Below are 72,089 nucleotides of genomic sequence, written 5' to 3'. Positions count from 1 at the left end.
CAGAGGAAGAAGAAGGCAAGGGCAACCATGAGTAGCATGGACTGCAGCACAGCGGAGAGGGTGAGTACTCCAGCAGCCATCCAGCTGGGAGAGATGCTACCAACATTACAGTTACACCATTGGTATTGTAGTATAAGTATTACTACAGTATTGAGCACTCCCCGCTCATCTTCCCAGGGCTTCTTAGCAGAGTATAAATATAGCTGGTTCCTACACCGCCCTGAACATTGTAGGCTTAGGTTAGGCCCAGGGGAGGCAGTTCTGTTAGGCCCCTTTCACACGGGCGAGTTTTCCGCGCGGGTGCAATGCGTGAGGTGAACGCATTGCACCCGCACTGAATCCGGACCCATTCATTTCTATGGGGCTGTGCACATGAGCGGTGATTTTCACGCATCACTTGTGCGTTGCGTGAAAATCGCAGCATGCTCCTCTTTTTGCGTTTTTCACGTAACGCAGGCCCCATAGAAATGAATGGGGTTGCGTGAAAATCGCAAGCATCCGCAAGCAAGTGCGGATGTGGTGCGATTTTCACGCACGGTTGCTATGTGACGATTGGGATGGAGACCCGATCATTATTGTTTTCCCTTATAACATGGTTATAAGGGAAAATAATAGCATTCTGAATACAGAATGCTAAGTAAAATAGGGCTGTTAGCGCAGCTGGCATCTCTTCTGTCTTCATCTGTGATCAATAGGACCTTTTTATGACGTCACTGTGTTCATCACATGGTCCGTCACATGATCCATCACCATAGTGATGGATCATGTGACGGACCATGTGATGAGCGTAGTGACGTCATCAAAGGTCCTATTCCTCACAGAACAAGACAGAAGAGATGCCGGCTGCACGAACAAGTGGATTAAGGTGAGTTAAATTATTATATATTTTTTTTTAACCCCTCCAGCCCTATTGTACTATGCATTCTGTATTCAGAATGCTATTATTTTCCCTTATAACCATGTTATAAGGGGAAATAATACAATCTACACTACAACTAACCCAAACCTGAACTTCTGTGAAGAAGTTCGGGTCTGGGTACCACAGTCAGTTTTTTATCATGAGCGTGCAAAACACATTGCACCCGCGCGATAAAAACTGAACATCGGAACGCAATCGCAGTCAAAACTGACTGCAATTGCGTTCCAACTCGCCCGGGTTTGACGCAACGCTTCCGGACCTTATCCGGACACGCTCATGTGAAAGAGGCCTTAGGCCTCTTTCACACGGGCGTTGCGGGAAAATGTGCGGGTGCGTTACGGGAACACCCGCGATTTTTCCGCGCGAGTGCAAAACATTGTAATGCGTTTTGCACTCGCGTGAGAAAAATTGCGCATGTTTGGTACCCAAACCCGAACTTCTTCACAGAAGTTCGGGCTTGGGTTAGGTGTTCTGTAGATTGTATTATTTCCCCTTATAACATAGTTATAAGGGAAAATAATAGCATTCTGAATACAGAATGCATAGTAAAATAGCACTGGAGGGGTTAAAAAAATAATAATTTAACTCACCTTAGTCCACTTGATCGCGATGCCGGGCGTCTCCTTCTGTCTCCTTTACTGAACAGGACCTGTGGTGAGCATTCATTACAGGTCAAGGACCTGTGGTGACGTCACTCCGGTCATCACATGATCCATCACCATGGTAAAAGATCATGTGATGGATCATGTGATGACCGGAGGGACGTCACCACAGGTCCTTGACCTGTAATGAATCCTCACCACAGGTCCTGTTCCGTAAAGGAGACAGAAGGAGATGCCCGGCATCGCGATCAAGTGGACTAAGGTGAGTTAAATTTTTTATTTTTTTTAACCCCTCCAGCGCTATTGTACTATGCATTCTGTATTCAGAATGCTATTATTTTCCCTTATAACCATGTTATAAGGGAAAATAATAATGATCGGGTCTTCATCCCGATCGTCTCCTAGCAACCGTGCATGAAAATCGCACCGCATCCGCACTTCTATGGGGCCTGCGTTGCGTGAAAAACGCAGAATATAGAGCATGCTGCGATTTTCACGCAACGCACAAGTGATGCGTGAAAATCACCGCTCATGTGAATAGCCCCATAGAAATGAATAGGTCGGTATTCAGTGCGGGTGCAATGCGTTCAACTCACGCATCGCATCCGCGCGGAATACTCGCCCGTGTGAAAGGGGCCTTAGTGTTACATACCCACCCGTTTTTGTTTGCTGTCTGCATGTTAGCTTTATGCATGTGCTAGTCTAAATTTCCTTGTACTACAGTCGTGGCCAAAAGTTTTGAGAATTACATAAATATTGGAAATTGGAAAAGATGCTGCTTAAGTTTTTATAATAGCAATTTGCATATACTCCAGAATGTTATGAAGAGTGATCAGATGAATTGCATAGTCCTTCTTTGCCATGGAAATTAATTTAATCCCCAAAAAAACTTTCCACTGCATTTCATTGCTGTCATTAAAGGACCTGCTGAGATCATTTCAGTAATCGTCTTGTTAACTCAGGTGAGAATGTTGACGAGCACAAGGCTGGAGATCATTAGGTCAGGCTGATTGGGTTAAAATGGCAGACTTGACATGTTAAAAGGAGGGTGATGCTTGAAATCATTGTTCTTCCATTGTTAACCATGGTGACCTGCAAAGAAACGCGTGCAGCCATCATTGCGTTTCATAAAAATGGCTTCACAGGCAAGGATATTGTGGCTACTAAGATTGCACCTCAATCAACAATTTATAGGATCATCAAGAACTTCAAGGAAAGAGGTTCAATTCTTGTTAAGAAGGCTTCAGGGCGTCCAAGAAAGTCCAGCAAGCGCCAGGATCGTCTCCTAAAGAGGATTCAGCTGCGGGATCGGAGTGCCACCAGTGCAGAGCTTGCTCAGGAATGGCAGCAGGCAGGTGTGAGCGCATCTGCACGCACAGTGAGGCGAAGACTTTTGGAAGATGGCCTGGTGTCAAGAAGGGCAGCAAAGAAGCCACTTCTTTCAAAAAAAAAACATCAGGGACAGATTGATCTTCTGCAGAAAGTTTGGTGAATGGACTGCTGAGGACTGGGGCAAAGTCATATTCTCCGATGAAGCCTCTTTCCGATTGTTTAGGGCATCTGGAAAAAGGCTTGTCCAGAGAAGAAAAGGTGAGCGCTACCATCCATCCTGTGTCATGCCAACAGTAAAGCATCCTGAGACCATTCATGTGTGGGGTTGCTTCTCATCCAAGGGAGTGGGCTCACCCAAAAACACAGCCATGAATAAAGAATGGCACCAAAACACCCTCCAACAGCAACTTCTTCCAACAATCCAACAACAGTTTGGTGAAGAACAATGCATTTTCCAGCACGATGGAGCACCGTGCCATAAGGCAAAAGTGATAACTAAGTGGCTCGGGGACCAAAACGTTGACATTTTGGGTCCATGGCCTGGAAACTCCCCAGATCTTAATCCCATTGAGAACTTGTCAAACGGATCCATCCCCATTGACTTGCATTGTAAGCTGTGTTTTGGTGTCCGCCTCCAGAGCGGAATGGAGGCGGAACGGAGCCAAACTGATGCATTCTGAACGGATCCTTATGCATTCAGAATGCATTGGGGATGAACGGATCAGTTCGGGGCCGCTTGTGAGAGCCCTCAAACGGATCTCACAAGCGGAACCCCAAACGCAAGTGTGAAAGTAGCCTAAGATGATGAATTAAGAAAAAAAATCTGTTCTAATATAATGCTAAAAAAATATCTTAAACATTTACATGAATTATTGTGTGTATGTTACATTAGGCAGCAGCCTACAGGTTGTTGTCACCGTCAGACACAGACATTTCCTTTGACTGACACTCACGCCCACTACACCTTCCATAGAAAGTGGTTTTGGAAACAGGAATCAGCTCTAAGTTATTTTGAGAGCGAACATTAGCACCTCTCTGTGTAAGTAGACAGTGGATGATTTCCTGTCCTCATTACTCAAAAGGCTATTAAAACACTTACAATAGGTTTTCATCTTGCAGTTAAGCACAGTGGAGGATATCCTTAATTAGGGTGAGATAAAGGAGAGATAATTGTGGTTTTTCCCATAAATTGCTATTTTAATGTCATTGGAACTTGTACAGGGAATAAAAAAAATAATCCGGAGAGACTTGTAGCTGAAAAAGAACTTCTGCTATGAATACAATGGGGTGTCACATCCATTCCTGTTGTAGATTGCACCCCGTTTTTATATTAGCATTATTTCTATCATATCATATACCTATAAAGTCCAATTTCATGTTGCAATAAAATACTATATTCGCCCAAGTATAAAATAGTTAACCCCCTCCACCTGCTTGTCAACCACAGTCATAGTGCCCCCATAGGTGCCAGCCACAGTGTCCCCTAAGGCTGGAGCTACACAGCAATCTTGGCTGGGACACCCATCTTTGGACTATTGCCTCATTGTACAACCTTCACAGTAGTTTTGTCGAGATATGTGCCCTCTCACGGTAGTTATGCAATATTGTGCCCATTCACGGTAGTTATGCCATATTGTGCCCATTCAAGGTAGTTATGCCTTAACTGTACAACTTTCACAGTAGCTATGCCCACATTGTGCCCCTTTAAAGTACTAATCCCTTCATTGTGCCTCCCTCACAGTAGTTATGCCCTCTCTGTGCCCATTTCAAAGTAGTAAGGCCCTATCTGTGCCCCTTCACAGTTGTAATATCCTCTCTGTGCCCCTTCAGAGTAGTTATGCCCTCACTGTGCCTCCATAACAGTAATAATGCCCTCTGTGCCCCTTCATAGTAATAATGCCCACTCAGTGCCCCATAACAGTTATGCCCACCCACTTTACAAGAGTAATGCTCTCTGTGCCCCCTCACAGTAGTAATGCCATCTATGCCCACTTCATAGTTATAATGCCCATTGTATCCCATTTATAGTAGTAATGCCCATTGTGCCCCCTCCATAGTAGTAATGCCCATTGTGCCCCCTAATACTAGTAATGCCCTTTGTAGTAGTATTGCCCTCTGTGCCCCCTTTGTAGTAGTATTGCCCTCTGTGCTCCCTTTGTAGTAGTAATGTCCTCTGTGCCCCCTTTGTAGTAGTAATGTTCTCTGTGCCCCCTTTGTAGTAATTTTATCCTCTGCGCCCCCTCCATGGAAGAAACCCTTTGTGCCCCCACCATGGTAGAAATGCCCTCTGTGCCCCCTCTGTTAAATAAAAAAAAAACACAGTACCTACTAACCTTGTCCCGTTCCTGAAGCTCACATACCTCTCTTCCCTGCAGGCACAGATCGCTCTGCAGCACTGTGTGGGCGGAGCTTATGCAGATTACCGGGCTGCAGGCTCCACTCACACAGACCGGCAGCGCAATCTGTGTCTGCAGGCTGAATGGTGGAGCAGGGAGAAATCTTCCTGCTTCACCATTCTGGGCGCCGCCGGTCTGAGGGAGGGGAGGAGCGCAGGGAGCGGAGCGGTAAGTGACAGGACCGCAGCTCCCTGCGTTCCAGCAATGAGCGCTTCCATCTGTATTGCTGGAAGCGCTCATTGCTTCTAGGCTCTGGCACCCCTTGAGAGCCGGCACCCGGGGCGGACCGCCCCCCACGCCCTCTCCTTGGCACGCTACTGTCTCTGTGTAGCAGTGCAGTCATTGAACTACATTGGGTCCCAATGCAACTATTTTTAACAAAATTTTACGCACTTATATAGCACTTACAAAGGGCCGATTCTAGCTATTCTGCTGCCTGTGGTAAAAATTTAAATGGTGCCCCCCCTCCCATTAAAAAATAGTATGTCAAGTAGCCACCGAACTCCGAGACTGTCCTGCCAGATCTGGGGTGGTACAAGTACAGATAATGTTATTGATACCACCTGCTGTCCTATGTAACACCTATGTAACACCACAGGTAACACAGTGATAAATCTCTAGTACAGATACTATAGTATATGTTACCTGCAGTCCTATGTAACAGCACAGATAACACAATGATGGCTATCTGAGTACAGAAAATGCTGTAGTGTTACCTGCAGTCCTATGTAAAATCACAGATAACACTAGTGCTGATAATGTGTTAGTGTTACCTGCAGTCCTATGTAAAACCACAGATAACAGTAGTGTAGATCATTTGGTAGTGTTACCTACGTCCTTAGTGTACCTCCCTGTGCTTCTCCCATGGACTCCATGCTGGCAGCGCTGCCTCCTCTTCCATCTTCTTCTTGCCCCGCACAGAACGTCCTGATGCAGCTGCGTCAAGACATAGCAACACTGTGGGCATGGTGATGGTGACACACACACAGGGACAGACACATCTGTGCCCCTTTAACAGTGGTATTACCCTCTTTGTGCCCCCTCACAGCAGTTATGCCCTTTCTGTTCCCCCTTCAGAGTAGCAATGCACTCTGTGGCCCCTTCACAGTAGTAATGCCCATTGTGCCGCCTTCACGGTAGTAATACCCATCGTGCCACCCTTCACAGTAGCAATGCCCGCTTTGTGCCCCAATGATAGTTATGCCCCTCACAGAAGTTATGCCCTCTTTGTGCCCCCTTCACATTAGTAATGTACTCTGGGCCCTATTCACAGTAGTAATGCCCATTGTGCCCCCTTCATAGTAGTTATGACCACTGTTCCCTCTTCATTGTAATAATGCCCTCTGTGTCCCCTTTATAGTAATAATGCCAACTGTGCCCCCTTTATAGTAGTAATGTCCATTGTGCCCCTTACAGTAGTAATGCTCATTGTGCCCTCTTCATAGTAATAATGCCGTCTGTGTCCTCTTTATAGTAATAATGCTCTCTGTGTCCCCTTTATAGTAGTAATGCCCTCTATGCCCCCTTTTATAGTAGCAATGCCCTCTTAGCCCCTTTATAGTAGCAATGCCCTCTGTGGCTCCTTTATAATAGTAATGCCCTCTGTTCCCTTTTATAGTAGTAATGCCCTCATTGCCCCTTTATAGCAGCAATGCCCTCTGTGGCCACTTTATAATAGTAATGCCCTCTGGTCCCCTTTATAGTAGTAATGCCCTCTGTGCCCCTTTATGGTAGTAATGCCCTCTGTGCCCCTTTTGTAAAAGTAATCCTCTTTGTACCCACTTTGTAGTAGTAATGCCCTCTGTGCCCCCACCCTCATGGTAGTAATGCCCACTGTGCCCCTATTATGGTAGTAATGCCCACTGTGCCCCCTTTGTAGTATTAATGCCCTCTCCTCTGTGCCCCCCTTTGTAGTAGAAATGCCATCTGTGTCCTCTCTGTGTTAAAAAACAACAACACAGTACCTACTCACCTTGTCCCGTTCCTGAAGCCCACACAGGCAGGCAGTGCGATCAGTGACTACAGGCTGAATGGTGGAGCAAGGAGAAGTCTCCCTGCTTCACCCAGGGCTGTCTTTAATGCGGGGCAAAAGGGGCAGCTGCCCCCGGCCCTGTTGCTCCTAGGGGACCCAAGGCAACTGCCTCTTGAGCCCCGCTGGCCATTGCCCACAAGTTTAATGACATCGAACGGTATGCCTGGGGGGGTCTGCCCCGGGTGTCAGGCTGTCAGCTACACAGGGGGTCTGCCATGCCTCCCTGCGTGCGGGCACTCCAGGCAGCGAACTGTGAGAGAGTGAGAGCTGTGATTCTCTTAGGACTACAGTGTTTATTTTAGAACATGGTCAGATATCATAGTCAAGTATCAGAATAATGCCAGTGTGACACCTGACCCCGACAACTGACTCTGACAACTACCTCTGACTCTGACACCTGACTCTGACACCTGAGTCTGTCACCTGACTCTGACACTTGACACCTGACCCTGACACCTGACTCTGACATCTTCATAGCTCAGGGTCAAAGGGAGAATGAGTTATAGATATACTGTGTATTTGTATGCTAAATCAAATTTCTATGCTGAAATCCTTCAAGAACCTATAGCTCAGTGGTTTAGACGATTGACTCACATACAGTGTTTTTGGGTTCAAAACTCCTCAGTCTTTAAAAATGTAACTTTTTATTGAGCCCTAGAAAAAAGACAAATGCAAGTGATGTGTGACTCTTCTCACTAGTCAAGCGTCAGCATCGCAAGGACTTTTAGCTTTATTGTACTTTTAATTTGCTCAATCACATGGATGAATAAAGTCCTTTAGACTGCTGTCTGAACTGATAGTTCAGTGGTTTAGATGCTTGCTTCATATGTGATGTTCTTGGGTTCAAAACCCTTATAAGTCTTTAATTTTTTTTTACATTTTATTGATCTCTAGAAAAGAGATAAATTCAAGTGATGTGCGACCCTGATGTGTGACTCTTCTCACTAGTCAGCGTTGCAAGGACTTTTAGCTTCATTGTAATTTTAATATGCTCAATCACATAGATTAAGAAAATCTTTCAGGCTGCTGTCTGAACCTATAGCTCGGTGGTTTAGATGCTTGCCTCACATGCAGTGTTCTTGGGCTCAAAACCCCTATCAGTCTTTTAAAATAAATTAATATTTTATTGAGCCCTAGAAAAGAGACTTTTAGGTTTACTGCGTATTTATCTTCTGAATCACATAGCAAGAGAAAATCACTACCTGACAATAGGTAGACATATAGACTACTCGTGGGTTGTCTGACCCTCATGCAGGGTCCTAGGGTTTAAAACCCACTGATGGACAAAAGAAAAAAAGGGCTTGACAAAGAGTACTGTAAGTAGTCCTTATAATTTTATTAAAGAGTACATGGGCAGCACTATAGTAAGGGGGGCACTAATTTACTGTATCTTCATCTATTTCCAGGTGACCGAAGGCTATTTTGTTTTCTGTTGTCTCGAAAGAGTCACTGTACAATACAATTATGTATTCATATTTCTTAGCAAGGGGTCTAATTATCAGATCTGTAAATCACTTCATTGAAATTATTTGTCGGCATCCACCCAAACATAAGCTGCAAAGATATAACCACTAGGGGTCTCACTAGTCCACTGTGCTTAGGCATTGTCCAGCTCTCCCAGCAAATACAAGCAGGAGGAAGTGTGGGAGTGTTCTGGAGTAGCTGATGCTGTAGGAGACTTGCCAGATTCACTGCCTCTTCACAGATCTGCAAACCAACTTATCTTACTGTAATGCATTGCGCCCGCACAGAATCCAGACCCATTCATTTCAATGGGTCTGTGTACACGAACATTGGTTTTCACACATCACTTGTGCATTGCGTGAAATCACAGAATATTCTATATTGTGCAAGTTTCACACAACGCTGGCCCCATAGACGTGAATGGAGCTGCGTGAAAATCGCATCACATCCGCAAGCAAGTGCGGATACGATGCGTTTTTCACGAATGGTTGCTAAGAGACATTCAGTTTTTTATCACGCGCATAATAATAAATGCATTAAATCGCATTGCACCCACACAATAAAAACTGAACACGATCGCATACAAAACTGAATGAAGTTGCTTGCGAAATCACGCATTTTTCACTGAAGGCATCCACAACGCATCCGGACCTATTCCGCACACGCTCGTCTGCAAGGGGCCTAAGTCTGCTCTCCCTCCGCTATCTTACATGGCTTATTCATTGATTCACCTCTCTCAAGTGTGTATGCAGTTCGATATTAGCAAGGTCTAGTCATGCTGTTTTTACTGTATAGCTTACTCTGATTTGTTGTGCAGTTGAAATAATAGGCATTTTAGGCATCATATAAGCCACTTTTTTACCAGTTAGGAGATACAGCATGCCTACCTACTGTCCCTCTTTTCGACCAAAGTCCCTCTATCACTTTTTGCAACGTAAAAAAGTTGTCCGAGTTGAGCTCTGAGCCCCTGTATTCACTCATTGTCACGGATGGTGTTGCAGAAAGCTGGAAGTTATAAATAAACATCCGACTGGCTTGATCCCAAACTAAGGAGCATATGGGTGAGCCCTATAAAACCCTAAGAGCTCTCCCTGACTGCTATGCCCATGCAAAGATCTTTATGGTAGACGATTGCATGCCCACGTACCTAATACTGAGTGACACCTGAAAACCCTATAATAGTGAGGGGACATGACCACCGGCTCCCTGCACTTAATACGGACGGAGTCAGGGTCACCTAGATTCAAGACAGCAAGGAAACACAAATAAAGGAAAAAGACTTATCTTGAGGAATCAGCAGTAGCAGCCTCCAGCAGTGAGCACAATCCAGGAAGTAGTATAAACCGCAAAGTGAGGCAGTATGGGAGAGAATATAAAGGGAGGCAATTAGTGTAAATAGGTGACAGCTGGGAGAAGGAAAGTGAAACCAAAACAAAGAACATCATGCAAGAGGTAGAGAAGAACGTCTGCCAGACTTTCTCAGAGAACTGGGGGTGACACTCATATAGCCTGTATAAGTGGAGCATCAGAGCTCCCTCTTGCCCTGCACTGTATAGCGCAGGACAAGGGCTTTTTCTTTACTACCGGTGACCAGTGGCGTGCTCAGGGTGTTTGGCACCCAGGGCGGGTCATTTCTCTGGCACCCCCCCCCCTCCCAATACTTGACCACATACCTCTTACATCCAGGGACATCTCCTGTCATGTAGACCTTCTTATACCTCTTCTCCTCCGTTAGACCGCCATGACACATTCTATCAGCCACATTTCGTCTCTACAGAGTTTGTAACACAGACACGTTAGATTTCTCAATTTTTTCATCAACCTCCCCATCCTGGTGTCCCCACAGTGTCATCCTGCTGCCACCCCCAATACTGTGCCCACTGTGCTCCCCAATGTCCCAGGTACTATACTGCTGAAAAAATAGTGACCCTAATAGACATAATTGGGGTCATTTATCAAACTGGTGTAAAGTAGAACTGGATTTCCAAAAGAGCTGTCAAATCTGATTGGCTGCTATGGGCAACTGAGACAGTTCTACTTTACACCAGTTAGATAAATTACCCCAAATGTCCCTATAGTGTCCACAGAAGCTATAATGTCCCCTAGAGTGCCCCCAAGTAATAATAACATCCTATATTGTGCTCCAGGCAATAATCACTGTATAGTGTCCCCAGAAATAATAGAATGGCTCCTACAGTGCCTTTCCAATAGCAACCTTCCCCACGCTGCCCCATACAGTAATTTCCCCCACGCTGCCCCATACAGTAATTTCCTTCACACAGTAGTGTCCCCCACACTTCCCCCACACAGTAGTGTCCCCCACATTTCCAATATAGTAATTTTCCCCCCACATAGAAATCCCTCCCATAATAATTTGCCCCCACTCAGTATCCCACCATATTGCCCCCCACACATCCTCCTGTGTGCACCCCCCCTCATGTCCCCCAAAGTTGGCCCATAAAATAAAATAAAAAGAATTGCCCCCACACAGTATCCCACCATATTTTCCTCACACACGTCCTCCTGTGGGCACCCCGGCCCCCTCATGTCCCCCAAAGTTGGCACATAAAAGAAAAGAAAAAAAAACTAAAAGCTGAATACTCACCTGCGCTTGCTCGCAGAGTCCCGTCACTGTGCTGCTGAGTCCCGGCACAGGCACGCGCAATGATGTCATCACACGCGCCTGCGCCGGGATTTCACTACTGCATAGGCTTCAGGCCTACTAGGCCGGAAGCCTATGGCGGTGATCGGCGGTGGGGCAGGGAACTATGCGCTCCGCTCCCTGCTCCGCCGCAGTATGTATTGATAGAAGCACTCATTGCTTCTGGACCTGCTGGCACCCGGTGCTATACCGGCGCTGCGCATAGCGAGATTATGGCTATCTATCGGTGATGAAAGGAGGAGATTCGGAGGACATAGGCGGTGCTGGGCTCCTTCACAGGCGGGCGTGGCTGGGCTCCAGGAAGGTTCATACAGCCCCTTGGGCACCTTACAAGATTAATTTACGTATCTCTAAAATCCTTTTTTAAAGAAAATAAAAGCACACAGCCCTCTAGGACCGGTATATTGCAGACATGCTAGCGGCGATCTAGCCGTGCATGTCCGTATCTCTATAGGCCAAAACCTGGCGACAGAATCCCGTTAAGACCTGTGTGTAAAATGGCAGTAAATATCTCTTATGTTTTTTTGATTTTTGTTGTACAGTCGTGGCCAAAAGTTTTGAGAATTACATAAATATTGGAAATTGGAAAAGTTGCTGCTTAAGTTTTTATAATAGCAATTTGCATATACTCCAGAATGTTATGAAGAGTGATCAGATGAATTGCATAGTCCTTCTTTGCCATGAAAATTTACTTAATCCCAAAAAAACCTTTCCACTGCATTTCATTGCTGTCAATAAAGGACCTGCTGAAATCATTTCAGTAATCGTCTTGTTAACTCAGGTGAGAATGTTGACGAGCACAAGGCTGGAGATCATTATGTCAGGCTGATTGGGTTAAAATGGCAGACTTGACATGTTAAAAGGAGGGTGATGCTTGAAATCATTGTTCTTCCATTGTTAACCATGGTTACCTGCAAAGAAACGCGTGCAGCCATCATTGCGTTGCATAAAAATGGCTTCACAGGCAAGGATATTGTGGCTACTAAGATTGCACCTCAATCAACAATTTATAGGATCATCAAGAACTTCAAGGAAAGAGGTTCAATTCTTGTTAAGAAGGCTTCAGGGCATCCAAGAAAGTCCAGCAAGCGCCAGGATCGTCTCCTAAAGAGGATTCAGCTGCGGGATCGGAGTGCCACCAGTGCAGAGCTTGCTCAGGAATGGCAGCAGGCAGGTGTGAGCGCATCTGCACGCACAGTGAGGCGAAGACTTTTGGAGGATGGCCTGGTGTCAAGAAGGGCAGCAAAGAAGCCACTTCTCTCCAAAAAAAACATCAGGGACAGATTGATCTTCTGCAGAAAGTATGGTGAATGGACTGCTGAGGACTGGGGCAAAGTCATATTCTCCGATGAAGCCTCTTTCCGATTGTTTGGGGCATCTGGAAAAAGGCTTGTCCGGAGAAGAACAGGTGAGCGCTACCATCAGCCCTGTGTCATGCCAACAGTAAAGCATCCTGAGACCATTCATGTGTGGGGTTGCTTCTCATCCAAGGGAGTGGGCTCACTCACAATTTTGCCCAAAAACACAGCCATGAATAAAGAATGGTACCAAAACACCCTCCAACAGCAACTTCTTTCAACAATCCAACAACAGTTTGGTGAAGAACAATGCATTTTCCAGCACGATGGAGCACCGTGCCATAAGGCAAAAGTGATAACTAAGTGGCTCGGGGACCAAAACGTTGACATTTTGGGTCCATGGCCTGGAAACTCCCCAGATCTTAATCCCATTGAGAACTTGTGGTCAATCCTCAAGAGGCGGGTGGACAAACAAAAACCCACTAATTCTGACAAACTGCAAGAAGTGATTATGAAAGAATGGGTTGCTATCAGTCAGGAATTGGCCCAGAAGTTGATTGAGAGCATGCCCAGTCGAATTGCAGAGGTCCTAAAAAAGAAGGGCCAACACTGCAAATACTGACTCTTTGCATAAATGTCATGTAATTGTCGATAAAAGCCTTTGAAACGTATGAAGTGCGTGTAATTATATTTCACTACATCACAGAAACAACTGAAACAAAGATCTAAAAGCAGTTTAGCAGCAAACTTTGTGAAAACTAATATTTGTGTCATTCTCAAAACTTTTGGCCACGACTGTGGTTGTGAAGCAGCATTGATGTGATGCATAGATTTCCGTGCAGAGAGACTAGCATAGTGATGTAGAGCTCAGTGCACCACCAGCTCAAACACACTCAGGCTAGCGCAGTGCATTGCAGCATGACAAAGGGGAGCATCGAAGCAAGGAAATGCTCCAACCGCGGCCTTCTCACTGTTTACCGCAGGCCCATAACTAGTATCACTGGCCTGGGCGCAGCTACGCCACGTTCACTGGAATAGAGCTTAGCCGTGCCCAGGCCAGCGATACTAGTTGTGACGTTAATGGGCCTGAGGGAAACAGAGAGGAGGCCGTGGCACTCCTGGTGCACCGCTGCCTTCTCAAACAGATGATCTATCCAGAGAATAGATCATCAGTAAGAAAAGAACTCCAAAAGCTCTTTAAATACTATGTGTAAACCCAGCTTAAGGGTAAATGCACACATTCAGGATTTATGTGCGGACAATCCGCACTGAAATCCGCAGATGTTCGCAGGGAAATCTATGCGGTCAATCCGCATCAATTGGTGCGGATTTACGTGCGGATTTGATGTGGATTTTGATCTCCCCATTGAAGTGAATGGAGAAAATCCGGTCAGGAAAAATAAAATAAATTGACATGTTGCGGATTTTAAAAGCCGCACCGCAGGTCAAAATCCGCACGGAAAAAAATCCTCATTGTGTGCATGACCTACAGTGCAGATTTTCCACAAGAAAATCGGCACAGAAAATCCTCACGCATACCTGATAGTGTGCATTTACCCTTAGGCCTCTTTCACACGGGCGACACGTTTTGGCTCAGGATGCGTTCCGGGTGCATTGCGGCAAACCCGCGCGAGTAGGTACGCAATTTCAGTCAGTTTTGACTGCGATTGCGTTCTATTGTTCAGTTTTTATCACGCGGGTGCAATGTGTTTTGCACGCGCGTGATAAAAAACTGAATGTGGTACCCAGACCCGAAACTTCTTCACTGAAGTTCAGGTTTGGGTTCAAGGTTGTGTAGATGTAATTATTTTCCCTTATAACATGGTTATAAGGGAAAATAATAGCATTCTTTAATACAGAATGCATAGTAAAATAGCGCTGAAGGGTTAAAAAAAATGTAAAAAAAAATTAACTCACCTTAATCCACTTGCTCGCGCAGCCGGCATCTCTTCTTTCTTCAGGACCTGGGTAAAGGGCCTGTGGTGACGTCACTGCACTCATCACATGGTCCGTCACATGATCCATCACCGTGGTGATAGATCTTGTGATGGACCATGTGATGAGTGCAGTGATGTCACCACAGGTCCTGTTCCTCACAGATCAGCAAAGAAGAAGACATAAGAGAAGCCGGGCTGCGCGAACAAGTGGATTAAGGTGAGTTAATTTATTATTATTTTTTTTAACCCCTCCAGCCCTATTTTACTAAGCATTCTGCATTAAGAATGCTATTAATTTCCCTTATAACAATGTTATAAGGGAAAATAATAATGATCGGGTCCCCATCCCGATCGTCTCCTAGCAACCGTGCGTGAAAATCGCATCCGCACTTGCTTGCGATTTTCACGCAGCCCTATTCACTTCTATGGGGCCTGCGTTGCGTGGAAAACGCACAAAATAGAGCTTGCTGCGATTTTCACGCAACGCACAAGTGATGCGTGAAAATCACGGCTCATGTGCACAGCCCCCATAGAAATGAGTGGGCCCGGATTCAGTGCGGGTGCAATGCGTTCACCTCATGCATTGCGCCCGTACAGAAATCTCGCCCGTATGAAAGGAGCCTTAGAGTCCTACACATCACATCAATGCTGCTTCACAACTACAACAAAAATCAAAAAAACATAAGGGATATTTACTGCCATTTTACACACAGGTCTGAAAGGGCTTCACATCAGTATGCTAAGTAGAGACTTCCGCCTAGCAGTGAGCCCGGTGACGTCACTGGCACAAATGGGTGGTCTACAGTACTGACCTAGGCTCTAAAACAGCCTGGAGCAGCGCTGTAGATCGCCCTTTTGTGACAGTGACATCACTGGGCTCACTGCGAATACGTCACCGGTAGTAAAGAAAAAGCCCTTGTCCTGCGCTATGCAGTGCAGGGCAAGGGGGGGCTCTGATGCTCCACTTATACAGGCTATATGAGTGAATACAGGGGCTCAGAGCTGAACTCGGACAACTTTTTTACGTTGCAAAAAGTGATAGAGGGACTGTGGTCGAAAAGAGGGACAGTAGGTAGGCATGCTGTGTCTCCTAACTGGTAATAAAGTGGCTTATATGATGCCTAAAATGCCTATTATTGCAACTGCACAACAAATCAGAGGAAGCTATACAGTAAAAACAGCATGACTAGACCGTTTTCAAAACTTGTGATTCTTGCTAATATGGAACTGCATACACACTTGAGAGAGGTGAATCAATGAATAAGCCATGTAAGATAGCGGAGGGAGAGCCGACTTAGGCGCCTTGCAGACGAGCGTGTGCGGAATAGGTTCTGATGTGTTGTGGATGCCTTCATTGAAAAATGAGCGATTTCGCAAGCAAGTTCATTCAGTTTTGTCTGCGATTGCGTTCAGTTGTTCAGTTTTCATCATGCGGGTGCAATGCGATTTAATGCGTTTTTCACGCGAGTGATAAAAAACTGAATGTTTACAAACAACATCTCTTAGCAACCATCAGTGAAAAACGCATCACATCCGCACTTGCTTGTGGATGCGATTTTCACGCTGCCCCATTCACTTCTATGGGGCCAGCATTGCGTGAAACTCCATGAATGGTTCTTTTCACTGTAGAACCACAGGATGCAGCAACCACTTTGGCTGCTAATGCTGAAAAACCACAGGATATTGCATTCTGAATGACGCCAGACACTGAAGAACCACGGAGTAGAGTATATTGCATTCTCCTGACATTTGATGACCATTGAGTTCTCCAACCAGCCTGGAGGACCAAAAGGTGCAGCATTGGGAATTTAGCGCCAACATAATGCACAGTCTAGCATGGCTCTCAACTAACATAACAACTCTCAGCACCGAGGGACCAAAGGGGGCTCGTTGGAAGAAATTGACTTTGGGGTATCCCATCAAACGATAGCAAGGGATTCATCGTCTTCTTGCAGGGAGACAGCAATATGGTTTGCCTACTGCAGCCCTTTAAAGTAATGCCACTTATTGTAACTGTTATACATGTAGATATTCAGTCACAGTCCTTTTTTTACATGATCAGAAAGCATTTTCATTATAAATTGGAAATTAAATCCATCTGATCAGTCTAAGCCCTTGTGTCCATGGCCACCTCGGGCCTCTGGCTGTTTCTCATTTTGTGTACCCTCTTTAGCAGTTGTGTTTGCTTGTATGGGTTTATCTTTACTTACTGCCCATCATGGATAATTGGAATTTTATTTCCCAAATGGCCGTTGTAATTATCTTCAGTTTAGAGACTGCATGAAAAAGAGGAAAACTCACAAATATATAATTAAAAGGCTTAAAAACAACCCCTGGTGATGGCGGCGTGGCATAGTCCTATATAGACACTAAGGCTACATTCATACTACAGTGGAAAAACAGCTATGAAAAGCAGACACACTGTAATTCTTTCTTGGACATTTTTCGACCATATTTGCAGCCATTTTTTGGCGTTCGTTATTAATGGTTGTTTTGCATCAGTTTTTAACGGCCATTAAAAACTGATGAATTCAGTTGCTTTTTTTTAATTTTTTATCCCAATCCCTATAGTGCCCTCTGTATACAGTCGTGGCCAAAAGTTTTGAGAATGACACAAATATTAGTTTTCACAAAGTTTGCTGCTAAACTGCTTTTAGATCTTTGTTTCAGTTGTTTCTGTGATGTAGTGAAATATAATTACACGCACTCCATACGTTTCAAAGGATTTTATCGACAATTACATGACATTTATGCAAAGAGTCAGTATTTGCAGTGTTGGCCCTTCTTTTTCAGGACCTCTGCAATTCGACTGGGCATGCTCTCAATCAACTTCTGGGCCAATTCCTGACTGACAGCAACCCATTCTTTCATAATCACTTCTTGGAGTTTGTCAGAATTAGTGGGTTTTTGTTTGTCCACCCGCCTCTTGAGGATTGACCACAAGTTCTCAATGGGATTAAGATCTGGGGAGTTTCCAGGCCATGGACCCAAAATGTCAACGTTTTGGTCCCCGAGCCACTTAGTTATCACTTTTGCCATATGGCACGGTGCTCCATCGTGCTGGAAAATGCATTGTTCTTCACCAAACTGTTGTTGGATTGTTGGAAGAAGTTGCTGTTGGAGGGTGTTTTGGTACCATTCTTTATTCATGGCTGTGTTTTTGGGCAAAATTGTGAGTGAGCCCACACATGAATGGTCTCAGAATGCTTTACTGTTGGCATGACACAGGACTGATGGTAGCGCTCACCTTTTCTTCTCCGGACAAGCCTTTTTCCTGATGCCCCAAACAATCGGAAAGAGGCTTCATTGGAGAATATGACTTTGCCCCAGTCCTCAGCAGTCCATTCACCAAACTTTCTGCAGAAGATCAATCTGTCCCTGATGTTTTTTTTGGAGAGAAGTGGCTTCTTTGCTGCCCTTCTTGACACCAGGCCATCTTCCAAAAGTCTTCGCCTCACTGTGTGTGCAGATGCGCTCACACCTGCCTGCTGCCATTCCTGAGCAAGCTCTGCACTGGTGGCACTCCGATCCCGCAGCTGAATCCTCTTTAGGAGACGATCCTGGCGCTTGCTGGACTTTCTTGGACGCCCTAAAGCCTTCTTAACAAGAATTGAACCTCTTTCCTTGAAGTTCTTGATGATCCTATAAATTGTTGATTGAGGTGCAATCTTAGTAGCCACAATATCCTTGCCTGTGAAGCCATTTTTATGCAACGCAATGATGGCTGCACGCGTTTCTTTGCAGGTCACCATGGTTAACAATGGAAGAACAATGATTTCAAGCATCACCCTCCTTTTAACATGTCAAGTCTGCCATTTTAACCCAATCAGCCTGACATAATGATCTCCAGCCTTGTGCTCGTCAACATTCTCACCTGAGTTAACAAGACGATTACTGAAATGATCTCAGCAGGTCCTTTAATGACAGCAATGAAATGCAGTGGAAAGGTTTTTTTGGGATTAAGTTAATTTTCATGGCAAAGAAGGACTATGCAATTCATCTGATCACTCTTCATAACATTCTGGAGTATATGCAAATTGCTATTATAAAAACTTAAGCAGCAACTTTTCCAATTTCCAATATTTATGTAATTCTCAAAACTTTTGGCCACGACTGTACATAATGTCCCCATAGTCCCCCTAGACATCAAATCAACCCCCCATAGTGCCACCAGTATGATTAATACCCCATCAGTTTCCCCCAGTATTATGAATGCCACACTTAGTGGCATCTAGTATTATGAATGCCCCCAATAGTGGCCCCCAGTATTACAAATGCCTAAATTAGTGGCTTCCAGTAGTCCTCCCTTTGGCCCCCATGCTGCTTGTCTCAAAAATGATAATAACAATATTAATCATAATACCTCATCCATTTGCTTGCGCAGTGACATTAGCTCTTCACTAGATGCAGCAGGAAAAGATGCGTTTGGAAGTAGAAGAGGTATTATTAGTTTTTTTTATTTATTTAACCATTGCAAGACCAAGGGTACCCGTTTTTAACAGCTATTAGACATGTGCATTCCCGTCTAAACAGCTGTTAAAAAAGATCCCATTGGTTTCAAAGGGGTCCGTCTGGGGTCCGTGTATTTTTTTTGACAGCCACTGTCCACTGGCCATTAAAAAAATGGCCATGTGAATAGCCCCACAGACTTAGGCTGGTTGTAAAAATGTTTTTCATAGTTTTTCTCCGTTGTGTGAATGTAGCCTTAAAGGGGTTATCCAATGTCATAAACAGCCCCCCTGTGTGCCGGGTCCCTCACAGGAAATATACTTACCTGGGTCCCTGCTCCTTACACCGCTCCTGGTCCCCGCACCGCCGCTGCTGCTGCTTCTCCCCATGCGCCGATGAAAACATCCGGTGTCAGGGGGGAGCAGCCAATGGCAGGCGGCGACAAGGACAAGACTCCCTAGCAGTTTTTGACATTGGATAACCCCTTTAATAATTTGAACACTAATTTGAGAGATAAATTATAAAAATAAACAGGAGATAATCTTGCCCCCACTATCACTCTTCAGGACTTTCTCCATGTTCCTGCAAGACACGGCCTTGTACAATGTAAACTAAAAGGGGTAATTTCCTCATCTCTTTTTGCCTGACAGAGAGCTGAGGGGCAGGAATTAGTCGAGGGGTGTTGTTTAGCAGTGGAGGAGGGAGCCTTCTGCTGCCAGTTGCCTTACAGCCAGAGCAAGGTCTATGATATGGGGAAGGAAACATTCCTGATCTCCTGATACATAGTTAGAATTCTTTATATTTTATTCCTGTTTTACCTGGAATATGGAAATTGCAACTGGAAAATCTAGTCGGGCTGGCTTATCAGAATATCCAGTGAACGCATAGCACCCGCACTGAATCCTGACCCATTCATTTCAATGGATCTGTGTACATGAGCGTTGTTTTTCACGCATCAGTTCTGCGTTGCGTGAAAATCGCAGCATGTTCTATATTCTGCGTTTTTCACGCAGCCCTGGCCCCATAGAAGTGAATGGGACTTCAGTGAAAAACGCATTGCATCCGCAAGCAAGTGCGGGTGCGATGCGTTTTTCAGTGATGGTTGCTAAGAGATGTTGTTTGTAAACCTTCAGTTTTTTATCACGCGCGTGAAAAACGCATCAAAACGCATTGCACTCGCGCAGAAAAAACTGAACAACTGAACGCAATCGCAGACAAAACTGACTGAACTTGCTTGCAAAATAGTGCGAGTTTCACTGAACGCATCCTGAACGCATCCGGACCTAATCCGTCACGCTTGTGTGAAAGGGGCCTAAGGGCCCTTTCACACGGGCGTTGCGAAAAAATTTGCGGGTGCGTTTTGCACTCGTCTGAGAAAAATCTCGCGTGTTTGGTACCCAAACCCGAACTTCTTCACAGAAGTTCGGGCTTGGGATCGGTGTTCTGTAGATTGCATTATTTCCCCTTATAACATGGTTATAAGGGAAAAAAATAGCATTCTGAATACAGAATGCATAGTAAAACATCGCTGGAGGGGTTAAAAAATTTTAAAAAAAAATGTAACTCACCTTAGTCCACTTGATCGCGATGCCCGGCATCTCCTTCTGTCTTCATCTGATCTCTGTGCAGCAACAGGACCTTTGGTGACGTCATTCCGGTCATCACATGATCCATCACCATGGTAAAAGATCATGTGATGGATCATGTGATGACCGGAGTGACGTCACCAAAGGTCCATTGCCTGTAATTAATGCTCACCACAGGTCCTGTTCAGCAAAGGAGACAGAAGGAGATGCCGGGCTACGCGATCAAGTGGACTAAGGTGAGTTAAATTATTTATTTATTTATTTTAACCCCTCCAGCGCTAGTTTACTATGTATTCTGTATTCAGAATGCTATTATTTTCCCTTATAACCATGTTATAAGGGGAAATAATACAATCTACAGAACACCGATCCCAAGCCCGAACTTCTGTTAAGAAGTTCGGGTTTGGGTACCAAACATGCGCGATTTTTCTCACGCGAGTGCAAAACGCATTACAATGTTTTGCACTTGCGAGGAAAAATCGCGGGTGTTCCCGCAGCGCACCAGCACATTTTCCCGCAACGCCCGTGTGAACCCAGCCTAAGGCCCCTTTCACACGGGCGTTGCGGGAAAATGTGTGGGTGCGTTGCGGGAACACTCGCGATTTTTCTGCGCGAGTGCAAAACATTGTAATGCGTTTTGCACTCGCGTGAGAAAAATCGCACATGTTTGGTACCCAAACCCGAACTTCTTCACAGATCATGTGACGTACCATGTAATGACCGCAGTGACGTCATCACAGGTCCTTGACCTATAATTAATGCTCACCACAGGTCCTATTCAGTAAAGGGGACAGAAGGAGATGCCGGGCTACGCGAGCAAGTGGACTAAGGTGAGTTAAATTTTTTATTTATTTTTTAACCCCTCCAGCGATGTTTTTCTGTGCATTCTGTATTCAGAATGCTATTATTTTCCCTTATAACCATGTTATAAGGTAAAATAATAATGATCAGGTCTCCATCCCGATCGTCTCCTAGCAACCATGCGTGAAAATCGCACCGCATCCGCACTTGCTTGCGGATGCTTGCGATTTTCACGCAACCCCATTCATTTCTATGGGGCTTGCGTTACGTGAAAAACGCACAAAGAGGAGCATGCTGCGATTTTCACGCAACGCACAAGTGATGCGTGAAAATCACCGCTCATGTGAACAGCCCCATAGAAATGAATGGGTCAGGATTCCGTGCGGATGCTGTGCGTTCACCTCCCGCATCGCATCCGCACGGAAAACTCGCTCGTGTAAAAGGGGCCTAAGAGATGTTGTTTGTAAACCTTCAGTTTTTTATCACGCGCGTGAAAAACGCATCAAAACGCATTGCACCCGCGCGGAAAAAACTGAACAACTGAACGCAATCGCAGACAAAACTGACTAAACTTGCTTGCAAAATAGAGTTTCACTGAACGCACCCTGAAAGCATCCGGACCTAATCCGTCACGCTCATGTGAAAGGGGCCTTAGGGTTAATCAAGCTTCTTGTAGCTGTCTCCCATCCCTAGAGGTGCTTCTACGATTCTCACTGTGAAAATTACAGTGGGAAGACGCGGAACATAGTTTTGAATGCGTGCGCATGCGCATTCGCAGCTGAGAGGAAGATCGGGGAGAAGAGTTTCCAGTGCTGGCGCTGGAGAAAGGTAAGTGGCTGAAGGGGTTTTAACCCCTTCAGCCCAGTGGGAGGGGGACACGAGGGTGCCCCACTCCTAACAACTATATAGTGCCAGGAAAATGAGTTTGTTTTCCTGGCACTATAGTGCTCATTTAGACTCCATTCACACATCCACAATTCCATTCCGTATTTTGCGGAAAGGAATTGCGGACCCATTCATTTCTATGGGGCCGCATTTCCGTTCCCGAATAAAATAGAACATGCCCTATTCTTGTCCACAATTGTGGACAAGAATAGGCATATTCTATTAGTGCCGGCGATGTGCGGTGCGCAAATAGCGGAACGCACATTGCCGGTGTCCGTGTTTTGCAGATCCGCGGATTCGTGGATCCGTAAAACACACACGGATGTGTGAATGGACCCTTAACACCAGTACTGCACAGTGTCTGTTCTCTGCAGGAACAGGCTATAGACACCAGTACCACTACATTAAACTGTACTGGTTCTGGGACTATAGTGTCCTTTTAATGTGAGGTAAATTCGTTTCCAATGTAGTATTAATAACTAAACAATTACATAATAAACATATTGGATTGTCTACTTACCACCAGGACAATAAGATGATCTGGTCTCTGGCTGCAGTCTGGCTCTGGGGACTCCCTTGTCACTCTCTGCTCCCCCCTCCTCCCTTGTCACTCTCTGCTCCCCCCTCCTCCCTTGTCACTCTCTTCTCCCCCTCCCTTGTCACTCTCATTCTCCCCTCCCTTGTCACTCTCTGCTCCCCCCTCCTCCCTTGTCACTCTCTCCCCCCCTCCCTTGTCACTCTCATTCTCCCCTCCCTTGTCACTCTCATTCCCCCCTCCCTTGTCACTCTCATTCCCCCCCTCCCGTGTCACTCTCATCCCCCCTCCCTTGTCACTCTCTCTCCCCCTCCCTTGTCACTCTCTTCTCCCCCCTCCCTCCCTTGTCACTCTCTCCCCGCCTCCCTTGTCACTCTTATCCCCCCTCCCTTGTCACTCTCTTTCTCACCCCCCCACTCCCTTGTCACTCTCATTCCCCCCCACTCCCTTGTCACTCTCATTTCCTCCCCCCCTTCCCCTTGTCACTCTCATTTCCTCCCCCCCTCCCCTCCCCCTTGTCACTATCATTTCCTCCCTCCCTCCCCCTTGTCACTCTCATTTCCTCCCCCCTCCCCTCCCCCTTGTCACTCTCATTTCCTTCCTTCCTCCCTCCCCCTCCCCCTTGTCACTTTCATTTTCTCCCCCCCCCCCCTCCCTTGTCACTCTCATTCCCCCCCCCCACCTCTAATGTAGCGTGGCCGAGCTCTGTTCGGTCCGCGGTACAGGACTGAAAGGAAGTGCACACTAAGTGAGCACTTCCTGTCAGTCCGGCCGGGTACAGGAAAAGAAAGCTCCTGTACCGCGGACCGAACAGAGCTCGGCCACGCTACATTAGAGGAGCTTCCCTCCTGTCAGTCCCTCTCTTCAGGCTGCGCCCGGGCAGTGCACATACATAGACGCAGCAGCCGCCCGGTGCGGGGGGGGGGCCCGCCGCCGGACTTAAAAAAAACAACTTGCGGCAGGACCACATAACCAACGCTTTTTTTTTAAACCGCACGGGGCCGGCGCCCCCTGCTCAATTGCGCCCTAGGCGGCTGCCTAGGTCACCTTACAGGTAGCGCCAGCTCTGGTTATTCTCCTGGAAGAAGTCCCTTGTCCTGCGGGCATTGTGTACTGTAGCGTTGTCTTGTTGAAAAACCCAGTCGTTACCACACAGACGAGGGCCCTCAGTCATGAGGAATGCTCTCTGCATCATCTGGACATAGCCAGCGGCCGTTTGACGCCCCTGCACTTCCTGAAGCTCCATTGTTCCACTGAAGGAAAAAGCACCCCAGACCATTATGGCGCCCCCTCCACTGTGGCGCGTAGAAAACCTCTCAGGTGGGATCTGCTTGTCATGCCAGTAACGTTGGAAACCATCAGGACCATCAAGGTTACATTTTTTCTCATCAGAGAATAAAACTTTCTTCCACCTTTGAATGTCCCATGTTTGGTGCTCTCTTGCAAAGTCCAAACGGGCAGTTCTGTGGCGTTCAAGGAGACGAGGTCTTTGAAGAAGTTTTTTGTTTTTGAAGCCCTTCAGTCTCAGATGCCGTCTGATGGTTATGGGGCTGCAGTCAGCACCAGTAAGGGCCTTAATTTGGGTCAAGGATCGTCCAGTGTCTTGACGGACAGCCAATTGGATCCTCCGGCTCAGTGCTGATGACATTTTTTTGGGTCTTCCACTTGACTTTTTTGTTCCATAACCCTCAGGATCATTTAAGAATTTAAGAAATTCCAAATGACTGTCTTACTGCGTCCCACCTCAGCAGCGATTGCGCGCTGTGAGATACCTTGCTTATGCAGTTCAACAACCCGACCACATTTAAAAAGGGAGAGTTTTTTTGCCTTTGCCATCACAACGTGTGACTACCTGACAGACAATGACAATGAATACACATCTTTGCACAGATTTGGCCTTTTAAAGGTATGTGGTCCTAAAATTTTGATCAGATGAAAAACAGCCTGTTTCATTCAGTTCATTCGTTGTTTTTTTAATTAAATTGAATGCTCAAAAATGTTTTGTCTCACTCCCATTTCTTCTTGTTGCATGTTGAAGCTCTACTTGGAACCTTGTTAAGATCCAGCCATGCTAAATATGATTTTTTGCCATTTTTCAAGTGGTCTTAAACTTTTGATCAGGACTGTACATGTCCTATGTCTTTACAGGCATTGCACGAGCTGCTATATATAACATTACCAAACAGATATGAAATTTCTATCTGATCAACTGCACAGTCTTGTTTTTAGGGGTCTGCATTATAGGCTTCATTGCTGACATAGCATAAACATTGGGCTTGGAAACTGACAATCACTTTTATGAACCCCAGTTGTGCTCTCAGTTGTCACCCTCCTGCCCCCACCCTGCTGCCAGGTTGTATCAAGCACATTACTCAGGAGGTAGTGACAACATTTTGACAGGTCTCATGTCTATAGAGATCTGATGAGATTACAATTCATAATGAAAGATAGAAAATAAATTGCTGATGTACAAAACGATGGTGCGAAGTACCTCTTAATGGATCTTTCTTCCCCCATCCACTTTTTACACTCTCACCATACTGAGAAGCATATAAGATGTTGATATTTTTGGGTACAATAACTGCACTTGAGGTGTTCAGAATTCAATCTAACCACCTTTTTGATGGGATCAATCACTGCAGAAGGGCTCTTGACATTTTAGGAGATGCATAGGATGTAGTTGCACCTGGTGACAGTGATTGGTGGTGCCTAAGAGGGCCCAAAGTTCCTACTGCAATGGGACAGCATATGTACATATGGTATAACGGGGCGCCGAAGGCACACTCGGTCTCCCATCAGCCGCAGACCTGCTGCTTAGCTTCGGGAGCGAGGATCTGTGTTTGGCCTCGTTCCCAGGGCGGCTTTGCTAGCTGGGAGGCTCCCTGCTCCTAGGTCTGCCTTGAGCGCCGAGCTGATCACTCGGTGCTCGACTTGTCTGTCTGTCGGTCATGTGACGCTGGCCATGTCACATGACCCTCACTCCCCACTATAAATACAGGCAACCTGCTGGCTACAGGTTGCCTGTGATTTTCATCCTATAGGCTGTGTACTTTATTGTTATTAAGCTACCTCTGGATTTGAACCTCGATCCGCCTCTTGACACCTCTTCTGCCTGCTCCCTGTACCTTGACGCTACCTCTCGGATTTTGACCTCGGCTTGTTTACGGATTTGTCTTTGCCTCTTCCCTTGTTCTGACGTGACCTCCTGGACTGACCTCTGCTAGTTGACCTGCCTCGCCTTACGTTTTTGTTCTACCTCTTGTCCGCTTATTGTAACTTCTCATTGGCTGTCCGCTTCCCTGCTGTCTCTTTCTCTCTGCTTGCACTAAGTAGGTTAGGGACTGTCGCCCAGTTGCGCTCCATGACCTAGGGCGGGTGGTGCAAGTAGGCAGGGACAGGGGACCGGGTGGCAGCTCAGGGGGTGCACCTCCACTTGATACCCGTGACTCTACCCGTGACATATGGCATGTGATGCCTAGGTGAGCCTTGCTACAGATTTTGGATTGGGAACCCAGAAACCTTAGGCTCTGCTTCTGACTCATGGTATCTGAGGGCCATTTCAAGGTTATCCATCAGAATAAAATATTTTAGAAAAGATTGCGTTAAAAGTTAAAATAATCATTACTCATCTCACTGATCCGGCACTTACCATTTCCCGCTGGTGTCCACTTCCTGGTCCCCTCTCAACATAGGCAAAGTGGCAGGAAATACCTGCTCAGCCAATCACTTGCTGCAGTGGTAACTCACCTAAGCCAGTGATTGGGCATTTCCCGATTGTCAAAATAGGACCAGGACATGCAGTGAATGAGTAAGTGTTCGAGTGGCCGTTGTGGGGATATGGTGAGGTGAGTAAGGCTAGATTCACATCTCTGTTCAGGCATTCCCATAGTCTGGCAGAGGAACAGACTACAGGAATTACCATATCCAGCATCGCCATACACCATAGCACACTTCGCAACTGACTCTAATGGGATTTTGCGGGGATCTGGTGGGTTTCCCACACAATTGCCGGCTTTCTGTCAGATAAATACTGCAAACCTGTCGGATTACATTATAGTCAATGAAGATCCTATGGCTCCCAGCAGTGTGCGGCAGCACCTGGTTATGCTGAATACGGTAGTTCCAATAGTCCGTTTCTTTGCCAGAGCAGAATATCGGAATGCCTAAATGGAGATGTTAACGTAGCCCAATGCTTATTTTATTTGTTTAACCCATTCTGCCGTTTTTAAGGCTACTTTCACACTTGCGTTCAGAGCGGGTCCGTCTGGTGTCTGCACAGGATCTGCTCCTATAATGCAGACGTTTGGATCCGTTCAGAACCGATCCGTCTGCATTATAGTTTAGAAAAAATTCTAAGTGTGAAAGTAGCTTCAGACGGATCCGTCCAGACTTTACATTGAAAGTCAATGGGGACGGATCCGTTTGAAAATTGAGCCATATTATGTCATCTTCAAACGGATCCGTCCCCATTGACTTACATTGTAAGTCTGGACGGATCCGTTTGCCTCCGCACGGCCAGGCGGACACCCGAACTCTGCAAGCTGCGTTCGGGTGTCCGCCTGCTGAGCGGAGCGGAGGCTGAACGCTGCCAGACTGATGCATTCTGAGCAGATCCGCATCCACTCAGAATGCATTAGGGCCGTACGGATCCGTTCGGGGCCGCTTGTGAGCACCTTCAAATGGAGCTCACAAGCGGAGCCCCGAACGCTAGTGTGAAAGTAGCCTTATAAAGTTTTATCCCACTGACGAAACAGCAATTAAAAAGGCTGTAATTCCCGGGCTTCATTGTGAGTCATTAGTACAGGCCAACAAATTAACTTTTGTCTGGAGATGGACATCCCCTTTAAATGACGCGCATCATTTGTGGTGTAATATCGCCATAAGCCTGAGGCAATCACTTTTTCTCTCTCTCTCTCTCTCTTTGCTACTGGCGTCAAGTATTTTTGTTGAGCTTGACTTTCAAATCATTTAAAATTCTCCTCTCATCTTGACAAACATTAGTCTATTTTCCCCATGAAAAGTGTGATCCCATCTTCCACAAAATATAACAAGACATTTACAAAGCAATTTGCTAAATACTAAGGAAACACCGCAAGTTCCTCTCATGTCATTTGTTGTATGACAGCCCTTGAAATGTGTCTGAACTTGAAACAGTGCTAAGAATTTCAACGGCTTTGACAGAAAACATTGCCGCGCTTACGGCTGTGTCACAGGAAATTACAATTAGCCCCGTATTGTGTGTATGATGAATGTTGAAAAACAAACAGTTTAACATACATTACGTTCTTGATTCTTCTGCATGAAAGGTTGAAAGTGTACGGATTGTCTGTCACCGCAGGAGTAATTGAAGGGTACACCTGCCACCATTGAAAGTACTGCTAAATAAATATTTTAATAAAAAAAATTCTGGTGGGAGGTGAACATTTACCTGAAATGTAAATTTTTTAGTTCAATACATGTGAATAGATTCTAGATAATTTGCATATCCGCAAGTGTTTCAGGCAATGATCCCACACGATTGTTATTGTATCAAAATATGTATCAAAAATGTTTGTTTCATGTTGCTTACATTTTTGTTACATCAGATTTTCATATTTATGGTCTATCCACGGGACAACTAGCACCCCTGCCGATGAACTGTTTGGAGAGGCTGTGGGGCTCCGGTGAATGCTGCGGCCTCCTCGCTGCATACCAAGCACAGCGCCGTACATTGTGTAGTGGCTGTGCTTGGTATTGCAGCTCCGCCCTATTCACAATGGGACTGAGCTGTTTTTAGGCCTTGTGACTGATGAACATGACATCACCGGCCTAGGAACAGTCCAGGAACGTGGCTATAGGATTTAGCGCAGGGCAAAGGTATTTTTTGGAGGTCCGGTGATGTACTGGGGCTGCCAGAAAGCCAAGTGACGTCACCGGCACTGATGGGCGGGCTTTAGCGCTGCCCTAGCCAGTAAAAGGGCTAGGACGGCGCTAAAGCCCGCCCATCAGAGCCGGTGACGTCACTAAGCACACTGCCGGGCGGAAGCAGTGTGTGATTGTAAACAAAAGAGCGCTTGCCCTGTGAGATCTAGCGCAGAGCAAAGGAGAGCATTGGAGTATGAACTGCTCCTATGCTCAAGTCAGGGGGGCTGCCGGGGTGAAAATTGGGACAACCCCTTTAACTCACAGCTAGCACACTAAACACAAAAAATAGCACAAAAAAAATTTAAGGCAAAACACACACGATCAGGAGTGCGTGTGGATTTTCCACGCGGATTTGCTTGCGGAAAATCTGCACCATAGGTCATGTACATTCTATTCTATGAGAATTTGAAATTCTCAATGTACACGATGCAGATTTTTTTTTCCGCACGGATTTTGACCTGCGGTGCGGATTTTAAAATCTGCAACATGTCAATTTATTTTATTTTTCCAGACCGGATTTTCTCTATTAACTTAGTAAAATCCGCATGCGGAAAATCCTGGGCAATTCTGCATGCAAATCCGCACCAATTAATGCGGATTGACCGCACGGATTTGCCTGTGAACACCTGCGTATTTCAGTGCGGATTCTCCGCATACAAATCCTAAAAGTGTGCATGTACCCTAAAGGAACTTATCAGCTCTACATTGCCCTGAAACTGGCCAGACTATCAAATCATTCTCCGCATGCCCCCAATGGTGTCCTTAATTGCCTACTCCAATGGTTTTTATTTCTCTTAACCGCTTGCCGCCACTGTAACGCTGATAGGCGTCCAGGCGGCAGCGCTCTCAGGTCTCAGCGACGCCTATTGGCGTCATCTCGTGAGACCCAAAATTTCGCGTGAACGCACACGCACGTGCGACGCGTTCACAGCGCGCGCAGCTCTGAAGTTAAACTACAGCCTGCCAGCGCTGATCATTCGGTGGCAGGCTGTAGATGTTTAAAAAATCGCATCAGAAAGGTATATTAGACGATGTTTTGTTAACAGCGTCTGATATACCTGCTACCTGGTCCTCTGGTGGTCCCTTTTGCTTGGATCCACCACCAGAGGAAACAGGCAGCTCTGTAAGTAGCACCAAGCACCACACTACACTACACCCCCCCCCCTGTCACTTATTAACCACTTATTAACCCCTGATCACCCCATATAGACTCCCTGATCACCCCTCTGTCACCCCCCTGTCATTGATCACCCCCCTGTAAGGCTCCGATCAGACATCCGTATGTGTTTTGCGGATCCACGGAGCCGCGGATCCGCAAAACACGGACACCGGCAATGTGCTTTCCGCATTTTACGGATCCGCACATTGCCAGAACTTTATAGAAAATGCCTTTTCTTGTCCGCAATTGCGGACAAGAATAGGACATGTTCTATATTTTTGCGGAGCGGAAGTGCGGACCCGGAAGTGCAGATCCGCAATTCCGGATCCGAGCGGGACAAAGTCTGTCCCCATAGAAATGAATGGGTCCGCAATTCCGTTCCGCAAAATGCGGAACAGAATTGCGGACGTGTGAATGGGGCCGAAGGGTCCCTTAACACCGCCAGTTAGTTAGCTACTTGTTAGGTAGTTAGTGCCCAGCCCACCGCAGTCACTGATTAGCGTCATCGCTGTCGCTAATCAGCACTAGTACTATATAGTATCTGTAAGTGATCAAGACTGATCGCAATCAGATCTATATCAGTACATTAGGGTCACCTTAGGCGCTACAAAAAACGCAGTGTTCGCCCGATCAGGCCTGATCTTGTGCGCACACTTGCATTCAGTCCGCCCCACCGCAGTGACAGAATTTTTTTTTTTCTGATCACTGCAAAAACACAGTAAAATCTCTGCGGCGCTATAAAGATCACTTTTGAGCTTTTTGGATCTTTATTAGAGATCGCAGCTTTACTTCGCAAGCACTCCTTTTTACTAGGCAGGTGTGCTCTTTTTCCTGGGTAGTCTCAGAGGAATACCCCCTAAATTTAGTTAGCCCAAAATGTCAAAAAAAGGGGTATTCCGCTGAAGAGTACTTTTAGGATTTCACAGGGCATTTTTACGCATTTGGATTCCAAACTACTTCTCACGCTTTAGGGCCCCTAAAATGCCAGGGCAGTATAAATACCCCACAATTGAAACCATTTTGGAAAGAAGACACCCCAAGGTATTCCGTGAGGGGCATGGCGAGTTCATAGAAGATTATTTTTTTTTGTACAAGTTAGCGGAAATAGATTTTTATATTTTTTATTTTTTATTACAAAGTCTTATATTCCACTAACTTGTGACAATTTTTTTTTTTATTACATGAACTCACCATACCCCTCACGGAATACCTTGGGGTGTCTTCTTTCTAAACTGGGGTCACTTGTGGGGTATTTATACTGCCCTGGCATTTTAGGGGCCCTAAAGCGTGAGAAGTGCCCTGTGAAATCCTAAAAGTACTCATTGTAATTTGGGCCCCTTTGCGCACATAGGCTGCAAACATGTGGTATCGCCGTACTCAGAAGAAGTAGGGCAATGTGTTTTGGGGTGTATTTTTACATATACCCATACTGTGTGTGAGAAATATCTCTGTAAATGACAACTTTTTCAATTTTTTTATACAAAGTTGTCATTTACAGAGATATTTCTCACACACAGTATGGGTATATGTAAAAATACACCCCAAAACACATTGCCCTACTTCTCCTGAGTACGGTGATACCACATGTGTGACACTTTTTTGCAGCCTAGGTGCGCAAAGGGGCCCAAATTCCAATGAGTACTTTTACAGGGCATTTTTACACATTTGGATTCCAAACTACTTCTCACGCTTTAGGGCCCCTAAAATGCCAGGGCAGTATAAATACCCCACAAGTGACCCCATTTTAGAAAGGAGACACAACCAAGGTATTCTGTGAGGGGTATGGTGAGTTCATGTAAAATTTTATTTTTTGTCACAAGTTAGTGGAATATGAGACTTTGTAAGAAAAGAAAAAAAAATATATAATATTTCCGCTAACTTGTGCCAAAAAAAATTAATCTTCAATGAACTCGCCATGCCCCTCACGGAATACCTTGGGGTGTATTCTTTCCAAAATGGGGTCACTTGTGGGGTATTTATACTGCCCTGGCATTTTAGGGGCCCTAAAGCGTGAGAAGTAGTTTGGAATCCAAATGCGTAAAAATGCCCTGTGAAATCCTAAAGGTACTCATTGGAATTTGGGCCCCTTTGTGCACCTAGGCTGCAAAAAAGTGTCACACATGGGGTATCGCCGTACTCAGAAGAAGTAGGGCAATGTGTTTTGGGGTGTATTTTTACATATATCCATACTGTGTGTGAGAAATATCTCTGTAAATGACAACTTGTTAATTTTTTTTATACAAAGTTGTCAATTTACAGAGATATTTCTCTCACCCAGCATGGGTATATGTAAAAATACACCCCAAAACACATTGCCCTACTTCTCCTGAGTACGGCGATACCACATGTGTGACACTTTTTTGCAGCCTAGGTGCGTAAAGGGGCCGAAAGTCCAACGAGTACCTTTAGGCTTTACAGGGTTGCTCACAGTTTAGCCCCGCCCAAAATGCCAGAACAGTAAACACACCCCACAAATGACCCCATTTCGGAAAGTAGACACCCCAAGGTATTCACTGAGGGGCATAGTGAGTCCGTGGGAGATTTTTTTTTTTTTGTCAGAAGTTAGCAGAAATGGAAACTTTATTATTTAATTTTTTTTCTCAGAAAGTGTCATTTTCCGTTAACTTGTGAATTTTTTTTTAATCATACATAAACTCACCATGCCCCTCCGCGAATACTTTGGGGTGTCTTCTTTCTAAAATGGGGTCATTTGGGGGGTATTTATACTATCCTGGCATTCTAGCACCTCAAGAAACATGACAGGTGCTCAGAAAGTCAGAGCTCCTTCAAAATGCGGAAATTCACATTTTTGTACCATAGTTTGTAAACGCTATAACTTTTGCGCAAACCAATAGATATACACTTATTGGATTTTTTTTTTATCAAAGACATGTAGCACAATAAATTCTGACACAAACTTGTATAGAAATGTAATTATATTTGAACAATTTTACCAGAAAAAGTTAAAAATACACTTTTTTTGAGAAAATTGCGGTCTATTTTGATTAATATCAGAAAAACGAAAAATCTCAGCAGCAATCAAATACCACCAAAAGAAAGCTGTATTTGTGAGAAGAAAAGGAGGTAAAATTAATTTGGGTGCCAAGTTGCATGACCGAGCAATAAACTGTCAAAGTTGTGAAGTGCCGATTTGTAAAAAAGGGCCTGGTCACTAGGGGGGTATAAACCTGTGGTCCTTAAGTGGTTAAAATGTACTTTAAGTACCTTTCGCACTGTACTTAGACGGTGGAGGCAGCTTTGCTGTGCCCAAAATCCATCCCATCAGTATTGATTGACATCCCTGAGGAGATCTTAGACACTTAATACTGGTAGGCCAGAATCTGAGAGCGGCAAAGCGGACTTTTGGCAGGATAGGCAAACTATCTAATGTGTATAGGGTGTGCCAAATCTCTCCTGACAGATTTCACGGGCAAAGAAGGATCGGGGGTGTTGAAATGTGTTCTCAAAGGAAATAAACTGCCACCAAAGGTGTCTATCAACAGCTTACTCCCCTCTCCCCAAAGAGAACACCTCTACTCTCCACTTGCATGTGTATGTGGGAGTCGGTAGAAATAGCTGTTGATTAATGGTTAGCGAAGGAGTATGGCCATCTTTACTGCCTGACACTGACAACATTTATTGAGTTCCTTCACTAAAACCTTTTATACATTTGAGATACACTTGCCTTTGGCATAGATGCATCTGCCATGGGTGCAAAGGGTTAAGCATGTGAAAATCCAACATCAATTAATCCAAAAGAGACGTGGTTATCCAGCATAGCTATGACTAAGAAAGAACAATTCTTACCTTGTTCGAAACGTGTAAGTATCTATTGTAAGTACATGTGGAGATGTGACAATAAATGTATCACGGTTTTAATGGAGTACTGGAGAACCACATCTCTCTTGGATTCATTGCTATTGAGCTTACTGCCGATTCAAGAGTCTCCTCCATGCACCCAGAATTTGGTCCAAGACCGCATATGCCAAGTGGTGAACTGATTTGGCTTTTTTCCTATTTTCTTTGTTAGAAATCGAATGTGCCTTTTTGTCCTTTTTCCCAAATCTGCCACTAGGGGACTGTTGTAGACCCTGCTACTCAATGAGGTCATTGGCTTGTGCCACCTAAATCAGCAGCTGCCATGGGCGTACTGGCTATAGACCCTACAGGGAAATTTCCTGGTGAGCCAATGCCTAGAGGGCTGCCCAAGCCCTCATCTTGTCCGCCAGTCAGGTTCATAATGATCTGATGCCCCCAGCATTAGCAATCATGCTATGTAATCAGGCACTCATGCACCTGCCCAGCTGCAGACCTCCTGAATTCAACTGTATTGCCACCTTCAGGGCGACGATACAGTTTCATACTGTGGCATGGGGAGCAGTATATTGTGCTGCAATGTGGTGTTTGGTTTTACAGAGGCAATATTTTGTGCTGCACTGTAGTATTTGATCCTGCTAGGGTGGTATTTTACTGGCCTCGCCTACTTCTGTTGTCTCACCTTCTGTCAATTTGGATCCATATACAACATGGGTCCACTTTTATTTATTTTTTGTCCAGGGCCATTTTAAGTTTCCAGTCCGCCCCTGGCAGCTGCTGCGAACTTATCTTAAGCAAATGCCGTTTTAGCTTCAAAAGCCTTTTTCAAGATGTAGTGGTGAAAAGGGGAGGTCTTCTCAAAGATGGTCAACGTACATGGGATATTAGATAATTGAAAATTCATTATAGAATACCCTGGTCTAGATCAGGACTGTTCTTCTTAAAGAATATGGTCAGGTTTCACATTATATGAAAAGCAAAAATAATGCCAAACCTGCCCTGAATAAAAGAAAGCTGGACATTTGATTGGTTAATGTGGACAACACAGGCAATTTCTGTTATAGGCATTTAATACATGGGGCTGCTTTACAATGAATTCTAAGATCTGGAAACAAGATAGGCTTGACAAGGCTTGGGTGCATAAAAAGTTTACTAAACTATGATAAAATTGCCTAAGGGTACTTTCACACTTGCGGCAGAGTGATCTGGCAAGCAGTTCCATCGCCGGAACTTCCTGCCGGATCCGTCAAAACGTATGCCAACTGATGGCATTTGTAAGACTAATCAGGATCCTGATCCGTCTTACAAATGCATTGAAATGACGGATCCGTCTTTCCGGTGTCATCCGGAAAAACGGATCCAAAATTTATTTTTTTCACATTTTTTTTCGGTATTTAGAATTTTGAATGCCGGATCCGGCACTAATACATTCCTATGAAAAAAAATCCCGGATCCGACATCCAGGCAAGTGTTCAGTTTTTTTGGCCGGAGATAAAAGGTTTTTTCTCTGTCCTGATCAGTCAAAAAGACTGAACTGAAGACATCCTGATGCATCCTGAACGGATTGCTCTCCATTCAGAATGCATGGGGATGAAACTGATCAGTTTTTTTCCGGTATTGAGCGCCTAACACGGATCTCTATGCCGGCAAAGAAAAACGCTAGTGTGAAAGTACCCTAAGATATTATATAATTCAATGTGCAGTACACATGTACAGTTACCTCAATCCTTAAGTATGCGGCCTGGTACCAGAACTAACAGTCCTGATAACTACAGACCAATAGCGGTCTGTGTATGGTCACTAACTCACTACATTACAGGGAATGTCACTACATTAAAAGGGTCCAATACGTGTTTCTCCAGAGGACAAAAACATGGATATTAAGACTGCAAGACCCACATATTTTCTTCACTTTACCTTATATGGATCTAGCCATAGATAAACCAAACAATCAAATCAAGCAATATTATAAACTGTAAGAAAATTAGGAGAAAGCAAAAATGTTATGTAAATATAAATCTTAAAAATAAAGTATCTGATCCTTAGTAGTGCAACAGCCCCTGAACTAGTTCCTTTCATCCGAAGGATTTCAGATCCAGCACGATGAAGAGTCAGCGGCAGATATGGGAAGAGAGCATTTGTGCTTTTTTTTCTTCTTCTTCTTCTGAATCAAACCATATACATAATCCAATTTCCGTGGATACGCCAAATTCGTGATACAATTTGATGCTGAAAATCTCTTCTATTGTGTCACCTTATTTTTAAATCTGCAAAACTCTTTCTCCAAGGAAAATGGTTTTACAGATTGTGGACGACATACTCAGTTGCATATTACATAAATGTATGCGGTGGAACAGAAAGGCTTGACAAAGCACCGGAGGCTATAAAATACATTAGGGTCTTGTCAGGTCACAGACTGGTGCAGGTTCTGCTTCTGTTCACCATCTCTATTTCCCATTTCGACAGTGTTTAGATCTCGCATGGTAATTCAAGCCTCATATTTAATTATCTCATGGCTATTTTATTACTTGTATGAAAGATATCAAAAAGCCATAGAGCAGGAGAGCCCCAGAAGTATAGAAATGTCCATTTTTTTGTTTGTTTCAGGGGGGCGACTATGTAGCATTGAAAACGATGTCTCATACATTTAATTGCAGTTTCATTCAATAGATGTCAGTCTCTAGAAGATAATTAATGGCTCACATTTACTATTGTAAGTAATGCTCCAAAATTTGGCCCAGTTGTTGTCTAGGGTTAGGAAGACCCAACTGGGCATGGCTTCACAGGAAAGGTAAGATGCAACATTTTGCAACAACATTTTGGTACAAAATTCTGGTGCAAAAGTAAACCAAGCAATAGATGGCATTAAGTGTGACAAAAGTGTTTATCCAGCATCATCCAGCATGAGCCATTGCAATAAACTCGGCAAATTTGTTGGACTGCCAATCTCAGGGTCCATTTACAGAAGCAGATTCTCAGGCCAATTCATTCCCAATAATTGCCCTGTGTAGATGTGATCAAATTCATAGAAACGGATGATTTCAACCAAAATCATGATTCTTTGGGTGAAATTTAACAATGGACAATCATTTAAGCCAAAGAATGATAGACCATCCTCAACTGAAAAGAAGTTGGATATTTTCCTGTGATAGTTGCATGAAAGACCTCTTATTGGAAGAAAGATCATAAAGAGCCCTCCCAGATGGACATTTACCTTTTGCTTGGTGTCATTGAACATGTATGACCAGTCATAGAATGAAAGACTATAATGGCCAGTATGGACTAAAATGTGGATGGCATTGTCAACATGAAGAGAGTTCACCACTTGGTTCAAGGTTTATCAACCTACTTCTAGTTAACGTGTATGGCACCTTTTGAGATCCATACTTCCTTCCTGTAGTCTTTACATACATTGATGTTTTATAATAACAGCAAGGGATGGAAATCAAGTGACATAATAAAAAACGCATGGACTATTACAGTCTACCGGAGGTGATCCAGTACAGTGGCTCCCAGGGACTGGGAAGTGACATGAGATGCATATAGAGCCATAACTGAGTGTGAAGAGTATAAGGCTGCTCTCCTGCTTTACCCAGGCTTCCAGTAGTGGACAAATCTGCCATGAAATCTGATTCCCCAATAATGAAGTGACTCTGCTGATCTTTCCCAGTCTACACTGTAAAGTGCTAAAGAGTGAGCTGTGGAACACAGAAAATGTCATCTTATTGTGTCTGTTCTAGTGATCTGTAATATTTCTTGATATAGACATCACATAAAGAATAAAAAAACACCACTGAACATTTCAAAAGTAATGAGTAATACATCATTTAAACACAGTTCTTTTTTTCAGATGATCTGGGTGACGATTAGTGTTGAGTTAATCGAAATTCAAGAGATCCGAATTTCAGGGAAAATTCGACTCACCGCAAACCGAATTACCTGGTGCTTCGTGGTAACAAATTGATTTTCATTCAATGGTGGCAAAAAAATAATAATAATAATCATACTTACCTCATCCGTTTGAGCGCAAAGATCCGGCCGCCAGCATCATGATAGAAGATCTATCGCGAAATCCCGTGCACTATGAAGTATGACGTCACCAGGCCGGCCGACATAATAATGTCATCATGGGCCGAGCAAGATTTTTCAATCAAGATGGCGGTGGCCGGCTCTTTGCATTCAAATAGATGAGGTAAGTATGATTTTGGTCATTTTTTTTAATTTTACCTTGCAATATCAATGTGAGATGTTGCGATCAGCAATGAACGTGGCATCTGAGAGGTACAATGACGAGGGGCGGCGCAAGCACCAATCCCTATCATTGCACCCATTACTTACAAAGAAAGGCGCTTCGTGACAAAGTAATTTTTTTTGTAAAATTCTGCAGAGCATCCGAATCGAATTTTTCGATACTTTGCTCATCTCTAGTGACGACCAAACTACTAACATTACATTTTCTCCTCCCGTTGTCATCCAGCTGTTCCTGGTTCCTAAAAGGCAACTCTGCCCTGTTATGTAGCTACATGGAAGCTGGAAATGTACTGGATAATCAGCTATAGTTGACATTCAGGAGTATGGCAAAGCTAGGTGAGTTGTAAGGGAGGACACATCAGTTGTCACCAAACTTTCCAAAATGAACAGATACAATGAAGAAACAATAGTTTGTGACCACTTGACAGTGGAGGACAGCTCATAGAATAACATTTACTGGGGATTTTTTTTATTGCAGTGGTAACTGCTGACGTTATTATACATTCCTTTGGGAAATGCTTGCAAAATCCTGTTATTCATTATTCACGTAAAAATGGTAAAATGAGTCAGTGATATCAAAGTTTATGAATGATATACTACACATGGTGGAAATCTCTATATAAACAGCACGATAAGGCTACATGCACACGACCGTATGTGTTTTGCGGTCCGCAAATATTCGTATGCCATCCACTTGTTTTTTTTTTGCGGATCCATTGTAACAATGCCTTAACGGACAAGAATAGGACATTTTTTTTGCGGGGCTACAGAACGGACATACTGATGCGGACAGCACACGGGGTGCTGTCCGCATTTTTTGCAGACCCATTGAAAATGAATATGTCTGCATCCTATCCGCCAAAAAAATGGAACGGACACGGAAACAAACAACGTTCGTGTGCATGTAGCCTAAGGCAGTAATATTCCTGTGATGTCACCAAGAAAAATGTATTATTTTTAGACAATTTATCCTCAATACCTTTTATTAGGAATATATTTAGCTGCTGGGACCGCAGGAAAGAAGGGCACGACTTATAAGGACATAGGCATTGGGTACAGCAAGTGTCTGACGCCTACCTCCTGACAACCCCATCACCACTCATGAGATGTGTGGATCTAAACTTTGGACAATTCTTTTTCCTAGAACTATAAACTGCTGGGACCCTTAAAGGGGTTGAACCCGGACATACCCTAATTTTCACCCAGGCAGCCCCCCCCTGAGGCTAGCATCGAACCATCTCATGCTCTGATGCGCTCCCTTGCCCTGCGCTAAATCGCGCAGGGCAAGGTCCCTTTTGTTTATCGTAACACACTGCCGGGCGGAAACTTCCGCCCGGCAGTGTGTTCGGTGACATCACCGGCTCTGATGGGCGGGCTTTAGCGCTGCCTTAGCCTTTTTACTGGCTAGGGCAGCGCTAAATCCCACCCATCAATGCCGGTGACGTCACCGGGGTTCCTGGCAGCCTCATGGAGAGCCCGGGTAAGTCATTGAATCTCCAAAAAATGCCTTTGCCCTGCGCGATTTAGCGCAGGGCAAAGGAGAGCATCGGAGCATGAACTGCTCCAATGCTCAAGTCAGGGGGGCTGCCGGGGTGAAAATGGAGGTATGTCTGGGTTCAGCTGTTCATGCTCCGAACTATCAGTAGTGAGTATCTAGACTAGAGGAATCAAGTGTTACTTCCCCTGCAGCGCCTCCGCAGGAGAAGTAAAGCACTGCAATGTCCAAATTGAAATCAATTGATATGCCAAGTCCTCCAGAAGAAGAGACACTTTTGTGTAGCTCCTCTTTGCTCTGTCCTATAAATGAGGGTCCTGAACTGTATCTAAGCGGTAATAGAAATCAGCTCTCCATGCGCTGACTTTCTGGTGACCAAGACCGCAATCAATCTGAACAAGCAGAGATGCAGTGTGAGGAATGAGGGGCAGAGCAGCCAATGAGAAGAGGTGGATTTCTGACTACCTCAGCCTCCCTTTAGACAAAGCAGGTAAGTTGCAATAACTGATGCAGGTAAAACTTGAAAAATTAGAATATTGTGTAAAGTTAATTTATTTCAGTAACGCAACTTAAAAGGTGAAACTAACATATGAGAGACTCCTTACATGCAACGTGAGGTATTTCAAGCCTTTATTTGTTATAATTTGGATGATTATGGCTTACAGCTTATGAAACTCCAAAGTCACAATCTCAGGTACCCTTTGCTCGGGGGGTACGGATTAATTAGCTGACTAGAGTGTGACCCTTTGAGCCTAGAATATTGAACTTTTTCACAAAATTTAAATTTTAAGCTGCATTATTGCCATACCTTTTAAGTTGCATTACTGAAATACATGGATTTTTGCACGATATTCTAATTTTTCGAGTTTCACCTGTATATACCTTAATGAAGCAGAGTTAGAAAGCCAAGCAGCAAACACTGCTAAAAATGTATAAACGGCCTGCAGGCATTATGGAAAGGTCCTATGGCGATTCTCAAACAAGATGGCCGGGATATATAATATATGGTGGAACTGAAAATCTGTCACGAGAAATCTGGCCTGGATAGTAGGGTGATGGTAGTGTATAATGCTTATTGGGGTTCTCAGAGATTTTGATATTGATGACCTGTCCTCAGGATCAGCGAGAGTCTAAATTCCAAATCATCAACATTCCTTAATGCCTCATTCATGCGTCAGTGTTCGGTCAGTGATTTCCTTCAGTGATTTTGAGCCAAAACCAGGTGCGGCTCTAAACACAGAACAGGTGCAGATCTTTCCCGTGTACCTTATGTCTGTGGAGGCTCCAGTCCTGGTTTTGGCTCACAATCACTGATGGAAATCACTGACCGAACACTGATGTGTGAATGAGGCTTAGGCCTCATGCACACGACCGTTGTGTGCATCCGCGGCCGTTGTTCCGTTTTCCGTTTTTTTTTTCGCAGACCCATTGACTTTCAATGGGTCCGTGGAGAAATCGGAAAATGCACCATTTGGCTTCCGCGTCCGTGATCCGTTTTTCCAGTCCGTGAAAAAAATATGACCTGTCCTATTTTTTTCACTGACAACGGTTCACGGACCCATTCAAGTCAATGGGTCCGTGAAAAATCACGGATGCACACAAGATAGTCATCCGCGTCCGTGATCCGTGTCCGTGATCCGTGTCCGTTTTTCCTATCATTTTCAATGCAAACTTGACTTAGTTTTTTTTTTCACTTTTCATGTCCGTGGATCCTCCAAAAATCAAGGAAGACCCACGGAAGAAAAAACGGTCACAGATCACGGAACAACGGAAATCCGTTTTGCGGACCGCAAAAAAAAACGGTCGTGTGCATGAGGCCTTAAAGGGGTTATCTAGGAAAATATAGTTATGACTTATCCTCAGGATAGACCTGCGGGGGTGCGACACCCAGGATCACCGCCGATCAGCTTTTAGAAGACGCCTTGAGCGTCGCAGCCTCTTCCTAGACCGGTGACATCCCTATACATCGGTCACATGGCCTAGTTACAGCTCAGCCGCAATGAGGCTGAGCTGCAGTACCATGCCCTGACACTATACGATGGAAAGCTTTCGGGAGCAGGCATGGCTCACCAGAGCTTCAGCTCCCTGAAACAGCTGATCGGCGGGGATGCCGGGACTTAGACCCCCACTCATGACATAAGATCTATACTAAGGATAGATAAACCCTTTAAACAAGCTTTACCCAACCCATGGAGTTCATCAGCTCCAATCTCCAGTATTAGGCTACACATGGACACGAACGTTGTTTGCTTCCGTGTCCGTTCCGTTTTTGTTTTTTTTTGCGGATAGGATGCGGACCCATTCATTTCAATGGGTCCGCAAGAAATGCGGACAGCACGCCGTGTGCTGTCCGCATCAGTATGTCCGTTCTGTAGCCCCGCAAAAAAAAATAGGCATTGTTACATTGGATCCGCAAAAAAAACGGTTGGCGTATGGATGTCATCCGTTGTTGTTTTTTTTTTCGGATCTGCAATTTGCAGACCGCAAAACACATACGGTCGTGTGAATGTAGCCTTATCCTCACAATCCAACCCTGCTGTGATAACAGGCCTGTGTCTCAGCTCCTGTCACTCTCTGTCACATTGTCATTAAAGGAGCACCAACCCTAAAGTCAGGAGCTTATAAAGCTATTAATGTCATCCACATACATGTATGTAAATGTCTGTTGGAGATCAGGTGGGGGATGGGCAGATATTTTCAGACCTTTTTTTTTGTTGTCAGAAATCCCATTGAAGAACATTATGGCCAACCTCTCCCTGGCCTGAAATGGCTGATAACAAGGAACAAAAGACTGTACTCATCTGCACAACAAGGTGAGATAAGATAGAGTTTAGAGGGTTAGTATCCCTTTAAGACTGGAGAGCAAGATCTGCACTGCTCAGCTGTCTGCACAGGCAGCAAGAAGAATTTCTAAAAAAAAAAAAATCATCTTGTAATCACCCAGTATTAGTCACCCAGAATCTCATATTACTGAGGAACAACAAGTCTCATCATCCGCAGCCTTGTGAAACCACATAATGTATAAACCCTGGCTCTAATCTGCACAACCGAACCCAAATCCAGTGCCATGGTCTCCTGGTAACTCCCTGGAGTGTGCCCTCACATCACAGACCTCAGACAGGTTTAACCCTTAAATAAATAGTGGAAGCTTGTCCTGCCGGGCTGGGAAAGGGTTAATCCACCAACTAGTGCAATTTAAACAATGCATGCAAGAAGGAATCCGACTGGAAGCCATACACTAAGCAAAAGGATGATAGCTACTTGCTTCCAGGCAGAAACCTACAGATGTAGCAGAGCTAAGTTAGACTTTTGTTTCATCCAAAAGTTTTACAAAGGACTGAAGATAAATCTGCTGAACTAAAAGTGAACTAAATTACAAATTCAGTTGAAGATAGATAGATAGATAGATAGATAGATAGATAGATAGATAGAGAGATAGATAGATAATAGATATATGGATAGATAATAGATAAATAGATAGATAGATAGATAGATAGATAGATAGATAGATAGATACTAGATAGATAGATAGATAGATAGATAGATAGATAGTAGATAAATAGATAGATGATTGATTGATTGATTGATTGATTGATTGATTGATTGATTAATAGATAGATAATAGATAAATAGATAATTGATAGATAGATGATTGATTGATAGATAATAATAGATAGATAACAATAGATAGATAATAGATAGATAGATAGATAGATAGATAGATAGATAGATAGATAGATAGATAGACAGATAATAAATATATAGATAGATAGACAGACAGACAGACAGGTAGACAGATAGATAGATAGACAGACAGACAGACAGACAGACAGACAGATAGATAGATAGATAGATAGATAGATAGATAGATAGATAGATAGATAGACAGTAGATAATAGATACATAATAGATATAAAGGTAGGTAGATGGATGGATAGTAGATAATAATAGACAGATGGATAGATAGACTGTCTGACAGACAGACAGATAGATGATCACCACAAGATACAGGTACACTGGAGATAGAAGACATTACAGATACATAAACATCTATCCTCTGCCATAGTATTAATCCTTGGGATGTAATTACCGCACGGAAGGATCAATCAGTAATCGCAGTGACGGTTTCTATAAGGGCAGATAGAGGCGCTCAGAGTCCAGATATTCCCGGATAAATCTATTATTTTCAGCTCCTTTTATATCATAAAGTATTAAATCTATGACGGGAAACACTTCAGGGAATGTCGCTAAACTGTCCCCTTTATATCGCGGTTCTCACGATTATCAAGTAGGAGAATTATCGGATCTATAAAACAGAAACGAACCTGGGAGGAAATGATTCTTTTCTTCTATTTCCTAAACGTTGATTAGAGGATAAATCGCGCGTTTCTCATTCCAGGGAGATGCAGGTAAATATTAGATCTCTGCTATTGATCCCCCCAGTGTACAGAGAAGGGATGGGTGATGGAAAGAGGAGAAATAGAGGGATCGATAAGGATAGAAATGTAATATAATGTAATAAAGAAGAAAGTAAATAAAAAGTAATATAAAGAATACAAGTAAAAAAAAATTAAAGCGGTCGGTAGTTGTGCGACTTCTGTCCCAGACTTTATGTTATAGATGGTGCTTCATTTTATTGCTACTCTGCGACCAAGCAAATAGAAAAGAGACGATAATAATACTAATGTCACTGCTAATACTGATGATAATACTAATAAAAACATATAAAATACGATCAGAATCATCATATAATACATATTAGTTTAGTATCCTAAAAACTGAAATGCTTTACTGAACAGATATTTATCAGAACGTAAACTAAGAATAAATAAATAAGTAAACAAATAAAAAAAGATAACTAAAAAAACAAAATAGACTTTTTAAAAAGTAGGAAAATAAATGAGTAATGGTGAATCTATGGAAAGTCGGGGGTCATTTTAAATCTGGTATTTTGCACAGTTCGGTTCAGAGGAAATCTTTTCATGTATATATTTTTTAATCCAAAGAAAATAACTTTCACGGTATAAAAAAAAATCAAATAGACCTAAAATAAACTAGAACCTTGTTTTCTTCCTGATAATTTCATGTTGTTATCGCTCCTGTTCTGGCTTCAAAAAATATTTTATTTTGAAAACAACCTGACACTTATAATTAGAGCGATTTATTCCACAATCTTAATACTTTGCTTATTTCACGGGGAAGGAAAGGACTTTTAACAATAAGTGCCCTGTGCTTCCAGAAAGCGCCTCATTATAAGGAATAGACTGCAGTTCTGTCTGCTGCTTGAAGCTGTGGCCTCTATACAACTATATCTATCTATTTATCTTTACATCTATATATATATATATATATATACTATCAATCCAACTATATATCTCATATCTATCTATATCTATACATCTACCTATTATCGACCTGTCTGTGTCTATTTATCTGTCAACTCTCATCTATCTATTTATTATTCTATCTATCTATCTATCTACAGCATAGCTGACATTCAAAAGTAAGCATGATTGAAATCTTGAGGTTAAGAGATAACAGATAGACAGAGAGGGATAGACAGATACATACTATAGCACCTCGCATAGTGTGGACTTTTGAGTGTTTTTAAATATATATATATATAGAGAGAGTATATATATAGAGAGAGAGAGAGAGAGTATATATATATATATATATATATATATATACATACATATACACACACACAGAGACAAAAGCATTGTATAATATATATATGTGTGTGTGTGTGTGTGTGTGTGTGTGTATTTGATTTGTTTTAAGAAAATGGTGAATAAATATATATATCACAGGGAAAAAAATATTTTAAAATGCTTCCAGCCTAGTGTTATGTGTATAGTTGCTGGAGCTGAGTTGAGCTTGTTCACACTTTACACAAGTATCCCCGGCTTCATATTATATTTCCTCTTGTACAACACAATCTTCAGAGCTAAATACATCTATCTGCTTAAGAAATACCAGATTTAAACCTCGAATATTTATCTATCTCATATCTATTTATCTATCTATCTATCTATCCATATATCTATCTATCTATCTATCTATCATATATATCTATCATATATATCTATCATATCTATATATTATATCTATTATATCTATCTATATATCTATATCTATCTATATCTATCATATATATCTATCATATCTATATATTATATCTATCTATCATATCTATCATATCTATCTATATATCTATATCTATCTATATCTATCATATATATCTATCATATCTATATATTATATCTATCTATCATATCTATCATATCTATCTATATATCTATCTATCTAATATCTGTCTGCCTGTCTTTAGGATCTGTCTTGAACACGACCACCCGCAGTCCATACAATGTGACATAAGAAGAAGCGTACTAGAGCTGAGGTCAGTATTACAAATTTTTACTTTTCAAACAATGAAATAATAATATATTAACTGACAATTTCTGAGACAATTATAATAATAAAAATAAAAAAAAATCGAAAGTGCTCATCATCGGTCATTTCCAATGGGGCTCTGCACTGATGTCCCTGGAAGAAGAAGAAACTGCTGCTGCATGCAAGTTCAATGTAAGAAGCCTTCTAGACAACTGAGAGGAGAGGAGAGCCGGGAGGCTGTAGAAATGGTGTATTAACATCAAGAGAACATACAACACGTACAAACAAGGAGTGTGCACACATGGCGTATTCTGTCATCGTTAGGGTGCGGTAAAACCTGTGCCTACTGACAGCTACCAGTCTTTATAAAATCTAGCAGACTACATAGTGTCTGAATACTATTTATATATTATAGACATCACTGGCTGAGCAGCTGCCTATAGGTTTCTTGTCTGTCCGGATCTAGCACTGTAGAAACATGCTTTTACCTTTGTATGCAATTGTTTTATTATTAGTTTTTTTTTTTTTATCATATGTTGTTTTTTTTGCAAACACAAATTGTCATAAATAGGCACAAAAATGATAAAAAATAGCTAAACTGTATCTTATACATGTACAAGCCTTATTATTATGATGATTGGTTTTTGTATCCTTCATGCCATCCACTGAACATGTATGTCACAATATATTACAGTTTTCTTATACAACAGAGTCTCTTTTAAGGAGGGGTGGGGGTGGGTGGAGGGTTTACTTGGTCACCTTAATACTATGGACTGAGGTCATTGCTAGAGATGGATTATTTTTTAATCATAATCGTTGATGAACTGCTTTGTCGGTCGATCCTGAAGTGCCCCCTCCCCCCATCCTCTCTGATGGGCAAGACTTGCCACCACTAGTCACTGTTGGCCCCGGGCACACCTAGTGCCTCTGGCTGAGTTCACAAGGTAGAGTCCTCTTGGTCTGGAAATCGATAAAAGTTCACTGAAAAGTCTTGATTTAAAAAGGTAAGGTGTCCAAAAAGAGCTTATCGATGATAGCTGGTGGTGGCACCAAGTCCTCCAGTTTTAGGTAGAAGATACGTTGGAGCCCCTGTGTGCAGAGGGTTCTGAGTTCTGGTAGTTTTCCCAAAAGTTTGGACAGGTAGTTGGGACGATTTAAACCCCCATTGTTAAATGTCACATGGTCCTTTAGGCAGTTTACAATCTTGTTCTGAAGTTCTTCTACTCTTTTGGGTTCCTTCAAGCCATGCCTCTCTGCAGAAGATACCACATACACACCATTAGTCATCTCATATACACCAGACTGGATGATATCCCCATAGATTGGGGAGCCTAAAAAAAAACAAAAAATACTCACCTGTCACCATAGCCAGTGCAGCAATACAGGAAAAAGCTGAAATGTCAATGTTCATACTCTGCAAGTTGGAGGAGAAGTCAACAATGGAGTCAATCCATTCCCCAAAGCCACGAACACATTGCAACCTATGGAGAACTGCCCCATTGCAGAAGATGAGCTTGCCCTCAGATGGGTTCGACCTGGAATTCATTAAAGAAGAATAAAAAAAAACTAATTAGTAGCCATGTAATAAATGGCCCTTTAAAAGACTTCTAATTACCGCAGAGCTAATAAAACCCAAATCAATTGACCCTGAAGGAGGAGGGGGGGGGGGGGGGGGGGGGGTCGCTTATATAACAATTAAATCTTAATTTGGTGATAATTACCTGTAGGCTAATCTTAAAACAAAGAGTTCTAGGAAAGCTGATTCGAAGAGAAGGTCTTGGTCCTGTTTGTGCAGTTCAGAAAACCCGGGGATTTTTTCAGCCCAACCTCTGATGATCTCCATGGAGCCAGTAAGCAGGTCATAGAATTGTTGTATGTGCTGAGTATCTTCTCCGTTCATTTGGAAGTCTGGGTTTGCTTGAAACTATGAAAAGAGTGACTTTATATTAATATATAATAACTTAATAAATGATCAATCGCATGCAATTAAATTACCAGGGGCTTCAGTGTGAATTACATTCTATCGTGAACCAAGTGAATTAAGTGAAGGCCTGAAGTGAGCCTGCACATTTCTATGGGAAATAAAGGTGATGCATTATTATAAATAGTGGACATGATAGGAGATATCAGGTGAGGGGATTTGCTGGCGTCAAGACTGGAGGTTGGAGGCCTCCAGTAAATGTGCAGAAGGGGAATTAGGAAACCATGGAAGGTTCTTCTGGGTTCTTGAAGGATATAGATTCTAAGCTGTCTGAGATTATTCCCATTGAAGGAACCAGACTGAGCATCAGATGTGGAATTCGTTTCCATACAATTATTTGTAGCAGATTTCTATGGCATTTGGGGTAAATTCACATTTGATTTGAAATGGTTATGAAACAAAATAGGGGGTGACCCCCCAGAGGCTGAGCTCCCTCTCACTTACCCTGGAATAGTCCAGGCTGCTCATTGCCGGGTTGGAATCGACGTGGGCTCTCACTAGGGCACTGATCAAACTCACCGGGGGGCTGGGGGGCGACGGCTCCTGGGGGCTCTTGGGTTTAGATGGTAAGCGACCTCTTCGACCTTTTAGACTGTCTGTGCGAACCACTGGATGTGAATACAAGAGGAGGAGGTTACTTTCCCACACACATTCCTGGGACACAGTGTCCTCTGCCTCATGACAAAGACCCCTTCACTCCGACTGACTGCTGATCATATAGGAACAATGCAGTGACCACTACTACTGGTGCCCAGGACATTCCCTGGCATCAAGTCCTCCCAAAGCCTGGTGCCACCCTGCCCCAACACACAATACACATCTACTGCTAAATACATGGGGCAGTCACACAATGTACATCACAGGGTGACATCTATCTTTCTATCTATCTACATATATACATATCTATCTATCCATCTATCTATCTATCTATCTATCTATCTATCTACCTCATATCTATCTGCCCAAAAACGCAATCCTCTAGTTTACTTTGCAATTATTGGGCACGGATGTAATCTGTTTTCAATGGATTTAATGTAATTACTGCAATATACAAATATATATATATATATATATATATATATATATATACACTCTGTAATATATATGTTTTCGGACATAAATTAGCACGTGAAATAAATAAATAAATATATAAATATTAGTATAAATTCACAACAAAATAAACGTTGGAAAGTGTATACCACCAACTACCTAATCATTCTCTCTCTCTCTTTACCTATGTCATATATTTTTGCTGGATCAACATAGTCAGTCTCTCTCTCTCTCATATCTATCTATGTATCTCATATATATATATATATATATATATATATATATATATATATATATATATATCATATTTATCTATCTCATATCTATCTATCTATCTATCTATCTATCTACCATATATCTCTCCTTCATATATGCCATGTCTATTTCTGTCACATTCATCACATGGTTGGATCTATCTATTAATCAATCAATCAATCAATCAATCAAATATCTATCTCCCTCATATACTTGTCATGTCTATTTTTCATATTTGTCACAGGGTTGAATCGATCTATTCTAACTATCGATCGATTTACCTACCCACCTACCTACCCACCTACCTATTTCTATCTCCTAACAGTAATAGATAATATAAATGGATAAGTTGGACTTTGTACCTTCTTTCACCATCCCAACTGCAAGGCACTTCTGGAAGCGACAGTACTGACACCTATTCCTACGTCGTTTGTCCACCGGACAGTTTTTATTTGCTAAGCATACATATTTGGCGTTTTTCTGCACAGTGCGCTGCAAGGAAGAGAAGAGAGGGGGTCAATCCAGGGGGTCCTCTCTGCCACCTGTATGTGCTGTCTGTGGGGGACACATGGAGGGGCATAGAGAGGGGGTCAATCCAGGGGGTCTTCTCTGCCTCCTGTATGTGCTGTCTGTGGGGGACACATGGAGGGGCATAGAGAGGGGGTCAATCCAGGGGGTCCTCTCTGCCACCTGTATGTGCTGTCTGTGTGGGGGGGGGGGGGGCATGGAGGGGCATAGAGAGGGGGTGAATCCTGGGGGTCCTCTCTGCCACCTGTATGTGCTGTCTGTGGGGGACACATGGAGGGGCATAGAGAGGGGGTCAATCCAGGGGGTCTTCTCTGCCTCCTGTATGTGCTGTCTGTGGGGGACACATGGAGGGGCATAGAGAGGGGGTCAATCCAGGGGGTCTTCTCTGCCTCCTGTATGTGCTGTCTGTGGGGGGACATGGAGGGGCATAGGGAGGGGGTCAATCCAGGGGGTCTTCTCTGCCACCTGTATGTGCTGTCTGTGGGGGGACATGGAGGGGCATAGAGATGGGGTGAATCCAGGGGGTCTTCTCTGTCACCTGTATGTGCTGTCTGTGGGGGGGACATGCAGGGGCATAGAGAGAGGGTGAATCCAGGGGGTCTTCTCTGTCTCATGTATGTGCTGTCTTTGGGGGGGGGGACATGGAGGGGCATAGAGGGGGGGGGGGTGAATCCAGGGGGTCTTCTCTGCCTCATGTATGTGCTGTCTGGGGGGGGTCATGGAGGGGCATAGAGGGGGGGGGGGTGAATCCAGGGGGGGGGTCATGGAGGGGCATTAACATTCAGCCACAGAGCTGCACTTTCTATTCCAGGAAGACAAGGAGTAAATACGGATCCGTGGCCAGTCATATTATTTACGTCCCTCAGAGACGTCTCTATTTCACAGGATCAGATTATTCAATCAGGACGCTGAAATAAAGAGATCACTTAATTTCACCATAGGGAATTGTGTTCCACTTGGTTAGTTAAGACATGTCTCTCTGTCCTAACCAATTTATATCTGAAGCTGCTAGGAACACAGAAATATTCCACCAAACACAAGCAAAGCGCCTGCTGTAATTGTTCCTCTGGTTTTATCTCTTTCTTGAAGTTTTTTTTTTAGATAAAAGATTTCATAAAGATGAAAACTTCTAATCTATCTTAATCCCAAACTACTGCCGCTCACAAGAATATATTGCGAAATGTTTCCAGAGGACTAATCAGAATGAAGAATGAATCGTTACAACATTCAGTCACTGATACATTGTTGCGAACTGTGGAGGAACTTCGTGGAGAACATGAGTTTGCTCTCATTGTTTGCACCTTTGAAATGTGTTATCTAACAAAAAACGAACTGGTACAGCTGCTACTAACCTTGAAAAATCCTTTGCATCCTTCACAGGTACGAACTCCATAGTGTTGGCAGGCAGCATTGTCTCCACAAACCGCACAGAGACCCTCGTTGGACGGGGAACCTCTGGATGGTGGTGAATGAACTTGACTGTCAATGAGTTGGGATGGGTGACCAAGCTGAAGTCCAGGAAAGCCCATGGATGTCTGTTTTCTGATGGGGTTAGGAACTGCAAAAGTCTGTCCGTCAACCAAATGATGGGCTCCTGATGCTTCTGGGTTTATAGACATATGGTGGCCATCAAACCTCATTTGACAACTAGACACTGGTGTCCCAGGTGGAGACTGCTTGAAAGAGAACAAGGAGAGTCTGGAGACAGGACCTTTCCTCTGGTCAATCATGTGGGTGGTGGCCACATAGTTTTGATGGAAGCTGTGAAGGGAGCCAGGGTCATCCCACATTGGACTGTGCTGGACGGGGAAACCTGGGGTGTTTGAAGTTGGGGGTGAAGCGGATTTGTAGTAGACTGAGCCCGAATGTGGCATCATCTCATCGGGCTGGGGTGGGAGGTGGCTGTGCTGTTGGTAACTGTGCATCTGAATATCTTCAACTTTTATTGAAGACTGTTGGCCAGAGATTGGCATTTGGTACAAGCAAGGTGGCTTGACGTCGTAGCTGGAGTTGTAGTTGTCCATAAATGTACTGAAGCTGGGGAGAGAAGTGGTGGCAGTGATTTCAGTGTTGGTCAGGTCCATGCTAAACTTGACAAACTCTGGAGTTAAGAAATCGGAGCTGTATTCTCCTGAAGAGTGGTAACTGTAGCTCTGGGAAGCTGGGCTGGCTCCTTGAGGCGATGACCCATACTGAGCCTGAACACAGGGCATGGCTGGAAATGAAACAATTATATAGATACCCAAACTGTTCAACTGTGGACTTCTCCAAAGATTGGAGCATTGCTTCATTCACCCCAAACACATCTACAAAATTAATGGAAAACCAAGATATCCCTCCCTCCATACACATTCCCAAAAGAACTGGGGTACCCAAATGCATGCTTGATAGCCGACTACAACTCAATCCTAAGTTGTCGTGCAGACTATTCTGGGATATGTCGTACTACATTAAATAAATTCCCATCTGTTGCTATTCTGGAATATGTAGTACTACATCAAATAAGGTCCCACATGTTACTATTCTGGGATGTGTAGTACTACCTCAAATAAGGTCCCACATGTTACTATTCTGGGATATGTAGTACTACCTTAAATAAAGTCCCACATGTTACTATTCTGGGATATGTAGTACTACCTCAAATAAAGTCCCACATGTTACTATTCTGGTATATATAGTACTACATGAAATAAAGTACCACATGTTACTATTGTGGAATATGTAGTACTACATGAAATAAAGTACCACATGTTACTATTCTGGAATATGTAGTACTACATGAAATAAAGTACCATCTGTTACTATTCTGGAATATGTAGTACTACGTCAAATACATTCCCATCTGTTACTATTCTAAGATATGTAGTACTACATGAAATAGGGGCCCACCTGTTACTTTAATGGTGCAAAAAACTACTTTACAAATCAAATTATTGTAAGGTAACAAGATGCCACGATATGATTTAATGGCAGCTTATTTACTAGTTATCAATTACCAAAATAATGATTTAACTATTTTAGAATAATAATAATAATAATAATTCTATAAAATATGTAACTCCCCCCCCCCAAACCAGACCCATAATAATCTGAACAAACCTTCAGCCGGGCTGCGGGCTTCGATGTAAGTAAAGGATGACAGTGTTGTAATTCTTGTTGGCAAGATTCTCAAGATATGAAATTGTTCACTACAGAAGAAGCCAATTTTTCAGCACAAGTCTCTGCAATACAAAGAGTGGACAGGTTACATATAGAATAAGCAGACAGGATAGTGCACACACAAAGCACATAATACACACATATAGTGCAGAATAACATGTGCTGCCCATGAGTCACTGGTGAAATCCCTCACTCACTAGAAGTCACTGGACTGGGTTTAGCCATTTCCCTCTTCATGGAATGTAGACTTTATGAACTAGCAATCAATTACTGACAACTGGGACAGGCAATAGTGACAGCACCCAAATCTTACAGTCAGGCCTAGCACCTGTCACAGGCAGTCATCATTCCTGATCACCTACATGGAATATCCCCCCAAAAATACCACCCTAGAGATGTCCCTGTGTCCTGACAAGTGTAACCCTCACCACAAGTAGAGAAGAAATGAATGGTGACAATGGCAACTCTCAGCCAGAAGCAGGTGCCACATTGTATCCATATAATATGGGCAAGTGGTGGGACAATTCTACAGACACCGTGTAGATACCCTCAGAGAAGAGAGGAAGGGGCACACATGGTGTATCATAGAGAAACAGCAAGATGTGGTATCAAAGCACCCAAATTAATTGGGTTACATCTCCTCCTCCAGCTGATGGCCCCATGTACAGTAACCAGGAGACCAGAGCATCACCGCCCCCAGAGCTAACAGGACAACTACACCCATCATCTCCACAAGCATCAGAGAACCTGACAATGTGGATGGATAGAAAGACAGACACATAGATAGATAGATAGATAGATAGATAGATAGATAGATAGATAGATAGATAGATAGATAGATAGAGGTTTTGCCTTTAGTAGTAGTATATGTATCATCTAATCTATCTCATATCTATCTATCTTCACAACATCCATAGGGAACATAAAAACCTACACAGTGCAACTTCACTTTTGCTACTCAACACATGATGGGGATAGATAAATGGAGATAAAATAGATAGATATGAGATAGATAGATAGATAGATAGATAGATAGATAGATAGATAGATACATTGAGATGAAATAGATAGATGATAGATATATAATTAGATATGAGATAGATAGATAGATAGATAGATAGATAGATAGATAGATAGATAGATAGATAGATAGATAGATACATTGAGATGAAATAGATAGATGATAGATATATAATTAGATATGAGATAGATAGATAGATGGATAGATAGATAGATAGATAGATAGATAGATAGATAGATAGATAGATAGACCAAACATTTCCATCTGCCACTAAGCCATCTCTCCTACTACTTTCCTCCAGGCACACAGTGCACTCAGGCCCTATGATAAGTGACCAAGTTTTAAATATGGTAAAATAATATAAAGATGCAATAAACAGCAATGCCACCTAATACATCCCACTCCTAATAATGCTAGAAGTATAATAACTGGCAGCCATGAAGTAGTGGATACATCGTATGGAAGCATGTGCTGCAATGTATCGTCCTGCGATGAATGGGGAGCGGGCACTTACCTGGCGGGCAGTGCGGCGGCTCCTCTATGCCTCCAGCTGTGCGGCGGCGCGGCTGCGGCTGTACATCCCGTGCCGTGCGGCGCTGCTGCTGCTGTGGAGGAGACTTGCTGGCGGAGCACTGATCTGTCCGTGCAATGTGCCTTTGTTTATGTGGGCTCAGTATTCCTCTGCTCAACCAGCAGCGGCGTCAGCTGACGTCAGCGCGGGCTGGGCCAATCAGCGGCGCCCAGTCCTGCTCCGTTCGCTGTTGGCCCTGTTCTGGCTTTTGGTAAATTTCCGATGTGACGTCACGCCGCGAGCAGAAGGGTTTAAGGTGGGAGCGAGTTGGGTTCTCACTTTCTGTGGAGCCTTCCTAGTGGGGGCCACCCAAGGAAACTGTGTGTGTGAGTGTGTAGGTGTACAGTGTGTGGCTGCAGCTTCTGCACCGGTGGTACACACGTACAGCATATATATATATTCACATTGACACACATGTATCTACATATACATACTCATATGGACAAACATATGCTCAAGTACACTGCTCACACACATATGCCCCAGCACTGTACTCATACTGTACACACACAAATACACTACCGCTATAGACAAACATATACATACACATGTCCAATACCCAAGCACATACAAATACAGTCATATAGACGTATACTGTCCGTACATGCACAATACTCATACACACACATGCACTTACTACAGGGGAGATACGCACAGTACATGCACACGATATACTCAAAGATACAACTATCTGTACTATGGACGATCTATTACTGGTGCTTGTCATATGGTCCTGACTATATATATATATAACACACTGTTGTAGTATTATTCCATGTGGCTTATGATATTATATTATGTGTGGTCCTCCCCTCAATCATCAGTGCACACTGTAGGTGTAGGCACAGTATACAGAGTATAGGGGTATACAGAGTATATAGGATATACATAGCATACAGCATATACGCAGTACACAGGATATATAGAGTATATAGGATATTCACAGTATACAGGATATGTAGAGTATATAGGATATACACAGTATACAGGATACAAGGAGTATACAGGATACACACAGTATACAGGATATACACTATACACAGTATACAGGATACACACAGTATACAGGATACAAGGAGTATACAGGATATACACAGGATACAAGGAGTATACAGGATACACACAGGATATACAGATCATAGGATATACACAGTATGCAGGATACAAGGAGTATACAGGATATACACAGTATACAGGATATACAGATCATATAGGATATACACAGTATGCAGGATACAAGGAGTATACAGGATATACACAGTATACAGGATATACAGATCATATAGGATATACACAGTATGCAGGATACAAGGAGTATACAGGATATACACAGTATACAGGATATACAGATCATATAGGATATACACAGTGTGCAGGATACAAGGAGTATACAGGATATACACAGTACACAGTATACACATGCTCGTTGGGATACTCCGGGCTGATCAGACACACATTACAAGCTGACTGCAGTGTGGACTGTTAACCATTGCACCTCCGTGCTGCTGCTGGGGCCCCCAGTGTCCTGTATGTGCAGGTGGGCCCCTGAAGACCGCAGACCCCCAGCTCTGGGGCAGCTCCTTCATCTCTGGCAGCTGCTGGAAGTTTGAACTGATATCAAAGTCCTGTAGTTGGGGGAGAGCTCCTGGTGGCAGCTGCTGCAGACCTTCATGCTGATCATAGCTTTGACCGGCAGCTCCTAATTTTCCAAGAGGTTCTGCAGCAGCTGCTCTTAGAAATAAAATAAAAAAACAACAACTCTGAATGCACTGAGAGCCTGTCAGTTGTAACCACTGAACACAGCCCATCTCCACCTGCCTCACGTGTGAGAACAGAAGACTTTACACCCTGAAGTCACCCTGTTTCTTCTGCAGGCTCCTGAGTCATAAAGAAGCAAATGACATAACATCTACACACATATGCAGCTTGGATCCTATAATTAGCCATGTGGGTGAGGAGGATGCTGCTGTCTTGTAAGCAGCCAGGATTCAGAGAGGAGCATAGTATCTGCCTGGCCCCCTCCCTCCAGACATTGTGCCCCCCCCCCCCCATCCTCTTTCCTTGTAGTAGCAGCTCCTGCCCCCACGAAGGATCCAACTGTCTAATTCCTGCCTGCTGCTGAGATGGGCAGACCCCAGTCCTTGTGTAATGATAATAGAGGAGACCTCCTGTTATTTAGGGGGGGAAACAAGGCTGATTCTGACAGCTTTCAATGAAAGGACAATTAAAATGACAGAACTGCTCTATCTGGTGTAGGCAAAGTCAGCCTTAGCTGCTAATTACAAATAATGATAATTATGGCTGTTATTACTGTTGTCATTGGATACAGTAAGCAGAGTAAATAAGACTGTTGGGCACAAATGTATCAGTTTCTCTCAAATACAATAAACAATCTGATTTGTTTATTTTTAAACCAGTGCAGGATTGTTACAATGTATCCAAGTGCGCGCCTGATGGTATACTGCGAGTCCATGAGAGGTATATTCTGTGTTTCCAATGCTGAATTATTATTATTATTACTCACGTCCGGTCAGGTTGCCAAATCCTTGTATGATTATATGATTACAATAAGAGAACTGATCCACCATTAATACCCATCACATCGGTTTGTATAGGCCCGGTGCCATTAAAGAGCTTGTCTGCTTTAGGAAGAGTCATTTGCAAATACACCACGAGTTAAAACACAAATTGTACAACATGGCTGCTTTCTTCCAAAAGCAGTGCCGCATCTGTCTGCAGGTTGTGTGTAGTCATGATGAGCGTTTCCAAATTTCAGGATAAATTTCATTCGCAGTGAAGCAGAATATCCTCGTGCTTTGCTGTAGCGAATAGATCTAACCTGAAATAGTGTAAAAAAAAAATAAAAATCTAAATTATACTCACCTGATCCATTTGCTCGCGACAGGCCATCCGGCGCCAACTTGCTTAAAGATGGCGGCCGAAATCCTGTGCGTGGTGACGTATGATGTCACCACGCCGGTCGACGAAAGATTTTTACACCAGACCTTCAAGCCAGATTGCAGCGGCCTGCCCATCACGAGCAAAGTAATTTGTCACAAAGAGGATTTAAAAAAAAAAATTTGGCGAAGCAGCCGAAGAGAATTTCTTGTGTTGTGTGTGGTAGCGCAGGTCGACTCCATTTTCCTTAGAAAAAACCCAAACAGCCATTTTTTTTCTAACCTTGTACAACCCCTTGAAAAGAGGTGGACCCCTATCTATTCTAGAGCATCTCCCACTTTGGAGAACCCAGCGGATGTATGCACTACACCAGGGATGCTCAACCTGCGGCGGCCCTCCAGCTGTTGCAGAACTACAACTCCCAACATGCCCGGAAAAGCCTACGGCCAAGCATGATGGGAGCTGTAACTGTTTTACAACAGCTGGAGGGCCGCGGCTTGAGCCTAGGCAGTGATTTATCAAGAGACCAGCGCGTCCTCCCAGAGCCTGTGCCGCAGGAACAGGGTGCAGGTCTCCTTGTAAATTAAACGCCTCCTCCGGCAGTCCGTGCGCCAAAACTTGAAGCTGTCGTAGATTTTAATCATTATTTACCAGTTCCTGCCATAAATAATGATGGACGTGCCAACACCCTGCCCTCGCCACACTCGCCTTTCGGAAACCTGGAAAGTGTGGCGTGGACATGGCAGTTGTGACTAGAATAGTGGCAGTCCATAGTTTTTATGCCTCATTTTCCCAGTTGTGGCACTGCAGGAAATTGCATACTTGCTACTGGGTCCTTTCCAGTGGATTGCTGGGGGGTCCTATCAACTTATCCTTGAGGGGACGCAGCTAAAAAAATAAAAATAATGGATTCTTCAAATCAAGCAAGGAAAGTACTAATTTACCAAGGTTGTGACTCACCTTTGGCGGCTTGTACAGAAAGCTCTACAAACTGTGCTGATAGTAAATAGCGAACTGGTCATTTCATTTACTCATCCGCTTTCATTAAAAAATATATGGGTTTAATTGATCCTACCAGACTGTTTTGGTAACACAGACATAATGAATATAACGAGGGCTCATTAGCGGTTGCAACACGTGTAAAAATCGTATAGCCGCGTACCGAGGACTTCGTAATATGAAATAACCGTGCGCGCTTTTCTTTTCTTATGGAAGAATGCCCACTGATGTCTCACTGAATGTGTCAGCTAGCACAGCAAATGAAGTGTTAATAATGTCTGCAGCCCGGAGTCAGTGTCAAGGCAGAGCAGTCAGACACAAAGGGTTGATGGTGTTTTAGGTTGCAGATGTTTTTTTTCCAATATTTGCATAGGTAATACCAAGGATCACTTCAGATTACCTGCATGAGGATGTATTCATTTCACTCAAGTACATATTGTGCTTGCGTGTTATGTCCCATCCCCCCCCCCTTGTTGGACATTCAATACACAGGATGGTTGCCAAATGGCAATCTCAAGGTACTGGAGCATTGTCACGATGAAGGTCCCCTGCCACACTGACCCTAAGTGGTGAAGATGAATAGGAGAGCAGGGAGTTTGTAATTAGAGCAGTCAATCATATCATTTCTAAATGAGATCCTTCTCCAATAGTGGAGTCAAGGTGCCCGTCTAATGCATAAAGACCCGTTTAATCAGAGCGGCGTTACGAATATTGTTACATTTACAATATCCCTGCTCACGTTGTATCACTGTATTGTCAACTGGCTATTAACTACACTTCCATGCATCCCCAATCAACCAGAAGGGCCGTGCGGGTGCACAGTAGGCTGTGGGCCCTGTAGTAAGGGTGCGTGCAATACGGATCCGTAATATGGTCTTGTGCATTGAACCATGGCTATGTGGCATCGGATGTCAAGTCAGACTATATGAGAAGCAACCAGAAGCGGATTGGCCATAGAACGTGCAGAGAATTTTCCTGGTGGGCCGATGCCCACCTGAGCCCTCCTCACTGCAGCTGGCCGGGTACATACTACTGGGGGCACTATAGGGGTCATTATTAGAGGAGGTCCAGGCAGCATAGGGCTGGCTTGTGTTGTGGCCCACATCTCACCTCCTAATCTTAATTAGAGACGACTGGAGGAGGACAGAAAAGTAACAGTGATGTGAACTCTCCATAAAGCCATAGGCCGAATGCACGCGGCTGAGAGCGGTCCGTGATATGCCGGGCTGGATTCCTGTTCAGAGCAGGAGCGCACGGCGTCATTGGTTGCCTTGACGCCGTGCGCTTCATGCCGCCGCTGCACTACAGTAATACACTATACGAGTGTATTACTGTAGTGCAGCGGCGGCATGAAGCACACGGCGTCATAGCAACCAATGACGCCGTGCGCTCCTGCTCTGAACAGGAATCCAGCCTGGCATATCACGGACCGCTCACGGCCGTGTGCATTCGGCCTTATTCACACAGTCAGTGTTCGGTCAGTGATTTCCTTCAGTGATTTTGAGCCAAAACCAGGTGCGGCTGTAAACACAGAACAGGTGCAGATCTTTCCCTTAGGGCTCATGCACATTGTTCGGGTCCGCCTCCGAGCTGCTTTTTTTGTGGTTCGGTTGCAGACCCATTCACTTCAGTGGGGTGGCATAATATGCGGACAGCACTCCCTGCAAAAAAAAAAATAATATAAAAATACATGTCCTATTCTTGTACGTTTTGCGGACAAGAATAGGCATTTCTATAATGGACGGCCCATTCCATTCCGGAAATTGTGGAATGCACATAGGCGGCATCCGTGTTTAGCAGATCCGCAATTTGCAAACTACAAAACACAGCGCATTCGTGTGCATGAGCCCTTCTACCTGGATCTGTGCATAGGCTTCACGCCTGGTTTTGTCTCACAATCACTGATGGAAATCACTGACCAAAACACTGTGAATGAGGCATAATTCTATCCATGGGAGTCCGGGAATCAGTTAAGGGGCCACCGTGAATGGGGTCAGCTGCAGCGCCTGGCACAGTCCAGCTTAAAAATTAGCTGCTGTGCCTTTGTATGAAGTGAAGGGGGCATAGCGCTCGCAGAGGTCAAACCATCACTGATCAAATATCGATTGCCCATCCTAAGGCCTCTTTCACACGGGCGTTGCGGGAAAATGTGCGGGTGTGTTGCGGGAACACCCGCGATTTTTTCGCGCGAGTGCAAAACATTTTGGTACCCAAACTTTTGGTACCCAAACCTGAACTTCTTCACAGAAGTTCGGGCTTGGGATCGGTGTTCTGTAGATTGTATTATTTTCCCTTATAACATGGTTATAAGGGAAAATAATAGCATTCTGAATACAGAATGCATAGTACAATAGCGCTGGAGGGGTTAAAAATAAATAAAAAATAATTTAACTCACCTTAGTCCACTTGATAGCGCAGTCGGCATCTCCTTCTGTATTCTTTCTTCAGGACCTGGGTAAAGGACCTTTGATGACGTCACTCCGGTCATCACATGGTCCATCACCATGGTAAAAGATCATGTGACGTACCATGTGATGACCGGAGTGACGTCATCAAAGGTCCTGTAATTAATGCTCACCACAGGTCTTATTCAACAAAGGAGACAGAAGGAGATGCTGGCCGCGATCAAGTGGACTAAGGTGAGTTAAATTATTTTTAGATATTTTTTTAACCCCTCCAGCGCTGTTTTACTATGCATTCTGTATTCAGAATGCTATCATTTTCTCTTATAACCATGTTATAAGGGAAAATAATAATGATCGGGTCTCTGTTCCGATCGTCTCCTAGCAACCGTGCGTGAAAATCACACCGCATCCGCACTTGCTTGCGGATCCTTGCGATTTTCACGCAACCCCATTCACTTCTATGGGGCCTGCGTTGCGTGAAAAACGCAGAATATAGAACATGCTGCGATTTTCACGCAACGCACAAGTGATGCGTGAAAATCACCGCTCATGTGAACAGCCCCATAGAAATGAATGGGTCGGTATTCAGTGCGGGTGCAATGCGTTCACCTCACGCATCGCATCCGCGCGGAATACTCGCCCGTGTGAAAGTGGCCTAAGGGTGCATTCACACGTCCGTAGTGTATTGCGGATCCCCAATACACCCGGCCGGCACCCCCATCAAACTGCCTATTCTAGTATGCAATTGCGGACAAGAATAGGACATGTTCTATTTTTTGGTGGAGCCGCGGCCCGGAGGTTTGGGGCCGCGCTCTGGAAATGCAGATGCGGAGAGAACATAGAGAATGAATGGGGCCGCACCCGTTCCCGATATTGTGAAACGGATGCGGACCCATTTGCGGACGTGTGAATGGACCCTTATAAACAGTCAATGCTTTAAGTCCTGTGCCTTCCTCATCAGAGATAACTCCTTTCACTCCTGGCACCCTTGCAAATAAATAGCTGATTTTGCCAGGGGAAGACTCAGCAAGCAAAACGTATCCCCTACAAGTCGACGACAGCCATCCAACTCAGTGGCTGTCCACGTAGTGCAAGGATTGCTCGATTCGGCCATCACGGTACCCCTCTCCGTCATCTCCATACACCCTAATAGGCCACGCGCACAGGGGTTGACTGTATGCTGCTAGGCACTGACGTGGATTCGCTAGCAGCCTGTGATATTCTCAGCTCCCTCCACGGGTTCCCCGATCTGTATTTCTCTTTCCATGCACTGCAGATAACTGGTATATTTTCAGGCACAAATATAAAGGAAGTCGTTTAACCTAAATGGCCAATGCAGTGTATGAAACCACGGGTTCTCACCTACACAACTCATCTTCACAGACATCCACCCCGACGCACGGTTTCACAGTGAGGTGGTACTTTCTATCTTGGTGCATTGGCCCACGATGGAAATTTGCTAGCCCACTGCAGATACATCATTACAGTCAAGACTTCAGGGGCACAAAATATGAAACGAAGGTTCTCTCCGAGCTTACTTTTACTATAGGTTGCTTGAATAGCAATTCCCAAACATGTCCTTAGTCTCAGCCACTTTATTCAGTTGCAGGAACTACCCCTGATAATTAGGGATGAGCGGATGAAACATCCGAAGTCGATTCGCATAAAATTTCATTCCAATACTGTACGGAGCAGGAGCTCTATACAGTATTAGAATGTATTGGCTCCAATGAGCCGAAGTTATTGCCTAGTGAGACTTCGGCTCATCTGAGCCAATACATTCTAATACTGTATGGAGCTCCTGCTCCGTACAGTATTGGAATGAAGTTTAATGCGAATCGACTACGGATGTTTCTCCAAAAGTCGATTCGCTCATCCCTACTGATAATTTTCAGGGCCGTACATAGTCCACAGGTTCTTGTCAACTGAAGACTTAGGCTGAGTTCACACGGGCGTTGCGGGAAAAGGTGCGGGTGCGTTGCGGGAACATGCACGATTTTTCCGGGCGAGTGCAAAACATTGTAATGCGTTTTGCACTCGCGTGAGAAAAATCGCGCATGTTTGGTACCCAAACCCGAACTTCTTCACAGAAGTTCGGGCTTGGGATCGGTGTTCTGTAGATTGTATTATTTTCCCTTATAACATGGTTATAAGGGAAAATAATAGCATTCTGAATACAGAATGCATAGTACAATAGCGCTGGAGGGGTTAAAAAAATAAAAAATAATTTAACTCACCTTAATCCACTTGCTCGCGCAGCCGGCATCTCTTCTGTCCTCATCTTAGCTGTGTGCAGGAAAAGGACCTGTGGTGACGTCACTCCGGTCATCACATGGTCCGTCACATGATCTTTTACCATGGTGATGGATCATGTGATGACCGGAGTGACGTCCCCACAGGTCCTTTTCCTGCACACAGCTAAGATGAGGACAGAAGAGATGCCGGCTGCGCGAGCAAGTGGATTAAGGTGAGTTAAATTATTTTTTATTTTTTTAACCCCTCCAGCGCTATTGTACTATGCATTCTGTATTCAGAATGCTATAATTTTCCCGTATAACCATGTTATAAGGGAAAATAATAATGATCGGGTCTCCATCCCGATCGTCTCCTAGGAACCGTGTGTGAAAATCGCACCGCATCCGCTCTTGCTATAGAACATGCTGCGATTTTCACGCAACGCATAAGTGATGCGTGAAAATCACAGCTCATGTGCACAGCCCCATAGAAGTGAATGGGTCCAGATTCAGTGCGGGTGCAATGCGTTCACCTCATGCATTGCACCCGCGCGGAATACTCGCCCGTGTGAACTCAGCCTTATGAACAACCCTGACCTACTGAGGGTTTTGTAAGGAAGGTAGCAATTATCTTTATTTCTATGGTATGGAAATGGAGCGGGAGAGGGCAAAGATGTCTACAGCTAGACAGGGGGCGTGGTTGTGACAACTGCTGCTGACTTTTCTGAACTGTGCAGCAGTAGTAGGACATGGCCTCTAACGGACCTAATATCCATAGAAAAGAAGATTTGTTTTTTAAATAGTTTTCTGATATATTCAAAGTTGGATCGCCACTCTAAGAGCATGGTTGTCTCCTTCCTTTGTTAGATTTAGAATGCCAAGAGTCGAAGGTTGGAAACATACGTTTTTTTTTTAATGCTTTTTTTTTGAGCCAAAGCCAGAAGTGCAAGAGCTCAACTATAATTCATAGGGCCCCATAGCAAAATAAGATGGGGCCCTCACCACCTGGTGTGAGAAAATTAAACCAGCAGGATAAGCAGCAATAATTAAAGATATGCATAATATATCACAAAACCTATATTATGGCGAAAAGTCACCATATTGTTATTCCCCACAAAATGGTTCAATGTTCTGCAACCTAATTGCCCCCTCCCCAATCTCTGGGCCCCATAGAAAATGCTATGGCTTCTAAGGCTAGAGTCAGTCACACCCGGCCCCTGCAGGAAGCCGAAGTAAAAGGCTCTTCATACACATCAGATACCTGTTGGCCAAAGGCTCTTTTTGGCTGAATGCAATTTCTCCCAAGCACATGCATGCCGGGCTGAGCCAGGAGTGCAGTTCTTATTCGGAATGGGGAGAAAGGAATAAGCAGACACCAGACTCCCCGAAGAATGAAAGGATCAGATTTGTTGAAATCCAACTGCCTGAATCTTATCTCCTCCAACATCTGCCATCTGGGGGGAGTTGGGAGGACCACATCCATGTTAGATGGTCAGCTGGTCCCATGAAAATCAGCCGTTTTGGCCGATATACATCCAATGTGTGGGACCAGCTTCCGTCCCTGATTTATTTTTCCCATTCCATTTGAATCAAATGTGTGCCTGTAGGATTCCACCCTAAGGCCTCATGCACACGACGGATTTCCGTTGTTCCGTGATCTGTGACCGTTTTTTCTTCCGTGGGTCTTCTTTGATTTTTGGAGGATCCACGGACATGAAAAGTGAAAAAAAAAAAACTAAGTCAAGTTTGCATTAAAAATGATAGGAAAAACGGACACGGATCACGGATGACTATCTTGTGTGCATCCGTGATTTTTCACTGACCCATTGACTTGAATGGGTCCGTGAACCGTTGTCCGTGAAAAAAATAGGACAGGTCATATATTTTTCACGGACTGGAAAAACGGATCACGGACGTGGAAGCCAAACGGTGCATTTTCCGACTTTTCCACGGACCCATTGAAAGTCAATGGGTCCGCAAAAAAAAACGGAAAACGGAACAACAGCCGCGGATGCACACAACGGTCGTGTGAATGAGGCCTAAGGGCTCATGCACACATCTACACATCTGTATGTATTTTGGAGCATGCAAAACACGTACCCACAAAAAATCAGAGTGACATCTGTATTGCATTCGTGTTTTTTTTTTTGCAAATCCATTGTAGTAATTCCTATCCTTGTCCGCTGTTTGCGGAACAGACTTGCGGACATACGGAATGCTTACTGAGTCATTTCTGTTTTTGTTTTTTTGCGGCCCCATTGAAATGAATAGTTCCGCATACTGACTACAAAAAAAAAACAAAAAAACGGAACGGACAAGGACAAAAAATACATTTCTGTGAATGAGCCCTTAGGGCAGTGGTGGCGAATCTATGGCACGGGTGCCAGAGGCGGCACTCAGAGCCCTCTCTGTGGGCATCCGCACCCTGGAAAAAGTCTATGGTGTACCGATATGCCTTAGACTTTTCCTGCCAATCATCAGCGCAGGGCGCACCATGAACTGGATGCAGGCAGAATATTATAGCTAAATGATAAAGTACATGGAAGATATTCTATACTGGACTGTAGTATTCAGGGTAAATTGCCGTGTTGGCACTTTGCAATAAATAAGTAGGTTTTGGGTTGCAGTTTGGGCACTCGGTCTATAAAAGGTTCGCCATCACTATCCTAGGGCAGATTGACATTTATCAGATCATCCATACACAGGCTGAAGATGCCAATGATTTTTGCTGCATGTGAATATCCCCTTATGCATCTGGTTTTATTACGGGCTTTTTGCAGTGAGGTTTCCTACAGGTGAAATTGTACACACGCCCTTTAAGAAGAAAAGAAAAAAAAGTTGAAGAGATTGTTCTGCTCTTGTGGTGACCTTTGGACTTATTCTGCGCCTGACGATACTTTGTAAAATGGTCTAAGGAGTGACACTTGTTCCGCCGGGCTTTAATGTGATAATGAAGCAGCGCATTATGGATCTCAATAGAACCTTCCACTTCAGTACCCCGGAGCAGCGCTCTCTCCGGCCTGATCGTCGCCCCCAGGGGACGTCCACTTCAGGCAGCCAACAGGTGTATATTTAGAGTAATGGGACCGGCTGCGTTTCCATTCCCATTCATGTCGGGGAAAACACAAAGCCATATATACATCTTAAGTCAAAATCAATACCTTCCCTGAAGACAGGGTCATGGATCTAGGTACAGTGTGTCATGTCTTTAGGAAAAAAAATAACAAATATATATATATAGATATATATATATGAAGTCCTCTATTTCATAGCTAATTATGATGTATGAAATACCCCGGCGGGGGCCTGTGCTGTGCGCTACAAGCCTAATGAGGAGGGGTTAAGGTTATTAACATCTAGGATCAAAGGACAATCTTAGGAAATAGAGATTATTTCGAGGGGGGGGGGGGAGCAGTTGTGAGACGCTCGCCCAAGAAGCTTCCATAATAATGAAAATAATCCTGCGCGCTGATAAGAGCAACATTGTATACTTAACCCATTACTTGCTCATATTATTGGATTAATGATGAACATGACCCGAGGTTGTTCCCATTATCCGCGGCAGACGTAGACCATCGGTGCGGAATATGCAAGTACATAGAGTCGGAGGAATGACTCTATTTGTTCTCGTTAAGTCTTCATCTGGAATTGTTTACACAGGGAAATAATGACACAGAATGAAATGATACACTGTAGCAAGCACGGAACCACGGATCCTACCTGCACCTATAGCTGTGGGACAAGGAGTCAAGTCACTTGAAACCCCATTACAACCCCCTCCACCAAAACCTTAAAGGGGTTGTCTGGGTTCAGAGCTGAGCCCCGATATCCCCTTATTTTCACTCAGGCAGCCCCCCTGATGTTGGCGTCGGAGCATCTCGTGCTTTGATGCGCTCCCTTGCCCGGCGCTACATCGCGCAAGGCAAAGGCTCTTTTGTTTACAATAACACCCTGCCGGGAGGAAACTTCTGCCCGGCAGTGTGTTCGGTGACGTCACCGGCTCAGATGGGCGTGCTTTACTGGCATTTTACTGGCTAGGGCAGCGCTAAAGCCCGCCCATCAGTGCCGGTGACGTCACCAGTATTCGTGGCAGCCCAATGGAGAGCCCTTGTACGTCACCGGAACTCTTGAAAATGCCTTTGCCCTGCGCGATTTAGCATAAGGCAAAGGAGAGCATCGGAGCATGATGCTCCGATGCTCAAGTCAGGGGGGCTGCCGGGGTGAAAATGGAGGTATGTCCGGGTTCAGCTCTGAACCCGGACAACCCCTTTAAAGGGGCTATCCAAGACCTAAATAATGCCCCCCATATGCCCGGGTCCCTCACCCGCAGCGCTTCTGATGCTGGCATGGCCGCTGCTGCATCTCCCTGTCGCATGGGGGAGGGGGGGTAACCAATTGCAGGCCACGGCAGGAACGAGCCTCCCTAGCATCGCGGGTAACACTAGGGAGGCTCGGCCCCAGTCACGACCTGCTATTGGCTGCCCCCCCCCCCCCCCCCCAGGGGTGTTTTCATCTGCGCAATGGGGAGATGCAGTGGTGGCTGTGCGAGCATCATAAGCGACGCGGGTGCCGGGGAGCCAGGTAGGTACAATCTGTGTGAGGGGCCTGGGCATTTGGAGGGCCATTATAGGTCTTGGATAACCCCCTTTAAGGCTAATTTACACCAACAGAACATCTGACAGATTTTCTGACCAATCATTGGACAGATGGCCGTTTACACACACAGGTCTTCTGTTATACCCACCAACTATTGGTCTGATGGGACAGATATTGGTCAGACAATCTGTTGGTGTAACACAGCCCTTACTTTCTAATCTTATATCCCGATCCATATCCCACTGCCGAGAACCGGCGTCCATGTTTGGTGGTTCCAGTAAGTGCCAGCAGACCTTCATGAGGATAGGAAGCAATACCCGTGGTGGAGTCCGTTCCTCAGCAATAGGTCAAGGTAAGTGCACGTGCAGTGGAAATCTTTGGGTAGGTTCAGACGGAGGATTTTGCCAGGTCCGCATGAAAACCCACAGCAGAAAACGTAGCCCCGCACAGCAGATTCTGACATGGGATACATGGAGGATTTGGTCTCCCTTTTCTGTTACAGGTGGATTTTGATTCTGCTACATGGAAAGGGGTGAAGTCTGTGGGGAGATTCTGCAGGAACCGACATGCTGCAGATCCGAAAAAGCGGTGAAACATTCTGCAGCAGGAAAATCTTCTCCACGCGCCCGATACTGTAGTTGGCTGCACCTACACAAGTCTGCAGGGAACTTCTGTCCCACCTGGAAGATAAGGCTTTATGACATCTAGAGACGCCGATTATTGTAGAATCCGGTGTGACATCACATCTGGGACACAACCCGAGGGCTCATATAATGTCAATCTCCTGCCGCCATGATACTGCAGTTGCGAAATCCAAAAAGTGAGATCATTTTTTTATTTTTACTATTATCACCTTTTTCCTCCACAGGTTTATACTGACATTGTATGAGTATTATTGCAAGTAAGGCGACTTTCACATTGGCGTTTTGGCTTTCCGTTGGCGAGATCCGTTCAGGGCTCTCACACACGGTCCAAAAACGGATCAGTTTTGCCCTAATGCATTCTGAATGGAAAAGGATCCGCTCAGAACGCATCAGTTTGCCTCCGTTCCACTCTGCCTGCAGCGTTTTGCTGCCCGCCTGACGAAGCGGAGCCAAACGGATCCGTCCTGGCGCACAATGTAAGTCAATGGGGACGGATCCGTTTTCTCTGACACAATAGAAAACGGATCCGTCCCCCATTGACTTTCAATGGTGTTCAAGACTAGTGTTGAGCGAACTTCTGTTTTAAGTTCGGCGTCTAAAGTTCGGCTTCCGGTTAGCGGAGAATCCCGATATGGATTCCGAATTCCGTTGTGGTCCGTGGTAGCGGAATCAATAATGGCCGATTATTGATTCCGCTACCACGGACCACAACGGAATTCGGAATCCATATCGGGATCCTCCGCTAACCGGAAGCCGAACTTTAGACGCCGAACTTAAAACAGAAGTTCGCTCAACACTATTCAAGACGGATCCGTCATGGCTATAGAAGACATATTACAACCGGATCCGTTCATGACGGATGCGTGCGGTTGTATTATTGTAACGGAAGCGTTTTTTGCAGATCCATTATGGATCCGCAAAAAAACTCTCATGTGAAAGTAGCTTTAGTTAAAAAATTGAAAATCCTATTTATTTCTTTTTCTGTCAAGCAACGCGGCTGTGCAGTCTCCTAGGGCACAACCACATGGCGCAGTCGTGTGGCGCTCGTGACGTGGCTGGGCCGCATTGGAGTACCGCGCGTAGCTAGAAAGGGCACAGAGGTAGCGGTCGCTCCCCCAAAGACCATTATTATAGAAAGCACATGGTAGGTAGGGGGTCCCGTTACAGATTTTGCACCGGGGCCGAGGATCCTCGTCACGCCTCTGTCTCCAGGACGTCCATGCTGCTTCATTCAGATGGGGGACATGATATTAGGAGGCGTCCCAGCAGTTGTGCCGCCACCACCACCTTTGAAGGGGTTGTCCCATGACAACGTATTCCCCATCCATAGGCTATAACCTCCGGCACTCCAGCTGTGGAAAAACTACAACTCCCATGATGTCTGTTCTCTGAACTCCATAGAAATGAATGGAGCATGGTGGGAGTCGTAGTGTCACCACAGCCGGAGGTTATCCATCACTAGGGGATAAGTGTCTGGCCGTTGGGGCTCCTACTGATGATAAGAATGGGGGCCCCACATGAATGGAGCGGCAGACGCGCATGTATGTTCTCTGCGCCAATCAACTCTATAGCGCTGCTGGAAGTGGCCCAGTACAAATTCTTATTATTTCCAGGGGCCCGGCCCCGCAGATCCGGCACTTAACCCCCTATCCTGTGGACAAGCCCTTTAAGCAAGGATCTGCAGTGTATGACCTTCCCTCTCAGCACAGACTGAAGCCAGACAAGTGTGAATTCTCCCCACATCCCACCAGCCTGCTGATAGTTTTACTATAGGGACTGTGATTGCAAAAGGGCAAGAGATCTGCAACTCAAAGGCCCATTCTCATGTGGAAAAATCGCTCCAATCCTCGCAGACATCGCTTCTGATCGCAGCTGAGATGTCAGGAGATAGTACATGTCATCATCACTATGAACCAGTCACCACCAATGGGGATCGGATCGCAAGCTCCTGTCGCTGCGATCGTGGCCCCTTTCTCCCGTGTGATCCCGGCGCTGCACGCGCTGACCTCCGGTGACGTCATTGTGTCACTTGTCTGGGGTGTCCCCGGAATGTGGGGGGAGGGGGGAGCTATTTATAACACGTGCGTGGCCAGGAATAGCGCGGCTGTACCGAGGAGGGGGAACCGGCTCGTCCACCTTAACTTTCCCAGGCTGCGCACACACAGGGAGGGCTCCGGGGTGACGGGCGGACCGCTGCCTCCAACGAAAGGGAAAAAATGATCCGGGGACGGAAGAATGGCGCGTGACGCAGGGGGCGCAGCCATTGACGCAACCGGGCGTCTGGGCCAAAAATAGCACGGCCGCCCCCTCCCCCTCCTCCCCTCTCCAGTGCTCAGCACACCCGGAGGCCGAGCCCCAGGCGGGGTCTCCCTAACTCTGCTCAGCCCTGTGACTGAGAGAGGAGGGCACACTGCCGGGCACGGGGCTGAGGGAGAGGAGGGCACACCTCCGGGCACGGGACAGAGGGAGAAGAGGGCACGGGACTGAGGGAGAAGAGGGCACACTGCCGGGCACGGGACTGAGGGGGAAGAGGGCACACTGCCGGGACTGAGGGAGAAGAGGGCACACTGCCGGGCACGGGACTGAGGGGGAAGAGGGCACACTGCCGGGCACGGGGCTGAGGGGGAAGAGGGCACACTGCCGGGACTGAGGGAGAAGAGGGCACACTGCCGGGCACGGGGCTGAGGGGGAAGAGGGCACACTGCCGGGACTGAGGGGGAAGAGGGCACACTGCCGGGACTGAGGGAGAAGAGGGCACGGGACTGAGGGAGAAGAGGGCACACTGCCGGGCACGGGACTGAGGGGGAAGAGGGCACACTGCCGGGACTGAGGGAGAAGAGGGCACACTGCCGGGCACGGGACTGAGGGGGAAGAGGGCACACTGCCGGGACTGAGGGAGAAGAGGGCACACTGCCGGGCACGGGGCTGAGGGAGAAGAGGGCACACTGCCGGGCACGGGGCTGAGGGGGAAGAGGGCACACTGCCGGGACTGAGGGAGAAGAGGGCACACTGCCGGGCACGGGGCTGAGGGAGAAGAGGGCACACTGCCGGGCACGGGACTGAGGGGGAAGAGGGCACACTGCTGGGACTGAGGGAGAAGAGGGCACACTGCCGGGCACGGGGCTGAGGGGGAAGAGGGCACACTGCCGGGACTGAGGGAGAAGAGGGCACACTGCCGGGCACGGGGCTGAGGGAGAAGAGGGCACACTGCCGGGCACGGGACTGAGGGGGAAGAGGGCACACTGCTGGGACTGAGGGAGAAGAGGGCACACTGCCGGGCACGGGGCTGAGGGAGAAGAGGGCACACTGCCGGGCACGGGACTGAGGGGGAAGAGGGCACACTGCCAGGACTGAGGGAGAAGAGGGCACACTGCCGGGCACGGGGCTGAGGGAGAAGAGGGCACACTGCCGGGCACGGGACTGAGGGGGAAGAGGGCACACTGCCGGGACTGAGGGAGAAGAGGGCACACTGCCGGGCACGGGGCTGAGGGGGAAGAGGGCACACTGCCGGGACTGAGGGAGAAGAGGGCACACTGCCGGGCACGGGGCTGAGGGGGAAGAGGGCACACTGCCGGGACTGAGGGAGAAGAGGGCACACTTCCAGGCACGGGACTGAGGGGGAAGAGGGCACACTGCTGGGACTGAGGGAGAAGAGGGCACACTGCCGGGCACGGGGCTGAGGGGGAAGAGGGCACACTGCCGGGACTGAGGGAGAAGAGGGCACACTGCCGGGCACGGGGCTGAGGGAGAAGAGGGCACACTGCCGGGCACGGGACTGAGGGGGAAGAGGGCACACTGCCGGGACTGAGGGAGAAGAGGGCACACTGCC

The 72,089-nt window shown here is 45.0% G+C and overlaps 1 protein-coding gene across 3 annotated transcripts; it reads right to left on the bottom strand.

The window, feature by feature from the left end:
* Nucleotides 1-46,055: 46,055 nt before the first annotated feature.
* NR4A2 (nuclear receptor subfamily 4 group A member 2) lies at nucleotides 46,056-52,957 on the bottom strand. 3 transcript variants are annotated; one of them, XM_040439948.1, is made up of 7 exons: nucleotides 52,833-52,957; nucleotides 51,086-51,948; nucleotides 49,568-49,697; nucleotides 48,345-48,508; nucleotides 47,641-47,843; nucleotides 47,276-47,454; nucleotides 46,056-47,172 (listed from the first exon to the last, which is right to left on the bottom strand). In XM_040439948.1, exons 2-7 carry the CDS (start codon nucleotides 51,944-51,946, stop codon nucleotides 46,916-46,918), a joined length of 1,794 nt encoding a protein of 597 aa, XP_040295882.1. In that variant the 5' UTR covers nucleotides 51,947-51,948; nucleotides 52,833-52,957; the 3' UTR covers nucleotides 46,056-46,915. The 3 variants fall into 3 exon arrangements, with proteins under 3 accessions (XP_040295882.1, XP_040295883.1, XP_040295884.1); XM_040439949.1 differs by having other exon boundaries at nucleotides 48,420-48,508; XM_040439950.1 differs by having other exon boundaries at nucleotides 51,086-51,770.
* Between the last annotated feature and the right edge of the window lie 19,132 nt (nucleotides 52,958-72,089).

This window comes from Bufo bufo, chromosome 7 (assembly GCF_905171765.1).
Source record: "Bufo bufo chromosome 7, aBufBuf1.1, whole genome shotgun sequence".
NCBI lineage: Eukaryota > Metazoa > Chordata > Amphibia > Anura > Bufonidae > Bufo > Bufo bufo.
Note: the sequence above shows the minus strand (reverse complement) of the source record. Positions and strands in the feature narration are given on the sequence as shown.

What these genes read in the sequence shown, in the direction of transcription:
- NR4A2 (XM_040439948.1), bottom strand. Translation starts at nt 51,946, where the DNA reads ATGCCCTGTGTTCAGGCTCAGTATGGGTCATCGCCTCAAGGAGCCAGC. An exon ending in GTTTTAAGATTAGCCTACAG is followed by an intron (nt 47,455 to 47,640) that starts GTAATTATCACC and finishes AATGAATTCCAG; the next exon opens with GTCGAACCCATCTGAGGGCA. An exon ending in TGCACTGGCTATGGTGACAG is followed by an intron (nt 47,173 to 47,275) that starts GTGAGTATTTTT and finishes TATCTTCTGCAG; the next exon opens with AGAGGCATGGCTTGAAGGAA.